We start from the raw sequence: 69,646 nt of genomic DNA on the forward strand, positions 1-69,646 counted from the left end.
GGGGTGATGGTCGATGAGAGCCGGCAACGTGCACTTGCAGCCCAGAAAGCCCCCCGTATCCTGGGCTGCATCCCCAGTAGCGTGGCCAGCAGAGTGAGGGAGGGGATTCTGCCCCTCTGCTCTGCTCTGGGGAGAACCCCTGCAGTGCTGCCTCCAGCTCTGGGGCCATGAATATCAGCACACGGACCTGTTGGAGCGGGGACAGAGGAGGCCACAGAGATGCTGCGAGGCCTGGAGCCCCTCTGCTGTGAGGACAGGCTGAGAGAGTTGGGGGGGTTCAGCCCGGAGAAGAGCAGGCCCCGGGGAGACCTTAGAGCCCCTTCCAGTCCCTAAAGGGGCTCAGGGGGAACGGTTTTAGACTGAAAGAAGGGAGACTGAGATGAGATATTAGGAAGAAAGTCTTTGCTGTGCGAGCGGTGAGACGCTGGCCCAGGTTGCCCAGAGAAGCTGTGGCTGGCCCATCCCTGGAGGGGTTCAAGGCCAGGTTGGACGGGGCTTGGAGCAACCTGGTCTAGTGGGAGGTGTCCCACTGGCATGGGGGTAGGAACTAGAAGATCTTTAAGGTCTCTTCCAACCCAAACCATTCAGTCATTTGATGAAGTCTCAGCCAAGCTCCTCAGAACAGCGTAGGCTCACAGCCTCCATTTTCACAGCTCGGCTCCCTTTTCATCAAGGAAAAGGTGCAGACGGACTGCAGGGCCAGAAAGGGACCAGACCCTCGTGCCCTCCTCACAAGACAGGCCACGAACTCCCGTACCAGGAACAAGGGGCCTGTTCCGTCTGCTCCAACACCTCTGTCAGCCGCCAAAGGACAGAAAGGAAGGAACAAAGTTCCCCCGCCTGCAGCTGGCAGCAGCGTTAGGAGTCTACTCCATGGCGGGCGGGAGGCTGGGAAGATCCCAGCCCTTTGCTGCCATGCTTTGGCTGGGGACCACCCAACCTTCTGTTGAACTCCTCTTACGCCCACACGCAACCCGTGCCTGCATTTACTGTCCCACCAGAGTCCTGGGGGTCTCCACGCTCCTTCCAGGACGAGCCACTGGCTCTGCTGCCTGGCCCGGCACCGTGTCGCCCGGGACAGACCATTGCTGCCATTTCACACGCTCAGGCTGTTCTTCTCCTCAAGCCAGCCCACAAAGCTTGCTTGAAGGATTCAGAAGCATAGTGTTTCCTACCACGTCTTGCAGGAGCTTGTTTATCTCCCCTTGGTGGTCGGCCTCCCGAACTTTGAGGGTGTCGGTATGCTGCTCTTCTTTCTGCAGGAGCTCTTGCGCCATGTTTTGCCGTTCCCGCTTCAGGAGAGACCTCTCTGCTTCCAGCTCCCACTGAAGGCACTTCACTTCCCCTGCAAACACGACAAATGGCAAGAGTCAGAGTCTGCACAAACAGCGGCTCTGACTTTACTGACCTTACGCCCTTTGAGTTTCCGTGGAGGAGGGGTCTGTCTCCAGCTCCTTCACTCCTCAGAAGCACTGCGGACAGAGAGCTGCTTTCATACCACCTTCCCCAGGCACGGGGTCACCAGAAACGGGAGGCTCTCACCTTGGATCACCTCCTTGGCCTGCGCCACCGCGTGAAGCTGGGTTTCAAGATGACTCCTGGTGATCTCCAGCTCAGACAAGTGCTGCTGAGCCTCCAGCAGGCTGCATTCCAGGGTCTCCTTCCCTGACCTGCAAAGCGTGAATACAGAGAGAAAGGAGCTGCTTGCTCCTGACACCCACAGGGAGTTGTTCCAGGAAGAAGCGGTGCAAGATCCCTACCCCTGCCTACGGAAAAAGGCTCGCGTGGAAACTCCTACACAGAGAGCCTATTTCTGCCCTTCAAAATAGCAATGCGGGCCCCTGCGAGGGGATGGCCAGGCTTCCCTTGTCACCTGGCAGCACACAGAAAGCCCAGCCGAATTGGACTGCAATAGCCAAATCTTCACTTGCTGGGGTCTGATCCACGACACACGGGTAGCTGCGCCCACCAAGCCTGTGCCAGCAAGCAAAACGTGGATGGACAACGGAGGATGTATCTTCAAGAAGGAGAACAAGCACACAGTTCCGATTACACCAGTCTCTGGCAGGCCAAAGTAACTATGTCCATTTTAACAGACATCAGTGATGGGCAGGAACCCCTGAAGGCTGGCGAGAATTCAAGAGAGGTTTCCCTGCTGCTGGTGTAACCAACTCCAGGTCCTGCACCACACTAACACGAGTGAGCTTACAAACAGAAGGCCCTCCACATTTTCTGCAGGAGCCTCTGGCTTCTCCCAAAGGGCAGCGTCCTGCTCACAACCTCCATAAGCAATAGCCGTCAATTCTGAAGATCCCACCTCAAACTACGTGACAAGGAAAGATCGATGTTCAAATGCACAGAACAAGAATCCAAGACCAGAGAGAAACTTCACGTTCTGGGAAACGTCTGCATGGTTTAATTATGGCTCCCTGCAGAGCCCACTCGGCTTGCTGTGGACGTCACAGAGGAACACGTAAGGGGGCATAAACATGAGCCCAACGCTCAGGAGAGCTTTGCCAGCTTCAGCTGTCAGAAAAATAACCTTCAAGTCACGGCAGACTTTTTTTTTGCTTGAAATTCTTCCATTGTCTGTCCATGGAAGCGAAAACATGTGAAAAGCACGCAGGATGCAATCAATCCCCGTGTAACCACTGTCACCTTTACCATTACAGACATTAAAGAATGTCCTGCCCAGGGTCTCCTCCCTGCCCTTACCTGGCCTCTGCCAGCTGCTCCGAAAGGCCTTGTCTCTCCCGCTCCAGGGCTGCCAGTCGCACCTCCAGGGCAGCCTTCTCCCGCACCAGCAACTCCTTCTCTGCGCACACCTCGGCCAGTGCGTGCCCTTGGCGAGAGGACTCCTGGCGCAACTGCTCCAGGCCACTGCGAGACGACTCTTGCTGGCGGGAAACCTGGAAGCGGGACAAAATGCAGTGAGAGTCCTTGCGTGCAGCCCTGGCTTTTGCCCCAGACAAAGGCTCCAGAGCTACACAGTTTGCTGCTTTTGCCACATGGGAGAACAGTAGAGTCGTGGATGCAGTCCTCTCTCTGCAACTTACCAGAAGCCAAAAAGGAGGCCAACACGGACAGCTTCACCCAGCCAAGCAGCCACATGCCCACCCAGAAGCACCAGGTCTTTGGTCTCACCTCAAGGAGTTTCTCTTGGGCTTCTTCCTTCTCCTCTGCCAGGACCCCCAGCTCTACCTGCAGCTCCTCTTGTTGCTCCTCTGCTTTCTCCAGCAGCTGCTCCAGGTGGGCTTTCTCTGCACAGAGCTCGCTCTTTGTTCTTTCACACAAGCTCAGCTTCTCCTGGGCAGAGATCTTTGCTCTCTCCATCTCATCCACTTTACACAACAGAGCCTCATTCTCTTCCTCCAGCTGCAATCACAGAAGCACAGAGGAAATCAAATACAGCAAGACTTACTCTGAGGAAGAGGAGAGCAGCAACTCCACATCCCCTGCGTCTCGCTGACATACTCCCAGGTCAGCGCTCCCAATAAGCATGTGCCCACAAACTACCCCAAGGAGCCTGCGTGGTCTCATCACCATTTCCCAAGGAGGAGAACAGCACGTTCCCTGGCGTCTACTGACACGAAAAAAGCATCTGTGCTGGTCTTGCTATCACAAGGTGGCCATACCTTCTCCAGGGCCACTCTAAGCTCATGCTTCTCTTCCTTCAGCACATCCCTCTCAAGGTGCGATTCCTCCAGCGCCTCTCTTGCAACTACCAACTCATGCTCTAACACGCAGTGTTTGTCTTCAAGTGCCACTAAGTCCTTCAGTCTGTGAGAAGGGGAAAGACAAACAAGTTGTCAATGTAAAAACATTCTCCTTTCCAAAACCAGGAGCACATACTGTGTCCCAGATATGGCAGTTGGAATGATTTCCAACGGCTTTGGACCTACACCTAAACACCACCGGCATTTCCTGACTAGAGCTGCGTCACTCTTTGTCACGGATGAAACGTTCGTCATTGAGAAAGTACATCAAGCTTCCAGACATCACAGAACGTTTCCAAAACGTTCAGGTACTGGCAACAGCTTCCTGCCTCTTAGTTCTCTCTCTCCTCTTTCATACGTTGGATACAAGCCTTGCACAAGTTCTTCTTGGGCTAAAACAGACTTTGAAAGTCCAGACTACGACTCCCACAATTACTTTTGCCTTCTGCAGTGAATGAATCCAAGGCCCTGCAAGCTGTCTGGGGAGACGGCTACGAATGTCCAATCCAATAACCATGGGATCACAGGAGGGTCCCGGTTCATACGCTGCATGTTGCAAAATGGCCCTTCTTGCCCCAAAGGCCTTCTGCACTCAGTCTCGCAAGGAACTGTCAGCACAGAGGTGCTACAGTGCTTAGGATGGTGCTGGGCAAATTCCTGCCAACTCCTCTAGCACCGCCCCGGGGAGCAAAAGGGCTGTACCAGAGACAGAGCTCTCTTTAGGCTGCTCTCGCTTGCTCACCAAGAACCAGTTCACAGCAAAAGCACTGGAATACGCCACCTCTTTGCCAGTCTGCTCTTACCCAGAGGAGCTTCTGGCAGTCAGACGATTTTTGCCGTCCTTTCTGTTGAAGGCAACCGTTTGACTCGGGACAGAAACAAGGCTGTGCAGAACGGGTGTGTTTGCAATGTGAACACAGCCCATCTATGAATGCAAGAGGCAGCCCCAGAAGAGAACGGTGCTAACAGCAAAGTTTAAAACACCTTTACCTGTCCTGAAGCTCCTTCTTCTCCAGCTCCCCCTGGGCTTGGGAGGACATCACGCTGCAGTTTAGACGGGAGCAGTTTGCCATTACAGACCCAGAAAGCCTCATTTGCTCTGCCTTCAGCTCTGACAAATCTCTGCAGAAGAACAAAGGAAAAGCCAACGTTCACACCACCAGCTCTATCAGCTGACTCGCTTCTCACGCACGTAATCGCGCAAAGAGGAAAAGCTGGCAGGAAAGATGACATCTCGGCTGGGGACAAATCATTCCCCCGACACTCTGGAGTCAGGACACACCTTGGCGAGCGACTGCTCAGAGGCTCACGACAACAGCCACATAATAAACTTTTCAGGAAGGTGGAGGAAGAATAAGCCTAAAACGGCATAACAAAAAAGCACAAAGAACACAAGAACCAAGGCACGCTCGACGCATTAAGGAAGGTTCATAATCCAGGAAGATAAATGGCTGACAGTAACCCAGAGTCTGAAGTCGCCTGCTGACACCAGCAGCAGACACTATCACGGCTACGCTGCTCTTGTTTGTGTAGAAGGCAACTGTGAGAAAGGAACCTCAGAGAGGTGTGAAGGGAAGGTACATCTTTTCTGCCAGAGATCGGGCCTCAACTTCTACTCACCGGTTCGTGGCAGTCTTCATTTCCAGGAAATGACGGCGGAAGGTGACCATCTGATGCCACAGCCCGAGCAGACGGTCACGGTCACCCCTGAAGTAGTTCTCATAGAGCTAAAGATGCAAAGACAAAAAGAAATGCCAGTTCAGCCTCCGCCATCACTGTACGAGTCTTTCCGCTGGCAGAGAGCACAACCACCATCGCCAGCTCTCCTTGAATAACTATTCCGACAGGGCACCAAGGACTGAGGAGGCACCGCAGAAGCAGCCCCAGCAGACCTGCCACCTGCCTTCAAAGAAGGCAACATCCACCCTTCTCCTGCGGGAGGGGACATCAGCAAAGCAAGCTGACCCCGAGTCAGCACCTCGCCTTGCAGAGCTGTCTCACACTCTTGGTGGAGGAAGACAAAGACAAGCCCCTCCAAGACCACCGTCCCATTTGCTAGCGGTGACGGAGGCCTGTCTTCTTCTTCCCTTGGCTGCTCTGAATCTCAAAACACACAGACCTCTCTGCTCTCACGGCTCTAGACGGAGATTTAAGACCCATCAAAAAGACGAGCGCTCCTGTGTCGCTGCCCTACAGCGTCCAGCAGCAGCAAGCATTTGCCTTCAGGACCCAGCAGCACGGCCACAGCAGGTGGGCCTCTTCCGTCACCACGATTTGCTGACACTCCTCCATCTCCCACCCCTGCCACGCTGAGCTCCCCCTCCCACGCACCAACTTGATCTTTGTCTCCCATAACCCTGCCCAAGCGATAACCACCCCTGGAGGTCAGCATGGGCGCATCTCGTCGTGATGGCGGCATCCGGGGCTCACAGGGGGTCTCAGGGAGACGCATAACACCACAACAGCCAAGGGGTGACGCGAGCAATGCGCCCACCTCACCGCGATACTGGTACTGTGGTCAATGTGCAAATACGACTGGAAGTCGTCATCTTCCCCCCATAACTAGTCAAGAGCCCAAGGGCATTTGGAGCTCTCCTGCTCGGCAGCGGGCTGCGGCCGGGATCTCCCCGTGAGCAGGGACGCTGCTCAGGATTACTCCTCCAGGTTAAGAGATTCCGGGCTGCAACAGATCCTCGCTAAATTGGTTTATAGCATGCTGAACTTTGACATTCTGTGATAGAAAGCATTGCTTGTGCACATATAATCCTTTAGCCACAAACCATTGACCAAGTCTGCGACTAGGATTGGGTCCAGCCGCACCCAGACTCCTCTCTCAGAAGGCCTTTAGAAAGCCAGGGGTCCTTTCTGAACCTTGACTCAACGGGAGGGTCTCCCTGACAGCTCTCTCTGACCCCGTCCTCTGTGCAGTAAAAAACCAAGTGGACCTTGCTATAGCACCCCCTTAAAACTGTCGCCTCTACTATCGACTTGGTCAAATCATTGGTTTATATCAATAAATATATTGCTGCTTCTCTCTTAGGAGTGAAGTCTATCGCTCCATCCGCGACAACCCCTCTCTTCTGCTCGTCAACACCAACACATCCTCAACAGAGCCACAACCTTCTCACAGCAAGTTCTCTGGGCCAGAAACAAAACGCGTTCTCATGCCACGCTGGCACCCCCTCTGACATTCCCGCAGCCGAGCCTCACCTCACGTTCCTGGCGCCATTCGCGCTCCTTCGCTTCCAGCTCCTCCCACGCCCTCATCCAATCCGCCGTCAGCTTTCCAACATCTTCTTTGAGGGCTGAATTCACCTCATTCGCTTTCTCCAGGTGCTCCCGCAGCAGACTGTTCGCTTCGGCCAGATCCTCGCACCTTGGAAAGGGAGGAACAGCCATGAGGTCTCTGAACAACCCCGATCCACAAGCAGCATCCCCGGGATTTCCCGGCTCCCCCAACACTGACTTTGTTCTCAAACTGAGAGGCAGGAAAAGCGCTTTCTAGGATGAACTAAGATCTCTCGCTGATGGCCAACTCGTTTGCTTCTCCTTGCTTTAAGCCTTCAATTTCCACCTACAGGTTGGGTTTCCCCTTCCTCTGCAACTCGGACGATGCCCACAGTTGACGGCTGCCTCCCCTTCGTGCTGCCTCATCACTGGACGCATCACCTTTCTCTAGCGTTGCCCCCAGTCCCTCACCTACTGCACCAGGGCAGCGTTTAGGCTGGAAAGGGACCCTTGGAGCTCACCCGCAGGAACGCCCCGCTCCAAACAGAAGCGGTCAGCACACACCACTATTACTGCCCCACACAACAGGTTGTGCACCTCTCTCCTTTCCAAAGGGCTTGCCCCAACACTTCCCTTGCGGAGACTGCCTACCACTGACAGGTTTTCCCTCCCTGCCGTGAGCATCCAGGATACCGAGTAGGAGGGAACGCTTCTTCCTTGTACCTTTGCTGCTCCTCTTTCACCTGAAGCAGGGCTTTCTCCAGGGCCTCCGTGCCTTCCCACCTGCCTGGGAGGCATCCCTGAAGAAGAAAGCGAACGGTTAGGCCAATTCTTCCACCTGAAGCCCGGGAATGCTCTCCTACGCTCCCACCCTTTCTTTCCTAGCTCTGCTTTAGCCGGCAAGCAGAACGAAAAGCACAGAGCCAGCTCTCTCTGGCCGACGCCAGCATTCTCGCCTTCCAAAACACTGTCTGTCCACCCATTCTATTTCAGAGACAGCCCCAGAACAGGCAGCAAAGCCCTCTCCCGAGACCCAGGACGAAACGTTCCCCGCCAATAAAGCGCCCCTCTTCAGTTCGCGCCCTGCGCACTCACCGCTCCTGCTTCCAGCTGCTGCTCCAGCTCTCGGCAGCGGGTCCGGTACTGCAGGACCTGGGCGCAGACACGGCATGAAGATGAGCGAGTGCAGCCGGGGACGGACCCGGCTCCTCCGGCACCGGCTTTTCTCTCGCTCTCTGCAGCCCGAGCTCAGCCCGCGCCACGGCGCTGCCGCTCCGACACCGAGTCCCTTCGGGACCGGGAAGCTTCGCTTCCCCCGAGCCCGGCCAAGCCCCGGCGAGCGGCTCGGGGGTGACCGCGGACGGGACGGGACGGGACGGGACGGGGCGGCTCCCGGGGCCTCCCTCCCTCCCTCCCCCGAGCTCGGCGCCGTCCCGCCCGCGGCAGCGCAGGGCAGGGCCCGGGCAGGACCCCGCCGGGGCCGCGCCTTCGCCCCCCGAGGGCTCCGCCGCCGAGTCCCGTCCGCGGACGGCGCGGGCACCCCGGCCCGGCCTCGGGGAGCTCCCCCCGGGCAGGCGCCCCCGCTCCTCACCTTCGCCTGCAGCTTCCGCACCAGCACCGCTTGCCGGTGCCGCGCCTCCTGCGAGCTCTGCAGCCGGCGCTGCAGGGAGGCCGGGCCCGGCGCCGCCATGCCCCCGCTCGCCGGCCGGGCTCCGCCGCCTGACGGGCGCCGCCGGGAGCCGCGGGGCGGGAGGGACGGGCTCGCTCGGGGCCGCTCTGCGGCGGCGCTTTCCTGCGGGCTGCGGGGCTGCCGCGGGGGAAGAGGCCGCTCCGGCCGCGGTTCGCTCCGGCCGGCTCCGCTCGGAGACCGTTACCGGCCCCGGCCGACGCTGGGGGCGGGAGCGGGGGGAAACGGTCCCCGCGAGCCGCGTGTCGGGGGGGGCCCGCGACGGCGGGCGAGAGCCGGGGCCGCGGGGACGGGCCGTCGCCCGGGGAAGGCGGCGGCAGCGCCGGAGCCTCTGCCGGAGGCTGCGGCTTCGGCCCGGGCTGCCGCGGGAGCGGGGGGCCCGGCCCGGGGCGAAACGCCGACGTGCCCGGGGGGAGCTCCCGGACCTTGTCCTCCCCGACGGGCGGCGCGAAGGGCCCGGGCCGCCAGCAGGCAACGGGGAAGCCGGGGCGGGAGGGAAAGCTTCCGAGTTCCAGGGCAACGGGCTCCGGGAATAAAGCGCTATTTCATGGGCTCAGGGGGGAAACACGACAAACGGGGCTCAGTCCCCTTTGCCCCCCGGCCTCGTCTGTCCTGGGAGTAGAGAAAGGCTGCCAAGGGACACCGCAGCGAGAGCACTATCACCACACTCCCGCGGCAACGGGAGAAATCCTCGTACCTCCCCATCATTCAGCTCTTGCCTTAGTTTAGCCTTTCAGCTTCAACACCAGAAAGTTACATCCAAGTGATGCAAACCAACAAACTCCCTTTATGCTGACACACAGAATGACGCTGTCTCCCAGAAAAGGTAGTCAGGAGATCAAGTTTTGGAAAGGAGAAGTCAGGACAGTATTCCTGTTAGACTGCAACACTTTGCCAGAATCCTCTCTGGTTTGTATCGAAGAACGAGGGTGAGTCAGAACAGGTAGAAAGGGTAGAGGAGAGGGTCACGTAGCCAAGGGCCACTTCCTACAACTTGTAACCGATAAGTCAACTACAATATATTTCTCAGGTCTGCATGAACACACACAAAGTACCTGCAGTAAGGGGCAAGGTTAGGCTTCAAGGCTTGAGTCTCCAGAACCTTCCCTGGGGAGAGGCTCTTTCCTCTAACCAGGTCATCCCATTTGTCAGCCCGCTGTGATTTAAAGACACAACCAAAGCCAAGTTTGGCCAGAACAGCTGCTTCCTTTCTAGTCTTAAAAGACCATTAACTTGGGAGCTTTATTCCTGAAATGCATCCATGAGCCCTTGTCATAATTTCAGAGGGACTAGGCAAAGATTTGCCCCGCAAAAGTAGCCAGTATAAAAGCAGTCGGACTGATCTGCACGTTTCATAGACTTGCGTGCCTTAAACGTGTTTAAGTTTTAACCTTAAGGTGTTTCAGTTTCAAACACCTTAAAGGTGTTTAAATGCTCGTCAGCTGTCCCTTGTTCCCGTGAAAGCCAAACCAGGCACACAGTGATGGCAGGATGACCAGAGCATCCGCCCAAGAAAGGCAGAAGAGCGCCTTACCGTGTCTCTTGGCCCCTGGAGTCACGCGATTGCCACCTTCATCCCACCGCTGCTTAAACAGGTTGTGCTCTACATCCAGCTGCTGCTCTCCTGCTCCCTCCATGGCTTCGATGCTCAAATCTGAAAGCAGTGAGCAAGGGAAGTGGTCTGTAAAGGCACAGTCATTATGGCCTGTGGTGGGCTGAGGAAGCATTCAACCCGTGAAAACACAGAATCTTTCAGCCAGGGGGACAAGAATGTGCCAAAGTGAAAGGCTGTGTATGCTTGGGGCCAAGTGTCACCCAGGGAAGAAAACGCACGTTGCAGCAGCCGAAATGCCCCTTCCAAATACGGGGTTGGGTTTGGTGTACAAGAAGGACTGTTTCCAGCTGCCACAGAAAGCGTTACCCTGAAGGGTAATACACTTAAGGCCAAACAAATCCACAAACCAAGCCCCTCCAAGCCCATAACCATCTTCACAAACACCGCTTCAGGAGCACAGCTTAAAACTGGTTGAAAGCTGCCTCCTACCTCAAGCCCCCACCTTCAGCTGTCTGACTCCTTCGCAGCTGTGGTCAGGGATCCCAAAGCTGCTGTTCTGGAGAGGCAGAGACCCAGAAGCTCGATCGGTCTCTGAACCTTTTCTTTTTCCAATACACTCATTTCTCCAAAACCCGGGACAGGCTCTGGGCAGAAATCTCCTTGCAGTGATGGCCTGTTGCTCCTCTGCTTTCTTCAGCGGCAGCTCCAGGGGGGCTATTGGTGGTCTTCCTCCCCCTCACTGTCGAAGGGCAGGTGCGCTGCTGGCTCAGACAGTGACCCAAGGTAGGGAAGGTGGCCTCCGAAAGGCCCCAGCCGGCTTCCGCAGGCTGGCGGCAACATCTCTTTTCCCCTGCCGAGCGTTTGAGACATGAACTCTTCTGGCTTCTCAGTCTCTTACACCACCCCGTGGCTCAAACAGTCGGGTGAATCTCACTCCTGTACGGCCCGTCTTCTTCTCGGGTGGTGATCCGTCCACAGCGAGCAGAGGGTGAAAGGAGAGAGGAAGCCGAAGAGAATAAACGATTAATCATACATTGCACAAGCCGATAATCAGAAATTAAAAATCCACATAACAGCGTTAGCCTGATACTCAGTAGCCACTTTCCCCATCCGGTGAGTCCCAACCCCCTCAGAATTGGCACTCCATCCGCCAAAGCAGTCCTTGAGCTGCACACTGTAGAATAGTTCCCCAGCCCGGGCAGCGATTTGCTTTGTCTTAGCGCGAGCTTCTTCCGTCGGGGGAGTGGCGTTGTGAACTGTAACACAGCCTTCTTCTTCAGTATGATACCGCAAACTCCATGGTCTTTTAAGAACAGCATATCCAAGGCCAACCTGGTTTGTCATGTCCTTCTAGATACCTGTTGCAATTGAGTGTTCATTTTCCCAAAGGCGTACCGGGCCCAGTTACTTAAAATAGGCATTTGCCATGTAATCTTTTCTAAGACGAATGGGTGTCTTTTAAGGGTTACGTACGGGGTAAATATATTCTCTAGCATCAGAGATGTTTGCATTCCCCAAGTATACTAGTCAGGTGTATCAACTCCATGTACAGCCCATTCAGGTCGAGCCTGGGGCTTATCGTTTTCCCTCCGCTTTCTTTTAGGAGGTGAGGCAAAGTGAAAAATGGAGTTGCGTCCTGTCCCTAAGGAGGGTCCAGTCGTAGGGATTTGGAAGTTGGATGCACCACCCCGAGTCCCACTTGAAATGAGAGTCAAACACAAATTTGTGACTGGCTGTAGTGGGAGTGGGGTGTCTCTGAGGGTGCCAGGGATAATTTAGACATTTCCCAACAGCGTTTCCCGAAGATTTCCGAAGGGCGAACTTTGGCTTGCTTAGGAGCATGGTTGAGAGCGTCCCTTGGGGGACAGTCCAGAAGGGCAAAGGTGCCCAGGAAGGCTGGTCTTACTTCAAGGAGGAACTCCTAAAAGCTCAGGAGAAGGCCATCCCCAAGTCCCAGAAAACAAGCAGACAGGGAAGAAGACCAGCCTGGCTAAATAGAGAGCTTAGGCTGGCCATCAGGGAAAAAAAAAAGAAAGTTTATGATCCTTGGAAAAGGGGGTTGGCTACTTATGAAAAATACCAAGATGTAGTGAAGCTATGCAGGGCAAAAATCAGAAGGGCCAAAGCTCAAGCAGAACTCGTCTTGGCCACCACGGTTAAAGAGAACAAGAGGTTCTTTCAGTATATCAATAGCAAAAGGAAGAGTAGGGAAAATGTAGGCCCACTAACGAATGAGATGGGCGCCCTGGTGGTGGAAGACACAGAGAAGGCAGAGCTACCGAATGCCTTCCTGGCTTCGGCCTTCACTGCTAAAGCCGACCCGCATGAATCCCAGGCCCTGGAGGCAAGGGGGAAGGTCTGGAGAGAGGAAGAGTTTTCCCCAGTAGAGGAAGATCAGGTTAGAGACCACTCGGCCAAACTGGACATCCATAAGTCCGTGGGCCCTGACCAGATGCACCCGCGAGTGCTGAGAGAGCTGGCAGATGTTATTGCTTGGCCACTCTCCATCATCTTTGAAAGGTCATGGAGAAGAGGAGAGGTGCCTGAGGACTGGAGGAAGGCCAATATCACTCCAGTCTTCAAAAAGGGCAGGAAGGAGCACCCAGGGAACTACAGACCAGTTAGTCTCACCTCCGGCCCTGGGAAGGTAATGGAGCGACTCGTTCTGGATGTCGTATCCACGCACGTTCAGGAGCAGGAAGTGATTGGAAGTGGTCAACACAGATTTCCCAAGGGTCAATCATGCTTGACCAATCTCAGAGGCCTCTATGATGTTAGAACTGGTTGGCTGGATGAGGGCAGAGTTTGACACTGTCTCTCATAACATCCTCCTTAGGAAACTGAGGAAGTGTGGACTAGACGAGGGGACAGTGAGGTGGACTGAGAGCTGGCTGTGTGACAGGACTCAGAGGGTCGTCATTAATGGAGCAGGGTCAAGCTGGAGGCCTGTAACCAGTGGTGTCCCCCGGGGGTCAATCCTTGGACCAGTATTGTTTAACGTATTCATCAAGGGCCTGGACGAGGGGACAGAGCATATGCTCAGCAAGTTCGCGATGACACCAAAGCGGGTGGGGTGGCTGACACCCCAGAGGGCCGTGCTGCCATCCAGCGTGACCCAGACAGGCTGGAGAGCTGGGCAGAGAAAAAACTAATGAGGTTCAACAAGGACAAGTGTAGGGTCCTGCACCTGGGGAGGAAGAATGTCAGGCACCAGTAGAGGTGAGGGGTGGACCTGCTGGAAAGCAGCTCTGGAGAAAAGGATCTGGGGGTCTTGGTGGACGGTAAATAATCCATGAGCAAGCAATGTGCCCTTGTAGCCAAGGCGGCCAACGGAATTCTGGGCTGCGTAGGGAAGAGTGTGGCCAGCAGGTCGAGGGAGGTCATTCTCCCCCTCTACTCTGCACTGGTGAGGCCACAACTGGAATACTGTGTCCAGTTCTGGGCTCCCCAGTTCAAGAGAGACAGGGAACTGCTGGAGAGAGTCCAGCGTAGGGCAAGAAAGACGATGGAGGCATTGGAGCATCTGCCTTATGAGGAAAGGCTGAGAGAGCTGGGACTCTTTAGCCTGGAGAAGAGAAGGCTGAGGGGGCAATAAAGAGCAGGTCACAGACAACCTCCCATCGGCACGTTTGCTGGCAGAAGAAACAGTTTGCTGCCCCCTGCCCGCCTCAGCCCTGACACATGCCAGCCAGCAGGGCTGGCACCAAGGAGCGCGTCCCGCAGCCTCCACCCCACCGCTGAGGGCGATGCCTTCCGTCCCAGCCCGCGGGGGGCTCGGCAGCACCTTGGGAAGCCTGACCCACCGGGCACTCGGCCCCCGCCTTGCCCTGGCACCTTTCCTCCGAGCCAAGGCACCGGGGCTTTCCCTCCGTTGCTCCCTGCAGTTCCTCGCAACTCCTTTGCCCTCCCCGCAACTCGCCGCTGGGGACACAGAGCTGCCTCCATTCACCCCCGCAAACATTTTAGCCCCACTAGTCCTGTCCGCCGGGGCAGGGAGCCCATGCGGGGGCAGCCGGGGCCCCCCGCACCCAGCACCGGCACCCCCGGCCCGGGACCCAGGGCAGGGACAGCCGGGGGGGCTCGGACAGCTCGGCACCGGCAGCCGACACCCACCGGACACCCACGCACAGCCCCGACCCAGCCCCAGAGAGAGGGGACCCCGCATCGCCCCCCGCCTCCGCACCCCAGGCAGCGGCCCCTCCCCAGCCCGGCACCCCACAGCCCCCCCCGGGCACCCCACAGCCCGACCCCCGCCCGGGCAGCCTCCCCCAGGGCCAGCAGCAGCACGGCCCTGTCCCGACGCCGACCCAGCCCGACACCATCGCCATCGGGATCGGGATCAGACTCCAGCCCCGCCGCTGCCGCTGCCCGCACCCCCACGGCCGGCAGCGCTCCCCGGCCGCCGCTAATGAGGCGCTAATGAGCCGCGGCTAATGAAGGGGCGGGCGGGGCCGCGGCTCCCGAGCGCCCGGCGGCAGCCCCGTGCCCGCAGCCCCGGCCCCCCGCGGCTCCCCGCATCCCGCACCCCCGGCCCGCACGGCATCGCCCCCCCTCGCCACTCTGCCGGCACCCACGGCTCCCCGCACCCCGACACCCTGCGCCCACGGGCCCCACCGCACCCCTGCACCAGCTCCCTCTCCCCAAAGCCCCCCGCAGCCTCCCCCCCGCAGCCTGCGCTGCCCCCTCCACCTGGGGCCCCGGCTGTGCACAGGGACCCCCTGCCCCCGGGGCGGCCGTGCCACCACCCCCAGCCGCCCCCAGCCCCGCCATCCCCGACACACTGGAACCACAACTCTGCAAACGCCGCGGCTCCCAAGAAATGCACACAGAGCTTGGGTGTGAAAAACAGAAACACAACTCTTTATTAACAACAACACAACTACCTACAACTACTGACAAAACCACAAGTAACTACGAAACACAACTATAGAAATACAACAACTATAGAAATACAACAACATAAAAACTATAGAAATATAACAACTATAGAAATACAACTATATACATCTCTTCCTCTTCACAGCTCCAGTACGTTGCCTCGAACTCCCACTGGTCTGCTGCCCCTGGAAGAAAAGCCAGCGGCACGGCCGTTTGGCTAACGAGCAGCGCCTCGCCGAGCAGAGCTGGGGCTTCCCGAGCCGGCTCAGCGGCAGCAGCTGCTTCGGGTCGGGCTTCGCCCTGACGGGCATTCGATGGCCACAGCCCTGGGACACGCTGGGGACAGCGGGACTCTGCCGCCAGCGCTGAGCCCCGCCTGGGCTCGGGCTTACACTTGCCTGTCCCGGCCCTAAGAAACCGCTCCCGGCCCAAAGCAGAGGGGGGCTCAGGGCAGCGCGCTGGGGGCCGTTGTGCCGCCAGCAGGAGGGCAGCGGGCGCCGTGTCCCTGCAGCGGGGACCACCCAGCCCAGCCCCAGCCCCAGCCCCAGCCCCATCCCGGTGGCAGGAGACCCTCCCTCCCTGCGGGCAGTGCATGGGGAGCACGTGCCTGTCCTCCTGATGGCGGGTCCACATCCATCGCCTCCTCCTCCTCCACATCCACCTCCATCTCTTCGATTTCCTCCACCTCCTCGACCTCCATGTCTTCCTCTGTCTTTACACTCCCGGCAGCCTCGTCCGAAGCCTCCAGCGCAAGTTCTAACATCCTAAGACAAGAGGCAAGCAGAAAAGTGCATTGGTCCTGCCCTGCCCAGCTGAGTGGACCCGTGGGACAGGGCTCTCCACACCCCTGCCCCTCTCGCCGGCCAGGGAGAGCCGTGGGCACATCCCCAGCAGGAGCTGGCTGGACCTGGGCAGCTCCTTGGCCACCAGCACCCACCAGAGCTGACGCCCCAGCGCCTGCAGCTGGAGGCTCCTGTTCTTCTGCATCTTCATCATTTTCGGGTGGGGCACAGTCTTCTGGATCTGCTGGTGCAGAGAGGGCAGGGGTGAGCAGCCCTGCTCCCTGCCCCGCGGGGCCACGGGCACACACCCCGGGGCCCCCACACACAGACCCCGGCCCACGCGTGGTGTGCCTGGGCGCCCAGAAGCTCCTTACTCGGTGCAGGCGGCCTTTGGGCTCGGCGCTGCTCCGCTGGCAGGGCTCAGCTCCCACGGCTCCAGCCTGGAAAGGGGCAGCGCAGGCACCGGCTCAGGCTCCGGCCAGCACCCGCCTGCTCCCGCCGAGCATCCCTGCGGCACCAGCCCGGGGCAGCCTGGGCTGTGTGTGGGGACGTGTCCCCCCGCGCAGGGATGCTGCACCCCAGCAGGGCATGAGCAGCCCAGAAGGGCTTCCGCCAGCCCCTGGCCTTGCAGGGGTGGGGGGAGAGGGCGAGACAAGCTGCCGGCCCCCCCACCACTGCGGGGTGCCCAGCTCCGGGGAGTGGGGCCATACCTCTGCCAGCGCAAGCGTCTTCTTTCCCTGGGCTTTCATGATGCCACCGAGATGGCAGCAACAGACGAGGAATGAGGTGTCGGGAGAAGTGCACAGGGGAAGGGCTGGGTTCTGGGTCCGAGGCACCAGGAGCAGGGCAGAAGGGCTGCGTGGGCAGTAGGTGAGCAGGGCTGAGTTGTGCCCGTCGCCGGGCACTGGCAGTTGCAGATGGAACACGGGCCATGGCAACGGGAGCCCCAGTGACAACTGCACAATGGGGATGGGGACGAGCCCCCTTAAAGCGGGGGGCAGCTTTATACATACATCCGTGCCCCCCAAAGTTAAGAATCCCAACACATTACACTTCATCCCTGTCTTCAGCGGCTCTTCCTAACCACCCCCTCCTCCCTGGCAGTCACACACACCCCTCTGGAACGTTCTTCTCCAGCTATTTCCTGCAGGAGCTGATGTTCACCTCACATCTCATGGCCATCCCTGGCTGGTCTCTGCTCTCGCTCTGCATCTGTACAGCACGCGGTGCTCACCAGTGCCCAGGGACCTTTCTCCAGTGACCAGCACACCAGTTGAGACCATGGTGTGTGGCAGGGCTACCCGGGCTGCTTGTGCCCCCTCCAGCTCTAAGGCAGGAAGAGCATTGCCCATCTCTGCCACGGCAGCAGATGGAGTTACGACAGCCCTTGACAGTCCTGTTGGGTTATTGCCAGGGCAGGAATGCTCACAGCAGCTGGTGGAAGCCCGTTTGTCAGCTCTTTAAGCAGTTGGGTTTGCCCAGGGCATTGCAGGCTGTCTGTGGGACGCGGGGGCAAGTGGTGCCCGTCCTTCCCAAAGAGGTCTGGACGGATGGAAATGCCAAGGAAAAACCCAGCCCGTCCTCACGTGCAAGTGCCAGCCCAGGCTCCAGGCAGCGCCCTGCAGGCCTTTGAGCCGCCCACCCCTCACCCTCCTCCATTCCTTACGCTCTCATCGTACAACAGCTCTTACGGGTTTGGAGGTGAGCAGCCATAACATAGACCCAAAGGCAAAGCCCCACAGCAAACCCGGCTACAACTCCGAAAAGCAATCGACAGCTCCCGCTGACACCAAGAGGGTCATGGCAGTCTGTGGGCAGGGCTGGAGCCTTTCCTGCTGGTGGCACCTGAGCCAAGGCAGCTCCTCGAGAGCACCCAGCTCTGCTGGGACGGGCCATGCCCTCTGCGTGGGCTCTGACGACGCTGGGACCCTCGGAGGCCGGGCAGCGCGGGGGCAGGTGAGCAGCCCTTGCCCACGGCTGCAGCATCGGGAATTCCCAGGGCCTGGGCAGGTCCCTTCCAGCGCAGCCCAAGGCCGTTTGCGCTGGCACAGCTGGAGGGAGACCCCGGCTCCTGCTTTCCGGGTCGTGTCATATTCCTTCTCATACAGCCAGCTGTCAGAGTCTCTCCTAGTTGTTGGAAATCCCTTGGGTCTTATTGAGCCAAGGGACGACGTTCCAAATTCTGTCCCACCAACGATATTTTCACCAGTCCCAAACCCTGTTTTCTCTGACTTGGGATCTGAAGCACGCTAGCGTTGATACTCCTGGTAAGGACACAGACCAAACCCTCGGCCCAAGGGGAACCTTGCAACAGTTTTGAGATGTACACTTGTCGTTTCAGTCGGGACGGACAAACGACAAGACTCCCCTTGAAGAGTTAAGTTAAGCTCTCTCTTTATTTCAAACTTGGCTTTCTTATATAGCTAACCTTTTGTTCACGCTCCGTTCACGCGTTCTTTCTATGCTTTCAATTGGTTCGGTTACATAGCACACGCGCTCGTAGCTACAATGCGACTGGTTATTGAAATCCTGTTCACATTGCTCAAAATCCGGCTTTCTCACAGCCTAGTTCCTCCTTGTTCTCTGAAGCAATCTTCTTCTTTCTCCTTTTTCTTCCATTGTCCTTACATGACACAACTCGCGGCCTTCTTATGGGTACACTGCAATCTCTGTCTCTTCTGTCAAGGGGTCTACGGACCCGCCGTATCCCCCAACAACTGTGAGGTTTCTTTGGAAAAATACAAGCCTTGAGAAGCCAAAGGAGAACGTTGCCACCCGCCTTCTGCTCTGGGGAAAGGAGCTGATGGAGGCCCAGACCTGAGCATTGGTCCTTTCCAGAGAAAAACAGAACCAAAATAGAGATTTTTTTTTTTCCCCCCTCTACTGGACACGAAGATTCAGCAAAAATTAAACAAAGCCATGAAAATGTGGTGGCCCAGAAACAATACAAAAGAAAAAATCAGCCTTTTTTATACCGTCGGTAGAGACAAGACGCTTTTCTTTCCATTTCCTCCCTTCAACTAATCAAACTCTCCACGTTCCCTCCCAAATGCCGCGTTAATTTATGCAAATAAGCACCAATTAATAAAATAAACACGCAACGGGTGCTTGAAATAGGACCGAGACGCCTCACGGCCACCCAACACCTTTAACCACCCCGATTCTGCTGCCCCGGAACCAGCGCAACGAGTTTTAAAGCCTTTAATGATCGCGCAAAAAGCTGGAGCGGGGCAAGAACTTGAAAACTCACCAACCAAATTTAAGAAGTAAATGAAAATCCACACACGAAAACTAACCTTATCTCTACCACAAGGGCGCTGCAGTCCAGATCTTAAATGCTGCGCACCACCAGCAGGGAAAAACGTTGTTAAATAGGATGACCCTTTTGGGGCCATTTCCCCCATTCCCTCTCTTTTTAGAGCGGGGGCGACCGCGTCTTCTTGAATCCTCAAAGCCCAGCCGCTGCCCGGATGCGGAGAAAAAGCTGGGCGGTTTTCAGAAAAATGGTAAAAACTGGCCTCGGGGTTGGTTTGGTGTCAGTTCCCAGGTGTTATGGGAGGAGGTCAGCGGAATGCGGGGGCTTTTGTGGCTTCGCCACCCTTTAGAAGAGCTCCCGGGGCCCTTTTAAACAGCTTTGGGGCGATGGAATCTCATGTGGGCGTTTCTCCCCTGGATCTTCTCAAACACCCTGAAAGTTAGAAAAGAAAGGCAGTTTTAAGTCTTTGGCATTTTTTGTAAATTTGTGAGACCAAGCTCCGTTATTCCTCCTTTTGGGAACTCTTGTGCTTTGCTGCGTGGTACGACAGAGTATCGGACGTTGGTGGTTCAACAGGACAGATCGTGGGCGATTAAAATATTAGAATTAATTGGGCCATCGCTTAAATGAGGCTGAACTGAAACGCGAGGCATTTTGCTCGGCGCGAGCGAGCGGAGCGGGGAAGCCTCAGGCCCCAAATCCTCACGGAACATTTTGGTCAAAAAGGAGAAGCGCCGGGATTCTTGCGCAAGGGAGGGCCACCGGTCTGAACCTCAGGGCTCGGTGGAGGGTCTCCCCGACTCCGAAAACACACATTTTTGGGGGTTGAAAGTCAATGAAAACCGCCAAGCGGCCCCGGGGCAAGGGGAATCCTCCAGCTGCCCTCCCCCGCTGCCCCAACGGCTGCTTTTTGAGCCACAAAACAGCCGCTTTTGAGAAGAAAAAGGAAGAGCTGACCTTCCACACTCGCCGTAGGGTCCCGGATCTCCGGCGCTGCCGTCCCAGCACCAGGAAGCGCCGGCATTGATGGAGGAGCTGCCGTTGTCGTGGGGCTTCTCTTCCTGACTCACCACCTTTGGATTTTCCTTTGGGATGATGCACCGCCTCTTGTTTGCACTGCAAAGGGCCTGTAAATCAGGTAAAAAATAGCTTGAAACAGCTGCGGGTGGCAAAGGAATCGGATTTTCTGCGCCGGAGGTACCGCGTTTTATCAGCCCAACCCCGCCCGGGTGGACTCTGAACACTAAATAGTCAAAAAAACCCACTTTAATTCCTCTGGGAGGACCAGACCTTGAAGGAAAACCCGTATTATTTCTTTATTTTTAGCAGAACAGCGCCTTCCGCAACAAAAATCTATCCCAATGGGTTGAAAACATGGAATTCCGAAGCACCGAAGCGACACCGTCACCCCGTTTCTACCACCACAAAGCTACAAATATTTCTGTGAACCAAATCCGCTGGTTTTTAAGGAATGTTTTCCCAGATGGCTTCATGGAGGAGCGGAAGCTGGCACAAAAATCCCTCCCCCAGCAGCTTTTCTACCTCGTCTTCAGCCTTTTCCTCCTCCTCCGGGCGTCTCGGGCGCTTCTTCTGTGTCAGGCGAGGACGAGTGCAGCCAAAACGGGTTTTCTTTTTCCAGGTATAATAATATTCGATGCACTGAGACACGCTTTTAGTCTGGATCTGCCGGGAGGAAAACCAGGAGCCATTTCATAAGGGAAACGCGGCAGTAAAATACCCAAGGGGCAGATTGACCAGGAGTCTCTCCTGCGCTTCTCGCAACGCAATGTCCGGGGGAGCTCGGACAGAAAAGAAACCGTCACCTGCTGAAAAACACCATCAAGAAGCGATTTCAGGGCAGAATTCTCCGTTTCACAACAAAAACTGTCGCTATTCTTTTAATATCTCTGCTATTTTCTCCCAGAGAGATTAAATAGTCCCTTGCCATCACACATGAGGGCAAAAACTTGTCTTGTACCAGTGGTTTTTTAGCATGAAGAAGGGTCCTAAGAACAGCATTCCAACACGCAACTGAAAATACGACTTTCTGGGTTGAAATTGCCAACACTAACGAGCTGCGCCTCCCTCTAACGGCTTTACCTGCTTCTGTATGAGGCGAAAATTCTTCTTATGCATGTAAAAAGCCTCTTTAAACAATTGCTCCTCCACCCGTGTCCAAGTATCCGAGCCTGGGAATTAACCAGCGACAGCCAAACTATTACAATAGGCATCCCCCGCCTCCAAAAGCCCCGGAAAGGGATTAGAACTACTCTTTTCCCCACCCCAAAGGAACATTTGGAAGCCTCAATTCAATCAGAGCAAAGGGAACGGCGGGAGCTGTTCTCCTCCTTTACCTGTGTAATGATAATCAGCCAGGGGATGGGACTCGGGTCTCCGAGGCGGCCCAGCACGGAGCATCTCCGCCGCCTCCTGCCACATTTCATAGGGAAAAAAGAGTTAAATTCCTCCGGAGGAGAAGCCAAAACGGAAATTCTCCCTCCTCCTGGCGACGCCCCAGCAGACGCCCAGCCCAGGGGTGTTGAATCCCTTCTTCCAAGAAGAGGGAGCAAAGCAGACCCGCTCGGAGCTCATCGAGGGCACACCTCGGTTTTAGCCAATATCCCTTCATTCGGGAGCAATTCTATTCTCCAAATCGTCCCAGAATCACAACAAATTCTTAATGATGCACCTGGAGAGGGCTCGGGAAGCCCACGAGACTTTAACGCCGCATCAGGCAGCACCCAAGAACCTCCTGCGCCTTCAGCAAAGAGACTCCCGCCCGCGCAATAGAAAACTCGGAGCGACTCCCAGCTCAAAGCAGGAACAAAGTCCGTTCTTCATTAGAAATTGCCGCTTCTTACCAGCACGTTGCCTTGAGCCTCGTGCAGGCAATGCAGAGCCAGCTCCGCGTTGACCCGGCCCCCCGGCCCGCCCTTGGGAGACGCCAAATGGAGCAGGTTTCTAACTACAAACGCAACAAAAACCCACAAAAAGTCAAGTTTTCCTCCAGAAAAGGGGCCATAGGAGAGGGAGGGAAAACAGGACGAGCGCAGCAGAGACCGCAGACGAGGAAAAGGCAGAGAAAGAAGTCCGGTACCCCAAATAGCTCTGTTTAAAGGCTCAGAGAGAAACCTCCCCTCTCCCGAGGGCGCCGCACGTGAGCTGGGAGGGCTCCAAACGCCCCTTTTTCATGCAAGACGCTGCCGAGAGCGTCGCCCGTTAGTCTTTAGTCACTCTCCCACCAAAACCCAGCCATCTCCTTCCCTCCAACGGGAAGGTGGGCAAGAAAAGGAGGGAGACACGCCCAAAAAGGTGGCATTTTCAACCCCTCCTATCCCTGGCCGGGGTGGAAGTGGAAGGAAAGTGTTAGGAAAAAAAAAAACAAAACCAAACACCTTTCTCCTGCGTCTCCGGGTTGGTTTCCACGTCGCCCCAGGGCTTCCACACTAGTGATGCTCCCTCCTCCTCCTCTTCCAAACGGGATGGGTCCTGGAGGTCTGGAAGCTCCGCTTGGAATTGGCTTCCAATGTTGATGCGCCTGAAAGCGTGAGGAAGAGGAGGTGAGGAAGGCGAGCGGGGAACAGCTCCGGCAGGAGAAACGCGCGCATACGGGAGGAGCTGTAAGAAAGACGGCCCCTATTTCCCAGGAAAGCGCTAATCGCTCTCCTCTAACAAATTCTCCAGCACCACCACGGTACCGTTCTGCCTCCTGAGTCCTCTTGGGCCCCATCGGGCAAGAAAATTGGGGGTTTCTTCCTCCTCAAAACCTCTCCCAAGTGGTCACGTTCCCTCTGAGAAGAGCAGCGAGCTGCAAGAGCCACCACCGCCGAGCACCAAGTGCTTCGGAATGTTGTGTAGAACGCGGGAGGCCGGCAACGCTCCGTGACAGCGCTCGGCCGGGCATTTCCGCACATTTCTGGCCAACTTGGCCTCAAAAAATGCGCCCTTGAGGACTGGCCGAGCCACCGGCAGAAGCTCAATGGCAACTGCCAGGGCCTGCGCACAACGGGCCTTGCACCAACCACACGCCCACTCCTCAATGGCACTTCCCTCGTCCCACCTTTTCCCACACTTTGCTCTTCTTCCCACGGCTGGGCGCCCATTTTACTCTTTCATCAGCCAAAACACCCAAACCCCCTTGCAATTCTGCCTGGAAGGTAGCAAAAAAAAACGCCCGAGAGAAAAATTGTTCCAACAAGACCAGCCTTTAGCCTTCCTCGCCATCCTCCAGTCTTTTGAACTGTGCGTTTTTAATGCTTACCTTCAGTTTTTACCCCAAACTCGCACAATCTAATCAGGTCGCGGCTTTAGGAGGAACTTAAATCACAACTCCAAAGTGATTAACAGGTTACCTGTTTCCCACAAATTCCACCAACAGGCCCCTGGAACCTTTACCAACTCCGTTACCATTAGCGTTCATTACCACCAAGCCCATTCCTGCCGTCTTAGTCGAATAGAATTGGGGGGATTAGCTGAGCTGCTGAACTGCTGACCAGTGGCTCACAGAAGCCATTCCAGCAAGGGAGTTTTCTCTAAATACACTCAAAAAAGTCACTAACATCGCCACCCACCTCCTTCCCTGCTGGAAAATTCCTTCTCGTGGACGGTACCGAGAAGGCAATCAGCCGGCAGAGCCACCACGACGTCCCCCTGAAGGCATCTCGGCTTTGGAGGGACGCTTTCCATCTCCTGCGTCCTCCGGCGATGGTTTCTGGGCACCAGCGAGGGACTGGGGTGCATTTTCTGGCCTCCAAGTCCTTCGCATCCCAACTCCAATCCAAATTGTTTCTCTCTGAAAGAAAATAACGAGAACTTCTGTTAAATAACAAGCGCTCAAGGATTCCCTTTCCCTTGACCTGCTGCTCCTTCCTTGCTGTGCGCCATTGCTCCCTGCAAAAACACCCGATGGTGACCCTTTTCGGTATAAAACCACCCGACCGCAGTTCTTGGGGGGGGCGGCGGGAAAGCGGAAAAGTGGAGAAAAAAAAAAATGGAGATAAAGGGGTGGAAAATTAACGGGAGGAAGTTGAACTGCTTTTTTAAAGAATAGAATTTCATCACCCTCAGTGTTCGATCTGCCGTTTCGGGCCAGGCGGTGTGGCGGGGAAAGGACTGCGGGGCTCGGAGATGAGCCTGCGCAGGGTGCTGGGGTGGGCACGGGCAGGAAGGCGACGTGCAGCCACGCAGAGTGCCGAGGGAAGCCCTTCTCTTCTGCCCTCGTCGCACGGCTGAAGCGGAGCCCTGGCCTGCGCCCGCGGGAAGCCTCAGCACGCAGGGCTGCGAGCGCTTGTCCAGGCAACAGTGAGCCACAACCTGGTGTCTCCTCCTCAGGAAAGGCTTCGGCAACACATGACCAAGTTGAAGGATGCCCCCAAACGACCAGGAGCCATCAACACTTCTTGCCTGGGCGAGCGGCTGCTGCAGCCTCGAAGACCAGCTTGCCCACCCCCACCCAAGAGCTCCCTGAAATCAGGGCGACGCAGAAGAGCGAAAGCAGATCTGGAGGAAGGCCACATCTTCTCCCAATACGAGTGGGGACGGGAAGGTGCCAAGCTGGCCGGGAGGGTCAGTAGCGATGCTGACTCTGAGACACCTTTAGCCAGCACTTTGAGTGTGAGGACCAGGTCACGTTGCACGGTCGACTCTGCGTCGGAGCGGTTCTGTCAATGTGGGCCTGCCCTGTCCCCCGAACTGAGTTTTGGAAGGCGTGTCACAAAAACCACGCGCACCACGAGAGGGAAAGCCGTGCTGTCCCGCTAAGGACGCCCTCCCCTCCATGGGCGCGCAGTGGTCCCGACAGCCCGTCCCTCCAGCAGGTCCCAAGCCCCCTGCCCAGACAGGAGCCCGGCGCAGATCACTGCGTGTAAAGCCTGTCGGAGGCGAGCCCCAGCCGCCCGCCTCAGAAAGGAGGGGGTTCGCGGGAAGGCTTGTGGCCCATGACCTGAGGAGGTGTGCGGCAAGCGAGGTGTAGAGCCCCTGGGCAGCAGACACAGACCTCACCCGCTTGCGTTGCAATAAAGAGTTTACTCCCACGTCTTTGCTTGTGCCTTCCTTCCTTCCGGCCAGGCCATACTGCGTCTGTCTGGGCATCTTCCCTGCAATGTCTATTTAATCTCTCTGGGAGAAAATAGCAGAGATGTTAAAAGAATAGCGACAGTTTTTGTTGTGAAACGGAGAATTCTGCCCTGAAATCGCTTCTTGATGGTGTTTTTCAGCAGGTGACGGTTTCTTTTCTGTCCGAGCTCCCCCGGACGTTGCGTTGCGAGAAGCGCAGGAGAGACTCCTGGTCGATCTGCCCCTTGGGTATTTTACTGCCGCGTTTCCCTTATTAAATGGCTCCTGGTTTTCCTCCCGGCAGATCCAGACTAAAAGCGTGTCTTAGTGTGTTGAATATTATTACACCTGGAAGAAAAAAACCCGTTTTGGCTGCACTCGGCCTCGCCTGACACAGAAGAAGCGCCCGAGACGCCCGGAGGAGGAGGAAAAGGCTGAAGACGAGGTACCTCTGGCGCAGAAAATCCGATTCCTTTGCCGCCCGCAGCTGTTTCAAGCTATTTTTTACCTGATTTACAGGCCCTTTGCAGTGCAAAGAAGAGGCGGCGCGTCATCCCAAAGGAAAATCCAAAGGTGGGGAGTCAGGAAGAGAAGCCCCGCGACAACGGCAGCTCCTCCATCAATGCCGGCGCTTCCTGGTGCTGGGACGGCGGCGCCGGAGATCCGGGATTTTTCCCCTGCGGCGAGTGTGGAAGGTCAGCTCTTCCTTTTTCTTCTCAAAAGCGGCTGTTTTGTGGCTCAAAAAGCAGCCGTGGGGGCAGCGGGGGAGGGCAGCTGGAGGACTCCCCTTGCCCCAGGGCCGCTTGGTGGTTTTCATTGACTTTCAACCCCCAAAAATGTGTGTTTTCGGAGTCGGGGAGACCCTCCACCGAGCCCTGAGGTTCAGACCGGTGGCCCTCCCTTGCGCAAGAATCCCGGCGCTTCTCCTTTTTGACCAAAAAACCCTCATGTTCCATGAGGATTTGCGGCCTGAGGCTTCCCCGCTCCACTCGCTCACGCCGAGCAAAATGCCTCGCGTTTCAGTTCAGCCTCATTTTAAGCGATGGCCCAATTAATTCTAATATTTTAATCGCCCACGATCTGTCCTGTTGAACCACCGACGTCGGAAACTCTGTCGTACCACGCAGCAAAGCATAAGAGTTCCCAAAGGGAGGAATAACGGAGCTTGGTCTCACAAATTTACAAAAAATGCCAAAGACTTAAAACTGCCTTTCTTTTCTAACTTTCAGGGTGTTTGAGAAGATCCAGGGGAGAAACACCCACATGAGATTCCATCGCCCCAAAGCTGATGTTTAAAAGGGCCCCGGGGGCTCTTCTAAAGGGTGGCGAAGCCTCAAAAGCCCCCGCATTCCGCTGACCTCCTCCCATAACACCTGGGAACTGACACCAAACCAACCACGAGGCCAGTTTTTACCATTTTTCTTAAAAACGCCCAGCTTTTTCTCCGCATCCGGGCAGCGGCTGGGCTTTGAGGATTCAAGAAGACGCGGTCGCCCCCGCTCTAAAAAGAGAGGGAATGGGGGAAATGGCCCCAAAAGGGTCATCCTATTTAACAACGTTTTTCCCTGCTGGTGGTGCGCAGCGTTTAAGATCTGGACTGCAGCACCCTTTTGGTAGAGATAAGGTTAGTTTTCGTGTGTGGATTTTCGTTTACTTCTTAAATTTGGTTGGTGAGTTTTCAAGTTCTTGTCCCGCTCCAGCTTTTTGCGTGATCATTAAAGGCTTTAAAACTCGTTGCGCTGGTTCCGGGGCAGCAGAATCAGGGTGGTTAAAGGTGTTGGGTGGCCGTGAGGCGTCTCTGTCCTATTTCAAGCACCCGTTGCATTTTTATTTTATTAACTGGTGCTCATTTACATAAATTAACGTGGTGTTTGGGAGGGAACGTGGAGAGTTTGATCAGTTGAAGGGAGGAAATGGAAAGAAAAGCGTCTTGTCTCTACCGACGGTATAAAAAAGGCTGATTTTTTTTTTTGTTGTTGTTGTTTCTGGGCCACCACATTTTCATGGCTTTGTTTAATTTTTGCTGAATCTTCATGTCCAGTAGAGGGGAAAAAATAAAAGTCTGTATTTTGGTTCTGTTTTTCTCTGGAAAGGACCAATGCTCAGGTCTGGGCCTCCATCAGCTCCTTTCCCCAGAGCAGAAGGCGGGTGGCAACGTTCTCCTTTGGCTTCTCAAGGCTCGTATTTTTCCAAAGAAACCTCAAAGTAACGTTTTTATCTAGCCCTTAAGGATTCCCAAGGGAAAGCGGCTGCCTTCCGAAAACGAAGACGGGCCTCCCAGGAAGGCCGGAGTCAGCGGCAGCCCTACCAGCTGGGAGGACGGGGAGTTTTTAACCAACAAAACCTGGGGGCTGTTTCCTTTTCAAAAAAGAACCAGAGGTGGCTGTTGCAGCGCTGAGTGATTTTTTTAATGCCATCTGAGGGATGAGTTTTGATCAGTTTGGCTCCGGAAGGGGGGTGAGAAAGCGAGTGCGGGGAGGTGGCGGCAGATTGTTGAATAATTACTAAAATGGCCTAAATATAGCATTGTTTAGACATTAAGGAAAGTTATAAAATCAAAAGGCTTCTGAGGTAGAATACAGCCACAGCTGGCATGTGAAGAATGCGACATCTGCGGTTCCGTATACAAGGTTGCAGAGACCAAAGACTCGAGAGAGGCCGTGCTAGTTCAGGAGCACGACTAGACTGAAGGTGCAGTCCACTGTTAGCGTATCCAAACCGTAGCAGTTTAATACATATTAAACGCGACTGGACTGATCGTGGCGAATTGGGCATCACTCAGAATTTAAACCCAGCCGCACCCGGCCTCCCACCTGGGTGAGGAGTGTCAGAACGCAAGGGGGGTTATCTTCTGCCAAAACCGCTTTGTCCCTTTTCACGCAGCAGAGGTGTCCCTGCCCAGGGCAGGGGGGTGGCACTGAATGGTCTTTAAGGTCCCTTCCAACCGGAACTGTTCTGTGATTCTCAATCTTGTACAGAACACTTTACGTTAAAGCTTGTTTGAATTGTATATAGAAGTGTGCGCTTCCGCACTGGTACCTGGTTTTGGTGTATTGTAGGAATATTGTCGTTTTCATTTCTGTTCAGAAATGTACATTTATGCGATTTCTAGGAGTGCGACCCACATACTGCTTACAGACGGCACGCACGGATGGCAGTCTGACTCCCTTTTGTTTTCAGATCTCCCTATGACTTTATCTAGCTGCCTTCTTGGACTAGTTATCTGTTGGATAATCCCGTGTCAGTTGCTAGATCTGGAGCATAAAGTGGTTGGTTTTTTTCAGTTCCGGGATTACTTACAAAGAACGTTGTAATTCTGAAATGCTCCAGTGCTGCCTCCTACTGTTCGTAACATTGCTTTGATGATCCTGGCTATAGCATATACGCTTTCAAATTGACAAAAAATTCTCATCCTGTTAAAGACTGGATGTAGCAGGACAGGTTTGCTGCCCCAAAACGTGACCCTTCCATGATCCAAGGTAAAGAACAAGGACACTCTAAAGCCCATTTCACTGAAGGCCATCAGCCCACTGTGATGTAGGTCAGAGCATTGGGAAGATTAAATAACCAGTTTGTCAGTTCTCAGGTGCCTCTGAGGCACAGTTACTTGCTACACAGTACAAAAGATTAAAAAAAAAAAAGCTCGATCTGCGCTTGGAACTCATTTCACCATCGGTTTGAGCAAGACACACGTATCCAGAGGCGTGAGGTGTAACCCAGCGATTACAAGGATTAAATACCGAACAGCACAATCCGTGCAAGCCCAGCAATGTATTTCCCACCATGAAAGGAATCGGTACTGACACGTTGTTATCACTGAATAACCGTAACTGGGTTAACGTTGCTGGAAAGGACCAGAGCCATCTACAGACGTCAAGAAGGGTCTAAAGAAGATATTTATCAGCGGCCTGCAGAAAACAAGTTGCAAGCAGAAAGCGGTGGATAAATACAGAGTATACAAGGAAAACTACTGGGTATACAAGGAAAGTATACAAGAGTATACAAGGAAAACTACAAGGTCCAACAACCTGCTGCTTAATAGCAACAGATAAATACCAAAAGGGTATTAGATGCCCTAGGTACCTAGATGCCCACCGCCTGCAAGATAAAACTGACACGAGACCAGGGCATAACCAAAAGGAATATGCAACAGTTCATATTGCATATGCAACATACGCAGCTTCAGAGAGTTACAAGAGGCTTAACTGAAAAGAAAATCAGTTCTGTTTTACCTCCAACCGGGACACTCTCTACGTGCACTGACCTCCAGACACTGTCCCACAGGCCTTCAAGGCACCTCTAGGAACAGCTGATGGCATTTGTGCTCACTCAGGTTTATCCCAGCACCCCCCAGACCTTCATGTCCCTCCCAGGAGCCTGGCTGTGCAAGGACACTGCTGTGTGCTCCCACTCTGCGCACTCACTCACGTTTGCTCTTCACTGATGTTCCTTCTCCTGGGCACGTTACTAGCCGTGTGCTTGAGAGGCATTTTGGGACAAGACCTGAGCCTTCAGGCACTGCCCTGACGCGATCCCCTCGTTATGATGGAAATGCTGTTTTGGAGGCCAGCTCTGTCACAGAAGTGCTCATTCCCTGTCCCTGCCTGCAGCCACAGGACCACCACACCACAAAACTGTCACCAAGCTTCAAGAGCACTCAAGCCTTATACCAAGAGAGGAGCTAAGAAGGAGAGCGCTGAAGTGGAAAGGGAGCAGCTCTGGGAAGACCAAGCGCTGGTGCTCCTTGACAGCGCTCCGGTGCCGGGACTCTTTTCCTCTCCAGCTCTGCACGCAGGATCTGCCCCTGCAGCTCTAGAGAAGGTCTCAAAGGAAGGATCTCAGACAAACAATTCATTGGAAGGTCCTTTATTTTGTTAAAACAGAGAGGGAGGGTGGCTCCTCCTTTACACAGTCTCTGGGTCACACAGAAGGTGGATAAATACATAACTGGAAATGGCACAAATAATGATGTTTCTCTGTGGACAATATTATAATATAGAAAACAAAGCAAAAATACCCCAAACTCACAACCAAAACCAACCTGCAATGAGTTCCATTAGGAGTGATTTGCAGAAGACGACAAGCAGTTTAATGCTTCTGAAAGCATCCAGTTATCACTTTCCACACTGCATCCTTGAGCTGCTGGTTCCTCATGCTGTAGATGAAGGGGTTCACTGCTGGAGGCACCACGGAGTACAGAACTGCTGTCACCAGATCCAGGGATGGGGAGGAGAGGAAGGGGGGCTTCAGGTAGGCAAACACTGCAGTGCTGACAAGCAGGGAGACCACGGCCAGGTGAGGGAGGCACGTGGAAAAGGCTTTGTGCCGTCCCTGCTCAGAGGGGATCCTCAGCACGGCCCTGAAGATCTGCACGTAGGACACCACGATGAAAACAAAACACCCAAAGCCCAAACAGACACTGACCACAAGAAGCCCAACTTCCCTGAGGTAGGCGTGTGAGCAGGAGAGCTTGAGGATCTGGGGGATTTCACAGAAGAACTGGTAAATAGCATTGCCCTGGCAGAGGGGCAGTGAAAATGTATTGGCCGTGTGCAGCAGAGCAGTGAGAAAGCCACTGCCCCAGGCAGCTGCTGCCATGTGGACACAAGCTCTGCTGCCCAGGAGGGTGCCGTAGTGCAGGGGTTTGCAGATGGCCACGTAGCGGTCGTAGGCCATGACGGTGAGAAGAAAATACTCAGCTGACATAAAAAAGAAAAAGAAAAAAAGCTGGGAAGCACATCCTGAGGAGGAAATGGTCCTTGTATCCCAGAGGGAATTGGCCATGGATTTGGGGAGAGTGGTGGAGATGGAGCCCAGGTCAAGAACAGAGAGGTGGAGGAGGAAGAAGTACATGGGGGTGATGGTCCCAGGCTACGGCGGTGATGATGAGGCCGTTGCCCAGGAGGGCAGCCAGGTAGATGCCCAGGAAGAGCCAGAAGTGCAAGAGCTGCAGCTCCCGCGTGTCTGCGAATGCCAGGAGGAGGAACTGGGTGATGGAGCTGCTGTTGGACGTTTGGTGCCTCTGGGCACTGGGACCTGTCTATGGAAGAAAAAAAAAAAAAAAAGTGAGAAATTAGAGCAGACTTCTTTCAAATAAAAGTATTCTATTGCTCTTAGAGCCCCACCCAACTGCGTCTCCCCTTTCAGGAAGACCTTTGGAAGGTCCTTTCTGTACACTCTGGTTGGTGCTGGCTGACAGTCCAGCAGGGAGCTGAGAGCTCTGCAGGATGCAGTCCTGCCCTACAGCCATGGGTAAAAAGGAACACGGGGTGATCTCAGATTAAATCCGCTTGTGGCATCAAAGGGCTTTTCAGCATTGTCATCCCAAATTCACCCGACTGCAGAGCAGAGCTGAGGGCACCTTTTTGTTGCTGTTCTCTTTTCCCACCACAGCCGAGGGGTGTTTTCAAGGCAGAAATCCCTGTCATTTCTGTTGTGCTGCAAGTGAAACCTCGTGGGTCCTAAGAGCCAAGGGGACCGTCCCTCCGTGCAGAGTGAGGACAGCGAGTTTGTCCATCGGAATTGCTCTCAGCTGCCCTGTGCTGGTACCTCTCTCAGCTGGAGGACAATCCCAAGCAGACATTCCCATGAGAAGAAACTGGACACTGCTGAGAGCAGAGGGAGACCATTTACAAGCGCAGGTCTCCCAACCCTTCATGCCATCTCTTTGGACCCGAGGAGGATCTCGGCTCTCCCCTCCCAGCCAGGGACACAGAGGGCTCATTGCGGCTGCCTACCTTCAGCCCTCCAGCTGGATTTACGTGGCCTTGGCACTGACATGTCTACTCTGTGGGGCTCCTAGACAACACAGAGATGCCACGGGAGAGCTGTGCCCTTCTGGAGGGCAGCGTGCAGCCAAGCAGGACGCTCCAGGGAGAGAGTCAACTACCCTAAAGATGGGGTATCCTGATGGGAGGGTCGTCTTACTCTCAGTCCCTCACACTGCCGTCCCCAGAGCCCCAAAAATAAGTGGATTTGGATGCTGTTCCTCCATGGATACACCCGCGTGACAGGACATGCAGCATCAGCGTCTGAGCTGCACCTGAATCCTCACCCCTCACCACAGCAAAAAGAAGGGAAAGAACAACGGCAGCAGAGGCAAGAGGGGAACATGCCAAAGTTCTGCCAAGAGAGTCAGGACAGGGAGACACAGTCAGACACTCGAGCATTTCTCCTCTTTGGTGGTTGGGCTGCTGGAAAGGCAACTCAAGACTAAGTCACCAGCATATTAAGGGGTGGGGAACTCTACTGTGTGGGAGAGGAGACCACGAAATGTCTCCGGGGAAGGTATCCCCACTTGAGGGGATGGCAGGGAGGTGCCATCCTAAACAGGAAAAGAAATTCCTATCTCCCACTACTCATCCATCCCACCAAGAGTGGAAAATTACAACTTTTTTTCTCTCAGGTAAATGCTGCCTTGTAGTCCTTCTTCAAAAAGACCATTAGCAAATGTCCTGGGGGTGATCTGGAGCTGGAAACCTGACCCACACAGCACCCACCCGACTTCAGAAGGACCCTGCCATGCCCTGGGTGGAGTCACTCATTCCCTCCATAGCTTCTCCCCACAGGGCCATGGGGAGCTCCCTGGGCAGGCTGAGAGCTGACCCGGGCAGGCAGCAGAGTCCCTGGCCCAGCACACAGTTCCCTGGGACACGGGGACCCTGCTCTCAAGGACGGTCCTGAGCACCCCTGGATGCACACCCACCTTCACAGCCCTGCAGCCGTCCCTGGGAGAAGGCAGCCGACATGCCCTGTACCTTTGATGATGTGGTAGGGGCGCCCTGCTCTCGAGCACATCCTCAACACCAACGCAGCCTTGAGAGCCTTCCTGACAGATCACGAGACATGGGCCGTGCCAGCTTTAGGAGACTGATCCAGGAAGCCTCTCCACATTATACTGCAGCAGAGACACATCATGCCCTGTCCCTCTGATGGCGCAGCAGGGAAGCCCTGTTCCACACGTTGTCCTTCTCCTCTACGCTAGAGAAACTGTGAGAGTTGTACTTGCAGATCCCGTAGGCTGTGGGTTGTTCCTGCTTCTGGAGATCCCTCCAGCAGCTGCAGATTCATTGCCCTGCAGCCAGAGACTGTGGCAAAGGCTGTGAGGATTTCTCCCAGTGAGCTCTCAGTATTCTCCCACCACAGGCTGCCTTTAAGCTCTGCCGGCCTCACACATCTCCCCTGGGTGCCTGCAGGCCGTGCCCTCAGCCCTGCTGCGCTTGGCAGAGGAGCTGCTCCTGGGCAGGGCTGTCTCTCTGCAGCGCTGCCCGCTTGCCATGAGCTCCCGCCGTCCCAGGAGCCCAGCCCAGCTCCGCAGCAGAGGACCGGCCCGAGGCGTTTTAATGACCCCTCTGGTGGGTTTGGTACCGAGTCCATGAAACTCAGACCCTGAGAGGAAGATGAAGTCGAAGTCAGATTCAAAACCCAAAGTTTCCTGGAGCATTAATGGGTCCCACTGAGGACCATTACCGACAAAGCCTCCACAGTGGCTGGTTAGAGCAGTCAACTGGTGGCAGAGAGGCAAAGGGAATGTAAAGGCGGAATAGATTTGGAGTAAGCCTGGCTGGGTTACATTCAGGCAAAGGACCAAGCCGCGACCCCCAGCCCCTGGGAAGGGAGATCCTGTCCCTCAGAAGTAACTCCGGGCTCTTCCTGGGGCAGTGTGATGTGGGGATGCTCAATGCCAACGGCAGGACTGTGGAACAAGAGCTCCCAGGCTCTTGGGCGGGGAAGGGGAGGCAATGAGACGCTAATGGTGTCAGGATAAAGTGCTTCCTCATAGGCATCAGTGGCAGAGACAGCAGCCGTAGCCGAGGGCAGAAAGAGCTCATCTCTGTTGGTGCGTTTCAGACTTTCTTCATCCCTCTGTCAGCTCCACCACAGGCTGTCCTGCAGTGTCCCACACCTGCACCTCTTTCTCTGCAGGCTGTAGACACCCACCCTGCTACCACACCTTGCTCTCACCTCAGCATCTTCCTTCCTTTACTGATATCTCTCCATCCTCCCTGGCTGCTCCTTGAAACACAAAGCCTCGGGCTGATCCCGTCTCCCTCTGGGTGACTTGTTACAGCACAGCACTGCCCTTGGAGTGACATTTCTTTTTCTTCCTGTGCAGTCTGGACCTCCCCAGATGAAGGTTGCGTCGTTATTTCTTTCTCATGCTGTACCTTACGAGAAAGAAAAGGTCCGTCATCTCTGAAAGCAGCCTTCAAGCACTCTCAGGCTACTGCTATACTGCTTGGAGCCCCCCCAGTGCTGGGGTGAAGAACTCCAGGTCCCTCAGCCACCCCACACAGGTCGTGTGCACTAGGTCCCCAACCCCACCTTGGCAGACCTCCACTCGACACTCTCTAGTCCACCACTACTTCTCAGAAATGGGGAGCAACACACTGGGACACAGCCATGTGTGTGGGGCCACACCGGTGCTGAGCTGAGGGGGACGAGAACTCAGGTTGTCTGGGTGGCCCACGTTCCTCCTAATGCAGCTTGGCCTTGTTCATAGTGTCCATACTCTACTGGCTCGTAGTGCCCAGGCCCAGGTCCTTCTCCTCAGAGCCTCTGCTCAGCCGGTCAGGTCCCAGCCTGTCCTGATGGATGCGCTTATTCTCCCCCTTCCTCCCGGCACACACCGATGCAGGACTGGCCACTTCTCCTTGTAAAACTTCAAGTGACTACTGTTGGCCGAATCCCAGTTTCACAAAGTCCCCATGGACTGAAGCACCGTTTGCTCAGCATTTAATGTTCGCATGCAGCTGGCTCATCTTGACTGGGATGCCTCTCACAAGAGAAGAGCATGAGGAGTTGCAGGGCACTACAAATATCTCTCCTAGAGAAACTTGGGGGTCGGTGCTGATCATGCCATAGGTCTGGACCCAGAGGGGAAGTTGCCCTTTCTGGGAGAGAGCAGCAGGAACAGCTGTGGCTCTGCCTGGGGGGTGGAAGATGACTCAACTGAGAGCTGAAGGGCCAGCACGGGAGGGCAGAACATGGGCACCGCTGTGGTGGGTGGATGTCTGTCTGCTATGGATCCCCTGCTCAGGAAGAGGAAGCAGATGAGGCCTTCTTTAGTCACCTGGAAGAAACCTCATGTTTGCAGGCCCTGGTTCTCATGGCAGACCTGAACTACCCCAGCATTTGCTGAAGGGGCAACACGGTGAGGTGCAAGCCTTACAGGAGAGTTTTGGAGCTCACTGGGGATGTCCTGCTTACAAGGGTGACTGTGATGCCGTGAGGTGAAGTGCCCTGCGGGACTTCCTCCTTACAAACAGGGAAGAGCTGGTCAGGGCTGTAACAGTCAGGGACGAGAAGGTAAAGGTGAGGCTCCTGAAAGAAGCAAACCCATAGGTTTTTCCTTGTGTTTCTTCCCCTCTTCTGAGTCGCCTTTTTAAATCTTCTTTTATTTTTCCCCCTGACAGCCAGAATGTTTTATCAAAACTGTTTTTCAGCAAGAAAGTTGTCAGTGACCGAGGAGGAATCTGTTTACAAAGCTTTCTGTTCTACCTGGCAAAGTTCAAGAATGGATGGAAGGAAGAACACAGGCTTTTCCTCTTTGCCCTCTTTGGCTCTGGTTTTCCCTGATAATCAAACCTTCTCCTTTTCTCCGTCTCTCCTGCTTACCTTTACTTCCCACATCTCATTTGTCACCATCTCCATACTGCTTTCTCTCTGTTTCTCTCCTAATGAAAGGTTAAAGCCACTTTGCTGAGGTGTATAAGCCACTTTGCTTAGCCCATCCTAAAAGATGTATTTAAATAGACTAGAGTAAGAACAATTCAGAAACCCCTATGTTTTTCTCCATCGACTGTAAAGAGACCCTTGGGTAAGAGCCCAAATCCAATCACTTACCTACTGTTTATAGCGGAGTCCTACTCTAAGTCCCATAAGAAGTTTGTTCTTTGTGCAGAAAAGGATGTCGTCTTGTTCTCAGCTGATTCTCCTCTCCATTCTTCTGTTTTCCTTCCAGCCTGTGCCCGAATGTCCCCATGAGCCTCTTTTCTCATCCTTCTACATTCTTTTGCTCTGTCTCATCTTTTTTTAACCTCCTGAAGCATTGCTTCCTCCACTGACCATCTGACCTTACTCATTGCAGCTGGGATACGAAATATTGAACCATACCAGTGTCACGGAGCTCCTTCTTTTGGGCTTCTCCTCCACCGTCAGGAGCACCTAACGGCAATAACTCTCCGTGCTTTGTACCTGGTTATCTTAGTTTGCCCTTTTTAGAGGCCTGGTTGACGGAGTCCCTTGGGAAGCAGTCCTGAAGGGCAAAGGAGTCCTGGAAGGCTGGACAGGAGCAGGCCATCCCCATGTGCCTAAAACCAGGCTGGCGGGGAAGAAGACCAGCCTGGCCAAACAGAGAGCTTTGTCTTGAACTTGGGGAAAGAAGGAGTTTATGACCTTTTGAAGAAGGGGCGGGCAACTCAGGGGGACCACAAGGATGTCGTGAGCTTATGCAGGGAAAAAATTAGAGGGGCCAAAGCCATCTAGGTCTTTACCTGGCTACTGCCGTAAAAGACAATAAAAAATGTTTCTATAATTACATTAGAAACACAAAGAGAGCTAAGGAGAATCTCCATCCTTTATTGGATGCAGCGGGAAACATAGTGATAATGGGTGAGGAAAAGGCTGAGGTACTTCATACCTTCTTTGCCTCAGTCTTTAACGGTAAAGACCAGTAGTTCTCTGGGTACGCAGCACCTGAGCTGGAAGACAGGGATGGGGAGCAGCATGGAGCCCCCATAATCCAAGGGGACTAAGTGAGGGACCTGCTACAGGACCTAGACATAGACAAGTCTATGGGGCCAGATGGGATCCACCCAACGGTACTGAGGGAGCTCTTGGAGAAGCTCACCAAGCCCCTTTCCATCATTTATCAGATGCCCATCTACAAGAAGGGAGAGAAGGAGGATCCGGGGACCTACAGGCCTGTCGTCTGACCTCGGTGCTGGGGAAGATTATGGAACAGATCATCCTGAGTGCCATCATGCGGCACGTGAGGACAACCAGGTGATCAGGCCTAGTCAGCATGGGTGTGTGAAAGGCAGGTCCTGCTTGACAAACCTGATCTCCTTCTATGAGAAGGTGACCCGCTTAGTGGAGGAGGGAAAGGCTGTGGATGTTCTTTACCTAAACTTTGAGAAAGTCTTTGACAGCCATTTCCCAAAGCATTCTTCTGGAGAAACTGCCTGCTCAGGGCTTGGGCAGGCGTACTCTTCGCTGGTAAAAACCTGGCTGGATGGTTGGGCCAAAGAGTGGCCAAAGTGGTGGTGAACAGGGTTTAACGCAGTTGGCAGCTGGTCACACGTGGTGTTCCCCAGGGCCTACAACTGGGGCCAGTTCCTTTTCATGTCTTTATCAATGATTTGTATGAATGTTTCCAGTGCACCCTCAGTAAGTTTGCAGGAGACACCAAGTTGTGCTGGAGTGTCGACCTGCTTGAGGGTAGAAAGGCTTTGCAGAGGGATCTGGACAGGCTGGATCGATGGGCCGAGGCCAATGGTATGAGGTTCAACAAGGCCAAGTGCCGGGTCCTACACTTGGGTCACAAGAACCCCATGCAGCGTTACAAGTTTGGGGAAGAGCAGCTGGAGAGCTGCCTGGCAGAAAAGGACCTGGGGGTTCTGGTTGACAGCCGGCTGGATACGAGCCAGCAGTGTGCCCAGGTGGCCAAGGTGGCCAACAGCATCCTGGCCTGTATCAGGACCAGTGTGGCCAGCAGGACTCGGGAAGCGATTGTACCTCTGTACTATGCACTGCTGAGGTCCCACCTCGAGTGCTGTGTCCAGTTTTGGTCCCCTCAGTTTAAGAAAGACATTGAGGTCCTGGAGCATTTCCAAAGAAGCTGAACGAAGGTGGTGAAGGTTCTGGAGCGTCTGAGGGAGCTGGGGGTGTTCAGCCTGGAGAAAAGGAGGTTGAAGACCTTCTCGCTCTCTACAACTTCCTGAAAGGAGGTTATAAGGGAGGTGGGTGTTGTCTCTTCTCCCAAGTAACGAGATATATGAAGAGAGGAAATGGTTGTAAGTTGTGCCAGGAGAGATTTAGATTGGATAGTAGGAAAAACTTCTTCACTGAAATGTTTGTCAAGCACTGGAACAGGCTGCCCAGGCTGAGTCACCATCCCTGGAGGTGTTTACGGGATGTTGAGATGTGGCACGTAGGGATGTGGTGTAGTGGTGGACGTGGCAGTGTGAGGTTTACAGTTGGACTCAATGATCTTGAAGGTCCTCTCCAACCTAAATGATCGTGTGAGTCGATGATTCTTTTGAAGCTCAGGACTTTGTTTCGTCCTTGCCCCTTCTTTGGGAGGCCAGGAGGTGCCACAGAATGTTACTACCCTTGGCATTGCTCCCCCTCGCATCCCACTGCCCCCAGGAAGAGCCCTGGGCCACAAGTGAGGGACAGGAACTGCCTTGCCAGGGCCGGGGGCGAGGGCTTGGCCTTTCTGCTGCATCAAACCAAGCCAGGGTTTGCTCAGCATCACAGCCACCTGCACTCTGCCTTTGCCCACCTGCAGTCACAGCCTCCACTTATCTGCTCTAACGAGTCCCTGGGGAGGCCTTGTCAGTAAAGGCCCTCAGAGGGCTCCTTAATGCTTCCAGGTACTTGGAGTTTTTCCTTCTGATTTCTTGAGCACTCTGTTCAATCTTCTCTCAGGATCTGAGGCTCATGGACCCAGCAGCAAATACCCCGTGGGGCTCATTAAAAGACAGAAAGCCCTAACAAGGTATTTCTCTCTTTGTAATTTTCTTCAAGTCTTCAAGAGCAGTACAGCTAATTGGAGAGGTTCTGTAGTGTAGTTAAGGAGGAAGGTTTCCAAGTGCATCTAATGAAAACGATTTCTTGCTTTTCAAGGGTATATTTTATTCCTTTTCAGTGTAAAGAAGAGGTGACAGAAGCATTCTCCAAGGGACAGTGATGCAGAGTGTCTCCTCAGGAGGTCTGGACAGGGAGGAAAAGCGGTCCCTTGGGGTCTGGCACTGTGTGGACAGCTTTGCTCCTCACCTCCCACACCCCACCATTTCTGGCATTGGCCACCTGGGACTTCCATCACTGCTCCTTGCATCAGACTTCTCCACTGACCTTTGCAGCTGGATGTTACAGCCCCGTTGCACCATCTCCCACCTGCTCAGCTGAGAGACCTGGCTGCACACGGGCACAGGAGAATTTGTCCTGTTCCTCAGAAAAGACAAGTAAAGCATAATCAGTTTTCATAAACGATAAAATAGACTCTGTAATCATACGCTAAGTACAAGCTACCACTAAGGAGCTTGCCTTTCTGCAAGGGAAAATCTTAATGAGAAATATTTGAGGCAGGTAGACACAAAAAGATAGATCTAAACACAATTAAAGAGCTGGCTTAGGAGACAATTGGAGTGTGTAAAGACAGGCAAGCTTTTAATCCCAGAAGCTCAAAGCAGCAGCACAGGTGAGAGGTATCTGAATGAGCAAAGAGCAAAGGCAGGAGAAAACTGGAGAATAATGGAAAGGGCCTTTGCCTAGACAGCCTGCGTCTGAAACGATGACTGCAGAAACGGCCGTTGCACCAGGATAAGTGTGAGTATATGAAAGATTAGAGGAAGTAAACACGCTGCATTAGAGGGAGACTAGTGGTAATGAGGTTGCAGGGGAAGATCGATGTTTCTTTGGAATATCCCTTTTGAAAGGTCATGGGATCGGCAGAGGTCTCTTGTGAGAAGTGAAAAATCGGTCTTGCACTCCTCTGTGCAAGAGGCCAAGAGTGCAACCCAGGGAAGCCCAGGCTGTACAAGCTCACTTTGGTGATCAGTGTGCCATCACTGAGAGTCTTCCTGGGGGACATTTCTGGGCACCAATAGCAGAAGAACGTGTCCAAGAACCATCAGCATGGAGTTACCAAGGGTAAATCAAAGAAAAAGGAAGCAAGGTGGAAGCAAGGACAAGTAGACGGGGAGGAATAAAGGGAAATTGTCCAAGCAGCCAGGGGTCAGGTTAAGCAAGCCAAAGCCCAGATGGAGTTAAGTGTGGCCTGGAACACCAAGGGCAACAAGCAAAACTTCTATAGCTATGTCAGTGACAAAAGGAAGACTAGGGAAAATGTGCGCCCACTCAGGAAGGAAACGGGAGACCTGGTCACCCGGGATATGGAGAAGGCTGAGGTACTCAATGACTTCTTTGCCTTGGTCTTCACCGGCAAGGGTTCTAGCCACACCTCCCAAGTCACAGCAGGCAAAGGCAGGGCCTGGGAGAATGAGGTACTGCCCACAGTAGGTGACGATCAAGTACGAGACCATCTAAGGAAGCTGAAGGTGCACAAGTCCATGGGACCTGATGAGATTAATCCGCGGGTCCTGAAGGAACTGGCAGATGAAGTTACCAAGCCACTATCCATCATATTTGAGAACTCGTGAAGTTCTTGCTGGCTGAAAAAGGGGAAACACAGCACCTGTTTTCGACAAGGGAGTACAGTTAGGTCTGAGGAACTACAGGCCGGTCAGTCTCGCCTCTGTTCCCAGCAAGGTCATGGAGGAGATTCCTCCTGGAAACTTGGCTAAGGCCCATGGAAAATAAGGAGGTGACTGGTGACAGCCAATATGGCTTCACTAAGGGCAAATCGTGACTGACAAATATGATGGCCTCCTACGATGGTGGTGGTAGGCATTTGTGGATAAGGAAAGAGCAACTGATATCATCTGCCTGGACTTGTGCACAGAATTTGACACTGTCCCGCTCACCATCCTGGTCTCTAAATTGGAGAGTCGTGGATTTGGTGGAAGGATCGCTCGACGGATACAGAATTGACTGGATGGCTGTACTCAAAGAGTTGCGGTCAATGGCTCAATGTCCAAGTGGCGAGCAGTGATGAGTGGTGTTCCTCAAGGGTTGGTACTGGGACCGGTGCTGTTCAACATCTTGGTTGGCAACATGGAGAGTAGGATTGCGTGCACCCCAACAAGCTTGCTGATGACACCAAGCTGTGTGGTGCGGTCAACACGCTAGAGGGAAGGGATGCCATCCAGAGGGACCTGAACAGGCTGGAGAGCTGGGCCCGTGCAACCGTCATGAAGTTCAACAAGGCTGAGTGCAAGGTCCTGCACTGCGTCACAGCAAACCCAGGCACAACTACAGGCTGGGCAGAGAATGGCTTGAGAGCATCCCTGAGGAGAAGGCCTTGGGTGTATTGGCTGCTGAGAGGCTCAACATGAGCTGGCGATGGGTGCCACAGCCCAGAAAGCCAACTGCATCCTGGGCTGCATCACGAGCAGCATGGCCAGCAGGTTGAGGGAGGTGATTCTCCCCCTCTGCTCCGCTCTAGTGAGACCCCCACCTGGAGTCCTGTGTCCAGCTCTGGGGCCCACAATATAAGAAGGACACGGACCTGTTGGAGTGAGTTCAGAGGACATGAAGATGATCCGAGGGCTGGAGCACCTCTGCCATGAGGACAGGCTGGGAGAGTTGGGGGTGTCCAGCCTGGAGAAGAGAAGGCTCCAGGGAGACCTTAGAGCCCCTTCCAGTCCCTAAAGGGCTACAGAAAAGGTGGAGAGTAACTCTTTGTCAGGGAGTGTAGCAATTGGACAAATTTTCTATTAAAAGAGGGTAGATTTACCTTTGCTATTGGGAAGAAATCTTTCCCTCTGAGGGTGGTGAGACACTGGCATCGGCTGCCCAGAGAAGTTGTGGATGCTTCTTCCCTGGAGGTTTCGAGGCGAGGTTGGATGGGATCTTTGAGTAACCCGGTCTAGTGGGAGTTGTCCCTGCCAAGACAACCCGCATGCTGATGGATTGAACCACGAGCCGACAGGGACTATAAACTAGTGCCATGCCAGCCCCCATCTGGGACCCTCACCACCCTCACTTGAGAACTACAGATCAACGGGACACCGTTGAACTCCAAGGACCGTCAAGATGCCAGCGGGCCTGTGGTGGTGACTATACTCTTGCTGTGCTCCGTAACACTCCTCTCTTTTCTTCCTGTTCTCTATTTCCTCCTTTACTCTATTGCTCGTCTTGGTGACTAATGCTGGGGAATAACAATAAATCTGCAGTGAGCGGCATCTGACCTCATTTGTGTCTTAATCTCATGCTCATAATCAGCCCGAACCCCTCCCGGACCAAACGTAGTCAGACCAGGACGTAACAAGGGCCTTGTGATGTGAGGGGTGACTCTCATTGCCAAGGGGTGACCTCGTTGCTGTCTTCAACGTCCTCCTGCTGGGGAGTGCAGAGGGAGGTGCTGACCTCTTTTCTCTAGTGTCCGGTGATAGGATGCAAGGGAATGGCTTACAGCTGTGTCTGTCAAAGTTCAGACTGGCTATTGGAAGTAAGTTCTTCCCTAGAAGAGTGGTGAAGGGGTTGATGACCCCAAGCCTGCCATTGATCAAGAAGTGACGTGACAACACTCTTAGATATGTGCCTTAACTTGCAGGTTGCCCTGTGTGGAGTCAAGAGTTGGACTTGATGATCCTCATGGCTCCCTTCCAACTGCTGTGATTCTATGAGCCCCATCCAGTTCCTCCTTGTCTGTGAGTAAGAGTGCAAATGTGGTCAGCTCAGGAGCTTTCTCGGCCAAAACCGGTCTTCAGCATCCTCTGGAATTCTCTTGGGCTGATTCTTTCCAGCGCCACTGACCTTGCAGCAGATTTTGTGGTGGTTCAACTACCCACGTAAGGCTGGAGCAGCGACTACAAGGCTTCCTCCGAGACAAGGCCCTCTGCGCTCCCTGCTCCCCTGTGCACAGAGCACACCTCTGCCTCCTCACCACCATGCCTGCCTTCCTGAGGAACCCTACCCATCCATGGCTGCCCTCCCACCACCCAGCCTGTCCCACGACAGCTCTGCCATCCCATGGAGGCAGGGCAGAGACAGGTGCCGGTAAAGAGGAAGCTGATGGATATTGGATGCGGAGTCCATCGGAGATGATGACAGAAGAAGAGAGGGCGCGAAGCAGGCAAAGGTGACCCAAATTGAGGTGTTGCTTGTGAGTCGCTTCTTTTACAGGACCCTGACTGGCCAACAGCTGGGAGGAGCCATTTTGAGGCAAAGAGACACATCACAAAACCACTCATCCCAACAGAGGAACATACAGGGTTCCTGTAATACTCCCCTGAGTAAAATTAGGGGCAGAGAGGAAGGACTCCTGACTTCTCATGCCACCATCAAGTACAGGTGAGCTTTGCCTTTTCTCAAAACATGCCCATGTGACACAGGCACTAAATATCAAAGCCTTTTCTGTAGCCTGTCCTTGCTTTCACTTCCTAATGGCTGCTTCGAGGCCGCTGCCAGCGCACTGTCCGTCACTGGCACAGCCCTGCTGCCCCAAATGTGGTCCCATAGACCTGCTGCACAGGAACGGTAGAGGGTAAGTTCATTCAGGGTGGGGAGATGCAACCCTGGCACAGTCCCCTGACAGCCCTCAGGGCTCTGTCCTTATCAGCCTTCCTGCTTGGGCAGCCTCCAGCAGTGCCCTTGTCGCGCAGGAGCTGCTGCGAGCTGATGTGTGACAGAGAAACCTGATTCTCCTTCTCACATCTCATTTCTGACACACACACGGTGCCCCGTGCTTCTCCAGGGACAGGCCTGCTCCCCAGAGAGTCTTTCCCCAGCTGACCGGTCAGTGCTTGCCTGGCCAGACATTCCTGGTTCCCTCCCCATGCTCCCTGCAAGGCCTCAAGCTGGTGGTGCTGCTCTGCAGAGCAAGGGGCTTGTGGAGCCCCTGGGCAACGAGGAGAGCCCACACTGGCTGTGCTGGCCAGGCTGGGAAGCAGACCCTTCCCAGGGCTCTGTGGACAATCACGGGACATTCCATCTCTCTCAGGGAGTGTGTCAGGCTCATCACGGGATCTAGCCCATGGCCCTCATTAGCCTGGCCATCTTTTGCTTTTACCTTCTTGTGAAACTCCATCCATTGTGCACCCAACGCAAGGCACGCGGTGTCTCTGGACACCTCTTGTGCTCTTCTGGTAGCTCCTGATAGCGCCCTGAAGAACAGGAGTCTTCAGCAGGTACGGGAGCCCATGGCAGGGATGATTTATAGGGTCCCTTCTAACCCAAACCGTTCTATGATTCTATGATTCTATGAAAAAAGCAAGTATTTGTGTAGTGACAGGTTTATAACTGATACAATGACCACAAGACAAATGCTGCCGGAAATAAATACGAGGTCACTTGTAAAGAGAGATGGGAGATTCGCTGCTGCTGAAGCAAACTGGTAGAATCACAGGCCTTCCAGAGGGCACCCTTGAGCTCCTTGTTCCTCAGGCCATAGATGAGGGGATTCACTGTTGGAGGAACCACCAAGTACACAACAGCCACCACCAGATCCAGGGATGGGGAGGAGAGGAAGGGGGGCTTCAAGTGGGCAAACACTGCAGTGCTGACAAGCAGGGAGACCACGGCCAGGTGAGGGAGGCACGTGGAAAAGGCTTTGTGCCGTCCCTGCTCAGAGGGGATCCTCAGCACGGCCCTGAAGATCTGCACATAGGACACCACGATGAAAACAAAACACCCAAACAATAAATAGACAGTAAGAACAAGAAGCCCAACTTCCCTGAGGTAGGCGTGTGAGCAGGAGAGCTTGAGGATCTGGGGGATTTCACAGAAGAACTGGTAAATAGCATTGCCCTGGCAGAGGGGCAGTGAAAATGTATTGGCCGTGTGCAGCAGAGCAGTGAGAAAGCCACTGCCCCAGGCAGCTGCTGCCATGTGGACACAAGCTCTGCTGCCCAGGAGGGTGCCGTAGTGCAGGGGTTTGCAGATGGCCACGTAGCGGTCGTAGGCCATGATGGTGAGAAGGGCAAACTCTGCTTCAAAGAAGAAGGCAAGCAGAAAGACCTGGGCAGCACATCCCGCGTAGGAGATGACGCTGGTGTCCCAGAGGGAATTGGCCATGGATTTGGGGAGAGTGGTGGAGATGGAGCCCAGGTCAAGAACAGAGAGGTTGAGGAGGAAGAAGTACATGGGGGTGTGGAGGTGATGGTCCCAGGCTACGGCGGTGATGATGAGGCCGTTGCCCAGGAGGGCAGCCAGGTAGATGCCCAGGAAGAGCCAGAAGTGCAAGAGCTGCAGCTCCCGCGTGTCTGCGAATGCCAGGAGGAGGAACTGGGTGATGGAGCTGCTGTTGGACATTTGCTGTTTCTTGTCATGGGGGCTCTGTCCAAAGAAGGAAAAACACAGGGAAAAATTAGGACAGCCTTCTTTGAGCAAAGATGCTCCCTTTTTCTTACCTTGTCTGTGTTTTTCATTTTTCACTATCACATCTGGTGAGTGTTCTTTTTAAGGGCAGAAATCCTCAGTTTTATCACTAAAAATGGGAAGAGTCTTGAGACGGGACAAGCAAACAGGCTCAGCTCCCTTTGGCCTAGTGCAGAGCCAGGAGAGCTGCAGTGTCCATCAGTCTTTTTCCCATCTGTCCTGCACTTTTGCTTGTGCTGCACCTGAAGATGAATTCACACACAACTTGCTCTTGCATAAAACCCAAACAGCTGAGCTCCCACGGGAGCAGAGGAGCACTGGTTCAAAGAGCAGATCTGCGAACTCTTCTCTGTCTCAGCCCAGAGGTGGAGCTGTGAGTGTGATGGAGACAGCAGGACACGACACAACCCCTCCCAGCGAGAAGCAAAGGACTTGGAGAGGAGAGTGCCGAACCCCCGAGGAAAGGCTCAGCCCTCCCTGGGATCCCACCGGAGAGCTGTGCCTTTCTGGGGGCAGCTGGCAAGCCCAGCAGGACAGGCAAAGCGGACAGTCAGGGGTCCCAGAGATGGGGTGCTCTAGAGAGTCACGTCATTGCCCCTCAGTCAACGCCCAGAAGACAACTCCAGTGAAGGACCAAAAGAGAGCTGCCTGAACGCCCCCTCCCCAGTGCGTGTCGGCATTTCCCCCCAGCCCTTGCCCATGTCTCTGCTGCCTGGAGCTGCCCCTGCCCGGAGCCCTTTGTCTGCGCCCAGGTCTCCTCCCTGCCAGTGCCCCCAGAGCCCATCCCACCCGCTGGGGGCTCAGCTCTGCCCTGCACACCCCTCCCGGCAGCAGGGCACTGCCCAGGGCCATCTCTGGCTGTGCAGGCTCCCGTGGGGACATCGAGCAACCCTGATGAGGCTGGAAAAGCGATATTGGTGCTGTCTGTGAGCAGCAGGGTGTTGCTTCCTGATACTCCCTGGTTCATTCACCTCTAACAGAAACAGATTGGGAATTTCAGTGCCTCCTCCTGAACTGAGAGATAAAGCTCTCTGCCCACCCAGAAAACGCAGAGTAGGAGATTACAAGAACAGAATCCTTGCCTTTCAGGCAGAGCCTGCCTCGCTGTGCTTCTTGAAAAGTCTCCTGTAGTCACCTGCAGCTGTGGGCAGCCCCGAACCACGCAGCACCCCCTCGACAGCAGGGCCCTGCCCTGCCAGAGTTTCTCCTTCCACCCACAGCTTCTCCCCACAGAAGCTCCGGGGGGAGCTCCCCGGGCAGGCTGAGAGCTGACCCTGGCAGACGGCAGAGGCCCTGCCCCGGCAAACAGCCCCTGGGGTGCAGGGACCCTGCTCTGAAGGACAGCCCTGGGCACCCCTGGCTGCACGCCCACTTGCACACCTCCACAACCATCCCCAGCAGAAAGCAGCCGTCGTGCCCTGTGCCTCTGATGGCGCAGCAGGGAAGCCCTGCTCGGGAGCACACCCTCCTCCTGTACAGTAGAGAAACTAAGAGAGTCCTCCTGACAGATGCCGTCGGCTGTCAGAGGCACCAGGTCTAGGAGATCCCTCCAGGAACTGAAGCTGCAGTGCCCTGCAGCCAGAGGCTTACCGCGCAGAGGGCTGTGAAGATTTCTTCCCCAAAGAGGTCTCAACGTCCTCCCACTCCCAACTGCTTTAAGCTCTCTCAGCCTCACAGATCTCCTCTCGCTGCCTGCAGGCAGTGCCCCCAGCCCTGCTCCTGGGCAGAGCTGTCTCTCTGCAGCGCTGCCCGCTTGCCATGAGCTCCCTCCGTCCCAGGAGCCCAGCCCAGCTCCGCAGCAGAGGACCAGCCCGAGGCAGCGCTTCCTCTGTCCCCTCTTGGCTCCCTCAAACATCTCCCTGGGGCTCCAGGGGAACCGCCTGTGAAACAAACTGAAGTCATTACTGATGTTCCCTTCCTCAGCTGGGGAGAGAGACTTCTTTCCAGCTGGGTTCTTTCCCCTCCCAGAGACAGAGTTAGGGACAAGAAGAGTTGATTCTTGGACCAAGAATCTAGGTCCAAGAATCACCTCTTCTTGTCCCACTATGAGATAGGACATCCAAATAGTGAAAGGGAGAAATCTCCCCTACCTCCTGTACCCTCGCAAACAACAGGGGACATCTGAGGTGCCAGAGGTGGTCCAGAACACTTGCAGGTAACAGTAAGCTCTAACGGAGCAGTTCAGCGGGACAGGGCAGCGTCTGGGGCCGTCATTTTGGGACATTGCTTTGGCCAGCTGAAGTGACAGCAGATGTCCATGTTTAGGACAATGAAGCCTGTTCCTGCTCAATATGTCCAGGGCAGCCTATAGAGCTATTCCTCTGAGCAAATGGAGTCATTGCCACTGGAAGAGTTCTCTCTCTCTCTCTTCTCCACCAGCTGTCTTTACCAGATCTCCATTAGGGCTGGTTTCTCATTGACACCCCTACAATGCCTAACCTAATTCAGGGCAGCTGCCCAATTTCAAGGTTAACTCCATCCCGTGGTGCTGCCTGAGGTGCCAGGGCTCTCCAGCACAACTGCGTGCAGCCAGCAGGGACAGCACAAGACTTGCACGAACACCATCCCCATTCAGAGCAGCCGTGTAACAGACCCCAAGAGAACTTGAGACACGTTCGGTGCTTTCATTCAAGCAACTGCAGTGAGGCAAGTCCTGTCCCATCTCAATCCAGTAGATGTAGGCAGTGCTTCTCCCACATCCTTCAGTCATACTTGTGATGACGCAGTCAAGGAACAGTGTTCCTGGATCACGGGATGTCTATAGCCAAGGACATTTTGAAAAGCACCTTGTCCTTCCTGGAGATCAGCTTCACCTGCACCACAGGCCCTCTGGGGCTGCAGAGACCCCACAGACAGCAAAACCCTCTCCTGCCGGGGCTGCACCATCCAGCCCTGCTTCTCTCTCGTCCTGAGGAGAGCAGGGTTTGATCTCCTCATTTCGCCTTTACGTTGCCATCTGCCATCCCCCCCCAGCATGCTCTGAACCAAACCTTTTGCCTGCACGGTACTTGGGCACTTGGGAACAGCTTGCTCTGTTGCACGCCTGAGCTTGGCCCTGGTGCCACGACTGAGGTCCAGCACATCTCTGCTCTGACATAAAGAACCAGTAATCAAGGAGAGGAAGTGGACCAACTCTTACTTAACCAACCTGAGGGAGTCTTGGGATCATCAATGACTTCGCGTCTTCCTGGGGACATCAATGGCCCTGTGTATTGAGTTGACATGGATAGGTTTTGGTAGGGGTGAGGGGGGGTGCAGAGGCAGCTTAGGAGAAAAGAGATCAAGAGCTGACTCCATGTGAGAGAGAGCCCATTTCAGCTGGCTCCAAAACGGACATGCCACTGCCCAAAGCTGCGCCCGTAAGCAATTCTCGTGGCACCTCTGTGACAGCATATTGAAGAAAGGCTAAAAGAGAGAGGAGTGAGACACATGGAGAGGAACAGCCCTGCAGACAGCAAGGCGAGTGAAGAAGGTGGGGGAGCTGGAGTGAAGCTGGGTGGGCACCCGGCAGGCAAAAGTCAGCCCAGCACCCCCTGACATTCACAGGAGAGCACCGGGCAAATGCTCCTTTAGGTGTCTGGAAGCTCTTTGCCTCAGCTTTTTAGCACAGCTGCCAGATGGGCCAACCAATGTGATGCTCATCTGGATTGGAAAACCTGCGTCGTCCTTGTCAGCCTTGGCTCTAGTAGCAAAGAGTGAAGTCTCAGCTCCCAAGGGAGTGAGGAAGAAGAGCAGTGCAGATTCCAGGTCTCAGGGTGGCAAATGTTGGCCTATTCCGGGAACTTTCCATTCAGGCTGGAAGTGACCTTGCAAGATGTCTATAGACGAACGCTCTACTCAAAGCAGGGTCACACCAGCTCGCTCATGGCTTTATCCAGGTGGGTCTTTGAAAATTCCAGGCACGGAAGCAGCACACACTCTCTGCAAAATGTCTGACTGTCCTCGAGTGTCAAATATTTCTCTTTATATCAAGCCTGACCCTCTTCTCTTCACCAAGAACAAGGAGGCCCATTGCCTCTTGTCTTCCGCTCTTGCACCGGAGTGTCTAATTGGAAACCGCGCTGTAGGCAGTGAAAGGCTCCTTTCCCAAAAGCCCTCCATTCTCCAGTCTGAACAAGCTCAGCTCCCTCAGCCCCTCCTAACGGGGCAGGTGCTTCAGCCCTGACCATGTTTCTTGACCTCCACTGAACGGGCTCCAGTTTGCCAAGGTCTCTCTGGTATTGCGGGGCACCAAAACCTGGTAAAGTGTTCTGGATGTGGTCTAACGTGTGCTGAGCAGAGCAAGATAATCACTGCCCTTGGCTGTGCTCCTGCTCATACAGCCCGGGATGCTGTTGGCCTCCTTTGCTGAATGGCCCATGTTTTGCCTAATGCAACACAAGGACCATCGCAGCCTTTCCTGAAGAACTGCTTCTTAAACCTAGGCAGTCGCAGGCCTCTGTCTTTGCAGGAGCTTAGTCCACCTCAAGAGCAGGACTTTGCATTTATCCTGATGGCATATCATGAGGTTCCTTCCATGGCTCCAGCCTGTCTAGGTCCTTTGGGATGATGTCCCTGCCCGCCACTGTAGTGTCTGCTCTCCTCAAAGGACTGTCATCTACAAATGTTACGAAAAAGCACTCTCTGATCTTGGCTGGGTGATTAAAAATGCGTTAAACAGGGCAAGTTGCACGCCAGACCTCTGCAGGACCCTGTTAGCTAGAGTCTTCCAGGCAGAGCAGCACGCATTGACCACATCCGTCCAAGCCTCACTGTCCAACTGTTTTTTTACCTGCCCACTTATTCACCCGTGTGGACCATAATGACTTAACTCGGACACCGGCATATCGTGGGGAATGAGGCTGAAAGCCTTTCTGACTTTGAGGTAAAAGACAACCTCTGCTCTCCCCGCATCCAGCAATCCCGTCCTTTCATCAGAGGAAGCAAAGAGGATGGCCAGGCACAGTCTCCCCGGGGCAAATTCAGTCCCTTCTCTATTCAGTACCCAGAAATGGAATCCAAGTGCGCTTGCAATGGGGACAGCCTAAACCCTTTGGCTTTTGCCCTTTGGGCCTTTTTCAGAAAGTGCACGCAGCCTTTGGGTGCTGCCAGTCGTTAAGGACTTCCCGCAAACTCCAGATCCTTTCAAAGACGATGGGGAGTGGCTTTACTGTGGCATCGCCCTGCCCTCTCAGCTCCCTTGGACGCCACCCCTCCAGTCTCATTGACTGGTAAGGATTGAGCTGGCTCAAGTAACTCCCGACTTGATCCAAATTCACCACGGAGGCCTTGCTGGAGGAGACTAAGGCAAGAAGGACACAGAAAATCTCGGATTCATCTACACCTGCTGTTACTAAATTCCAGCAGTGGCCACTCATTCTCTTGGTTTCTTCTTTAACTGCTCCTGAAGCAGTGGCCTCTCCTCTTGGTGCCCTTGAACCCCTTGCAAGGGTCTACACTTGGGAAGCTCTAGCTTACCTAAAGCCACCCCCATTTCTAAATTACTCCTTGAGTTCCTGCATCTACCTCTTGGATACTCTCTTTTTACTATGGAACTTCCTGATGAGGTCCCATTTTTAGCCAATTCTCTGTCCAGAGATACCTGGTTGTTTTCCCGTGTATTGGTGTGAACAGTTCTTGTACTTGAAAGACAGTCCTTCCAACTCAGGACCACAAACCAAGGAGGAGGTGCCTTGATTGACAAAGCTGACCGCCTTTGCTCAGCAGGGGCAAAGGAGATCTGCCACTGTCCAGGTTTCCTGTCTCATACCAGAAGTAACAAGACCTTTCTCGTGCGCAGCTCTCTCTGATAGGAGAATTTACACGGCTGGAAAAAAGTGTCTCTCCACAGGTGCAAGAGAGACCACACAGTATTACTTCAGTCCCTTTCCCAATAGGATCCCCTGGAGCCCCAGGGAGATGTTTGAGGGAGCCAAGAGGGGACAGAGGAAGCGCTGCCTCGGGCTGGTCCTCTGCTGCGGAGCTGGGCTGGGCTCCTGGGACAGAGGGAGCTCATGGCAAGCGGGCAGCGCTGCAGAGAGACAGCTCTGCCCAGGAGCAGGGCTGGGGGCACTGCCTGCAGGCAGCGAGAGGAGATCTGTGAGGCTGAGAGAGCTTAAAGCAGTTGGGAGTGGGAGGACGTTGAGACCTCTTTGGGGAAGAAATCTTCACAGCCCTCTGCGCGGTAAGCCTCTGGCTGCAGGGCACTGCAGCTTCAGTTCCTGGAGGGATCTCCTAGACCTGGTGCCTCTGACAGCCGATGGCATCTGTCAGGAGGACTCTCTTAGTTTCTCTACTGTACAGGAGGAGGGTGTGCTCCCGAGCAGGGCTTCCCTGCTGCGCCATCAGAGGCACAGGGCACGACGGCTGCTTTCTGCTGGGGATGGTTGTGGAGGTGTGCAAGTGGGCGTGCAGCCAGGGGTGCCCAGGGCTGTCCTTCAGAGCAGGGTCCCTGCACCCCAGGGGCTGTTTGCCGGGGCAGGGCCTCTGCCGTCTGCCAGGGTCAGCTCTCAGCCTGCCCGGGGAGCTCCCCCCGGAGCTTCTGTGGGGAGAAGCTGTGGGTGGAAGGAGAAACTCCGGCAGGGCAGGGCCCTGCTGTCGAGGGGGTGCTGCGTGGTTCGGGGCTGCCCACAGCTGCAGGTGACTACAGGAGACTTTTCAAGAAGCACAGCGAGGCAGGCTCTGCCTGAAAGGCAAGGATTCTGTTCTTGTAATCTCCTACTCTGCGTTTTCTGGGTGGGCAGAGAGCTTTATCTCTCAGTTCAGGAGGAGGCACTGAAATTCCCAATCTGTTTCTGTTAGAGGTGAATGAACCAGGGAGTATCAGGAAGCAACACCCTGCTGCTCACAGACAGCACCAATATCGCTTTTCCAGCCTCATCAGGGTTGCTCGATGTCCCCACGGGAGCCTGCACAGCCAGAGATGGCCCTGGGCAGTGCCCTGCTGCCGGGAGGGGTGTGCAGGGCAGAGCTGAGCCCCCAGCGGGTGGGATGGGCTCTGGGGGCACTGGCAGGGAGGAGACCTGGGCGCAGACAAAGGGCTCCGGGCAGGGGCAGCTCCAGGCAGCAGAGACATGGGCAAGGGCTGGGGGGAAATGCCGACACGCACTGGGGAGGGGGCGTTCAGGCAGCTCTCTTTTGGTCCTTCACTGGAGTTGTCTTCTGGGCGTTGACTGAGGGGCAACGACGTGACTCTCTAGAGCACCCCATCTCTGGGACCCCTGACTGTCCGCTTTGCCTGTCCTGCTGGGCTTGCCAGCTGCCCCCAGAAAGGCACAGCTCTCCGGTGGGATCCCAGGGAGGGCTGAGCCTTTCCTCGGGGGTTCGGCACTCTCCTCTCCAAGTCCTTTGCTTCTCGCTGGGAGGGGTTGTGTCGTGTCCTGCTGTCTCCATCACACTCACAGCTCCACCTCTGGGCTGAGACAGAGAAGAGTTCGCAGATCTGCTCTTTGAACCAGTGCTCCTCTGCTCCCGTGGGAGCTCAGCTGTTTGGGTTTTATGCAAGAGCAAGTTGTGTGTGAATTCATCTTCAGGTGCAGCACAAGCAAAAGTGCAGGACAGATGGGAAAAAGACTGATGGACACTGCAGCTCTCCTGGCTCTGCACTAGGCCAAAGGGAGCTGAGCCTGTTTGCTTGTCCCGTCTCAAGACTCTTCCCATTTTTAGTGATAAAACTGAGGATTTCTGCCCTTAAAAAGAACACTCACCAGATGTGATAGTGAAAAATGAAAAACACAGACAAGGTAAGAAAAAGGGAGCATCTTTGCTCAAAGAAGGCTGTCCTAATTTTTCCCTGTGTTTTTCCTTCTTTGGACAGAGCCCCCATGACAAGAAACAGCAAATGTCCAACAGCAGCTCCATCACCCAGTTCCTCCTCCTGGCATTCGCAGACACGCGGGAGCTGCAGCTCTTGCACTTCTGGCTCTTCCTGGGCATCTACCTGGCTGCCCTCCTGGGCAACGGCCTCATCATCACCGCCGTAGCCTGGGACCATCACCTCCACACCCCCATGTACTTCTTCCTCCTCAACCTCTCTGTTCTTGACCTGGGCTCCATCTCCACCACTCTCCCCAAATCCATGGCCAATTCCCTCTGGGACACCAGCATCATCTCCTACGCGGGATGTGCTGCCCAGGTCTTTCTGCTTGCCTTCTTCTTTGAAGCAGAGTTTGCCCTTCTCACCATCATGGCCTACGACCGCTACGTGGCCATCTGCAAACCCCTGCACTACGGCACCCTCCTGGGCAGCAGAGCTTGTGTCCACATGGCAGCAGCTGCCTGGGGCAGTGGCTTTCTCACTGCTCTGCTGCACACGGCCAATACATTTTCACTGCCCCTCTGCCAGGGCAATGCTATTTACCAGTTCTTCTGTGAAATCCCCCAGATCCTCAAGCTCTCCTGCTCACACGCCTACCTCAGGGAAGTTGGGCTTCTTGTTCTTACTGTCTATTTATTGTTTGGGTGTTTTGTTTTCATCGTGGTGTCCTATGTGCAGATCTTCAGGGCCGTGCTGAGGATCCCCTCTGAGCAGGGACGGCACAAAGCCTTTTCCACGTGCCTCCCTCACCTGGCCGTGGTCTCCCTGCTTGTCAGCACTGCAGTGTTTGCCCACTTGAAGCCCCCCTTCCTCTCCTCCCCATCCCTGGATCTGGTGGTGGCTGTTGTGTACTTGGTGGTTCCTCCAACAGTGAATCCCCTCATCTACGGCCTGAGGAACAAGGAGCTCAAGGGTGCCCTCTGGAAGGCCTGTGATTCTACCAGTTTGCTTCAGCAGCAGCGAATCTCCCATCTCTCTTTACAAGTGACCTCGTATTTATTTCCGGCAGCATTTGTCTTGTGGTCATTGTATCAGTTATAAACCTGTCACTACACAAATACTTGCTTTTTTCATAGAATCATAGAATCATAGAACGGTTTGGGTTAGAAGGGACCCTATAAATCATCCCTGCCATGGGCTCCCGTACCTGCTGAAGACTCCTGTTCTTCAGGGCGCTATCAGGAGCTACCAGAAGAGCACAAGAGGTGTCCAGAGACACCGCGTGCCTTGCGTTGGGTGCACAATGGATGGAGTTTCACAAGAAGGTAAAAGCAAAAGATGGCCAGGCTAATGAGGGCCATGGGCTAGATCCCGTGATGAGCCTGACACACTCCCTGAGAGAGATGGAATGTCCCGTGATTGTCCACAGAGCCCTGGGAAGGGTCTGCTTCCCAGCCTGGCCAGCACAGCCAGTGTGGGCTCTCCTCGTTGCCCAGGGGCTCCACAAGCCCCTTGCTCTGCAGAGCAGCACCACCAGCTTGAGGCCTTGCAGGGAGCATGGGGAGGGAACCAGGAATGTCTGGCCAGGCAAGCACTGACCGGGTCAGCTGGGGAAAGACTCTCTGGGGAGCAGGCCTGTCCCTGGAGAAGCACGGGGCACCGTGTGTGTGTCAGAAATGAGATGTGAGAAGGAGAATCAGGTTTCTCTGTCACACATCAGCTCGCAGCAGCTCCTGCGCGACAAGGGCACTGCTGGAGGCTGCCCAAGCAGGAAGGCTGATAAGGACAGAGCCCTGAGGGCTGTCAGGGGACTGTGCCAGGGTTGCATCTCCCCACCCTGAATGAACTTACCCTCTACCGTTCCTGTGCAGCAGGTCTATGGGACCACATTTGGGGCAGCAGGGCTGTGCCAGTGACGGACAGTGCGCTGGCAGCGGCCTCGAAGCAGCCATTAGGAAGTGAAAGCAAGGACAGGCTACAGAAAAGGCTTTGATATTTAGTGCCTGTGTCACATGGGCATGTTTTGAGAAAAGGCAAAGCTCACCTGTACTTGATGGTGGCATGAGAAGTCAGGAGTCCTTCCTCTCTGCCCCTAATTTTACTCAGGGGAGTATTACAGGAACCCTGTATGTTCCTCTGTTGGGATGAGTGGTTTTGTGATGTGTCTCTTTGCCTCAAAATGGCTCCTCCCAGCTGTTGGCCAGTCAGGGTCCTGTAAAAGAAGCGACTCACAAGCAACACCTCAATTTGGGTCACCTTTGCCTGCTTCGCGCCCTCTCTTCTTCTGTCATCATCTCCGATGGACTCCGCATCCAATATCCATCAGCTTCCTCTTTACCGGCACCTGTCTCTGCCCTGCCTCCATGGGATGGCAGAGCTGTCGTGGGACAGGCTGGGTGGTGGGAGGGCAGCCATGGATGGGTAGGGTTCCTCAGGAAGGCAGGCAGGGTGGTGAGGAGGCAGAGGTGTGCTCTGTGCACAGGGGAGCAGGGAGCGCAGAGGGCCTTGTCTCGGAGGAAGCCTTGTAGTCGCTGCTCCAGCCTTACGTGGGTAGTTGAACCACCACAAAATCTGCTGCAAGGTCAGTGGCGCTGGAAAGAATCAGCCCAAGAGAATTCCAGAGGATGCTGAAGACCGGTTTTGGCCGAGAAAGCTCCTGAGCTGACCACATTTGCACTCTTACTCACAGACAAGGAGGAACTGGATGGGGCTCATAGAATCACAGCAGTTGGAAGGGAGCCATGAGGATCATCAAGTCCAACTCTTGACTCCACACAGGGCAACCTGCAAGTTAAGGCACATATCTAAGAGTGTTGTCACGTCACTTCTTGATCAATGGCAGGCTTGGGGTCATCAACCCCTTCACCACTCTTCTAGGGAAGAACTTACTTCCAATAGCCAGTCTGAACTTTGACAGACACAGCTGTAAGCCATTCCCTTGCATCCTATCACCGGACACTAGAGAAAAGAGGTCAGCACCTCCCTCTGCACTCCCCAGCAGGAGGACGTTGAAGACAGCAACGAGGTCACCCCTTGGCAATGAGAGTCACCCCTCACATCACAAGGCCCTTGTTACGTCCTGGTCTGACTACGTTTGGTCCGGGAGGGGTTCGGGCTGATTATGAGCATGAGATTAAGACACAAATGAGGTCAGATGCCGCTCACTGCAGATTTATTGTTATTCCCCAGCATTAGTCACCAAGACGAGCAATAGAGTAAAGGAGGAAATAGAGAACAGGAAGAAAAGAGAGGAGTGTTACGGAGCACAGCAAGAGTATAGTCACCACCACAGGCCCGCTGGCATCTTGACGGTCCTTGGAGTTCAACGGTGTCCCGTTGATCTGTAGTTCTCAAGTGAGGGTGGTGAGGGTCCCAGATGGGGGCTGGCATGGCACTAGTTTATAGTCCCTGTCGGCTCGTGGTTCAATCCATCAGCATGCGGGTTGTCTTGGCAGGGACAACTCCCACTAGACCGGGTTACTCAAAGATCCCATCCAACCTCGCCTCGAAACCTCCAGGGAAGAAGCATCCACAACTTCTCTGGGCAGCCGATGCCAGTGTCTCACCACCCTCAGAGGGAAAGATTTCTTCCCAATAGCAAAGGTAAATCTACCCTCTTTTAATAGAAAATTTGTCCAATTGCTACACTCCCTGACAAAGAGTTACTCTCCACCTTTTCTGTAGCCCTTTAAGGACTGGAAGGGGCTCTAAGGTCTCCCCGGAGCCTTCTCTTCTCCAGGCTGGACACCCCCAACTCTCTCAGCCTGTCCTCATGGCAGAGGTGCTCCAGCCCTCGGATCATCTTCATGTCCTCTGAACTCACTCCAACAGGTCCGTGTCCTTCTTATATTGTGGGCCCCAGAGCTGGACACAGGACTCCAGGTGGGGGTCTCACTAGAGCGGAGCAGAGGGGGAGAATCACCTCCCTCAACCTGCTGGCCATGCTGCTCGTGATGCAGCCCAGGATGCAGTTGGCTTTCTGGGCTGTGGCACCCATCGCCAGCTCATGTTGAGCCTCTCAGCAGCCAATACACCCAAGGCCTTCTCCTCAGGGATGCTCTCAAGACATTCTCTGCCCAGCCTATAGTTGTGCCTGGGTTTGCTGTGACGCAGTGCAAGACCTTGCACTCAGCCTTGTTGAACTTCATGACGGTTGCACGGGCCCAGCTCTCCAGCCTGTTCAGGTCCCTCTGGATGGCATCCCTTCCCTCTAGCGTGTTGACCGCACCACACAGCTTGGTGTCATCAGCAAGCTTGTTGGGGTGCACGCAATCCTACTCTCCATGTTGCCAACCAAGATGTTGAACAGCACCGGTCCCAGTACCAACCCTTGAGGAACACCACTCATCACTGCTCGCCACTTGGACATTGAGCCATTGACCGCAACTCTTTGAGTACAGCCATCCAGTCAATTCTGTATCCGTCGAGCGATCCTTCCACCAAATCCACGACTCTCCAATTTAGAGACCAGGATGGTGAGCGGGACAGTGTCAAATTCTGTGCACAAGTCCAGGCAGATGATATCAGTTGCTCTTTCCTTATCCACAAATGCCTACCACCACCATCGTAGGAGGCCATCATATTTGTCAGTCACGATTTGCCCTTAGTGAAGCCATATTGGCTGTCACCAGTCACCTCCTTATTTTCCATGGGCCTTAGCCAAGTTTCCAGGAGGAATCTCCTCCATGACCTTGCTGGGAACAGAGGCGAGACTGACCGGCCTGTAGTTCCTCAGACCTAACTGTACTCCCTTGTCGAAAACAGGTGCTGTGTTTCCCCTTTTTCAGCCAGCAAGAACTTCACGAGTTCTCAAATATGATGGATAGTGGCTTGGTAACTTCATCTGCCAGTTCCTTCAGGACCCGCGGATTAATCTCATCAGGTCCCATGGACTTGTGCACCTTCAGCTTCCTTAGATGGTCTCGTACTTGATCGTCACCTACTGTGGGCAGTACCTCATTCTCCCAGGCCCTGCCTTTGCCTGCTGTGACTTGGGAGGTGTGGCTAGAACCCTTGCCGGTGAAGACCAAGGCAAAGAAGTCATTGAGTACCTCAGCCTTCTCCATATCCCGGGTGACCAGGTCTCCCGTTTCCTTCCTGAGTGGGCGCACATTTTCCCTAGTCTTCCTTTTGTCACTGACATAGCTATAGAAGTTTTGCTTGTTGCCCTTGGCGTTCCAGGCCACACTTAACTCCATCTGGGCTTTGGCTTGCTTAACCTGACCCCTGGCTGCTTGGACAATTTCCCTTTATTCCTCCCCGTCTACTTGTCCTTGCTTCCACCTTGCTTCCTTTTTCTTTGATTTACCCTTGGTAACTCCATGCTGATGGTTCTTGGACACGTTCTTCTGCTATTGGTGCCCAGAAATGTCCCCCAGGAAGACTCTCAGTGATGGCACACTGATCACCAAAGTGAGCTTGTACAGCCTGGGCTTCCCTGGGTTGCACTCTTGGCCTCTTGCACAGAGGAGTGCAAGACCGATTTTTCACTTCTCACAAGAGACCTCTGCCGATCCCATGACCTTTCAAAAGGGATATTCCAAAGAAACATCGATCTTCCCCTGCAACCTCATTACCACTAGTCTCCCTCTAATGCAGCGTGTTTACTTCCTCTAATCTTTCATATACTTACACTTATCCTGGTGCAACGGCCGTTTCTGCAGTCATCGTTTCAGACGCAGGCTGTCTAGGCAAAGGCCCTTTCCATTATTCTCCAGTTTTCTCCTGCCTTTGCTCTTTGCTCATTCAGATACCTCTCACCTGTGCTGCTGCTTTGAGCTTCTGGGATTAAAAGCTTGCCTGTCTTTACACACTCCAATTGTCTCCTAAGCCAGCTCTTTAATTGTGTTTAGATCTATCTTTTTGTGTCTACCTGCCTCAAATATTTCTCATTAAGATTTTCCCTTGCAGAAAGGCAAGCTCCTTAGTGGTAGCTTGTACTTAGCGTATGATTACAGAGTCTATTTTATCGGTTATGAAAACTGATTATGCTTTACTTGTCTTTTCTGAGGAACAGGACAAATTCTCCTGTGCCCGTGTGCAGCCAGGTCTCTCAGCTGAGCAGGTGGGAGATGGTGCAACGGGGCTGTAACATCCAGCTGCAGAGGTCAGTGGAGAAGTCTGATGCAAGGAGCAGTGATGGAAGTCCCAGGTCATTTCAGGCCAACGCCAGAAATGGTGGGGTGTGGGAGGTGAGGAGCAAAGCTGTCCACACAGTGCCAGACCCCAAGGGACCGCTTTTCCTCCCTGTCCAGACCTCCTGAGGAGACACTCTGCATCACTGTCCCTTGGAGAATGCTTCTGTCACCTCTTCTTTACACTGAAAAGGAATAAAATATACCCTTGAAAAGCAAGAAATCGTTTTCATTAGATGCAGTTGGAAACCTTCCTCCTTAACTACACTACAGAACCTCTCCAATTAGCTGTACTGCTCTTGAAGACTTGAAGAAAATTACAAAGAGAGAAATACCTTGTTAGGGCTTTCTGTCTTTTAATGAGCCCCACGGGGTATTTGCTGCTGGGTCCATGAGCCTCAGATCCTGAGAGAAGATTGAACAGAGTGCTCAAGAAATCAGAAGGAAAAACTCCAAGTACCTGGAAGCATTAAGGAGCCCTCTGAGGGCCTTTACTGACAAGGCCTCCCCAGGGACTCGTTAGAGCAGATAAGTGGAGGCTGTGACTGCAGGTGGGCAAAGGCAGAGTGCAGGTGGCTGTGATGCTGAGCAAACCCTGGCTTGGTTTGATGCAGCAGAAAGGCCAAGCCCTCGCCCCCGGCCCTGGCAAGGCAGTTCCTGTCCCTCACTTGTGGCCCAGGGCTCTTCCTGGGGGCAGTGGGATGCGAGGGGGAGCAATGCCAAGGGTAGTAACATTCTGTGGCACCTCCTGGCCTCCCAAAGAAGGGGCAAGGACGAAACAAAGTCCTGAGCTTCAAAAGAATCATCGACTCACACGATCATTTAGGTTGGAGAGGACCTTCAAGATCATTGAGTCCAACTGTAAACCTCACACTGCCACGTCCACCACTACACCACATCCCTACGTGCCACATCTCAACATCCCGTAAACACCTCCAGGGATGGTGACTCAGCCTGGGCAGCCTGTTCCAGTGCTTGACAAACATTTCAGTGAAGAAGTTTTTCCTACTATCCAATCTAAATCTCTCCTGGCACAACTTACAACCATTTCCTCTCTTCATATATCTCGTTACTTGGGAGAAGAGACAACACCCACCTCCCTTATAACCTCCTTTCAGGAAGTTGTAGAGAGCGAGAAGGTCTTCAACCTCCTTTTCTCCAGGCTGAACACCCCCAGCTCCCTCAGACGCTCCAGAACCTTCACCACCTTCGTTCAGCTTCTTTGGAAATGCTCCAGGACCTCAATGTCTTTCTTAAACTGAGGGGACCAAAACCGGACACAGCACTCGAGGTGGGACCTCAGCAGTGCATAGTACAGAGGTACAATCGCTTCCCGAGTCCTGCTGGCCACACTGGTCCTGATACAGGCCAGGATGCTGTTGGCCACCTTGGCCACCTGGGCACACTGCTGGCTCGTATCCAGCCGGCTGTCAACCAGAACCCCCAGGTCCTTTTCTGCCAGGCAGCTCTCCAGCTGCTCTTCCCCAAACTTGTAACGCTGCATGGGGTTCTTGTGACCCAAGTGTAGGACCCGGCACTTGGCCTTGTTGAACCTCATACCATTGGCCTCGGCCCATCGATCCAGCCTGTCCAGATCCCTCTGCAAAGCCTTTCTACCCTCAAGCAGGTCGACACTCCAGCACAACTTGGTGTCTCCTGTAAACTTACTGAGGGTGCACTGGAAACATTCATACAAATCATTGATAAAGACATGAAAAGGAACTGGCCCCAGTTGTAGGCCCTGGGGAACACCACGTGTGACCAGCTGCCAACTGCGTTAAACCCTGTTCACCACCACTTTGGCCACTCTTTGGCCCAACCATCCAGCCAGGTTTTTACCAGCGAAGAGTACGCCTGCCCAAGCCCTGAGCAGGCAGTTTCTCCAGAAGAATGCTTTGGGAAATGGCTGTCAAAGACTTTCTCAAAGTTTAGGTAAAGAACATCCACAGCCTTTCCCTCCTCCACTAAGCGGGTCACCTTCTCATAGAAGGAGATCAGGTTTGTCAAGCAGGACCTGCCTTTCACACACCCATGCTGACTAGGCCTGATCACCTGGTTGTCCTCACGTGCCGCATGATGGCACTCAGGATGATCTGTTCCATAATCTTCCCCAGCACCGAGGTCAGACGACAGGCCTGTAGGTCCCCGGATCCTCCTTCTCTCCCTTCTTGTAGATGGGCATCTGATAAATGATGGAAAGGGGCTTGGTGAGCTTCTCCAAGAGCTCCCTCAGTACCGTTGGGTGGATCCCATCTGGCCCCATAGACTTGTCTATGTCTAGGTCCTGTAGCAGGTCCCTCACTTAGTCCCCTTGGATTATGGGGGCTCCATGCTGCTCCCCATCCCTGTCTTCCAGCTCAGGGGCTGCGTACCCAGAGAACTACTGGTCTTTACCGTTAAAGACTGAGGCAAAGAAGGTATGAAGTACCTCAGCCTTTTCCTCACCCATTATCACTATGTTTCCCGCTGCATCCAATAAAGGATGGAGATTCTCCTTAGCTCTCTTTGTGTTTCTAATGTAATTATAGAAACATTTTTTATTGTCTTTTACGGCAGTAGCCAGGTAAAGACCTAGATGGCTTTGGCCCCTCTAATTTTTTCCCTGCATAAGCTCACGACATCCTTGTGGTCCCCCTGAGTTGCCCGCCCCTTCTTCAAAAGGTCATAAACTCCTTCTTTCCCCAAGTTCAAGACAAAGCTCTCTGTTTGGCCAGGCTGGTCTTCTTCCCCGCCAGCCTGGTTTTAGGCACATGGGGATGGCCTGCTCCTGTCCAGCCTTCCAGGACTCCTTTGCCCTTCAGGACTGCTTCCCAAGGGACTCCGTCAACCAGGCCTCTAAAAAGGGCAAACTAAGATAACCAGGTACAAAGCACGGAGAGTTATTGCCGTTGGGTGCTCCTGACGGTGGAGGAGAAGCCCAAAAGAAGGAGCTCCGTGACACTGGTATGGTTCAATATTTCGTATCCCAGCTGCAATGAGTAAGGTCAGATGGTCAGTGGAGGAAGCAATGCTTCAGGAGGTTAAAAAAAGATGAGACAGAGCAAAAGAATGTAGAAGGATGAGAAAAGAGGCTCATGGGGACATTCGGGCACAGGCTGGAAGGAAAACAGAAGAATGGAGAGGAGAATCAGCCGAGAACAAGACGACATCCTTTTCTGCACAAAGAACAAACTTCTTATGGGACTTAGAGTAGGACTCCGCTATAAACAGTAGGTAAGTGATTGGATTTGGGCTCTTACCCAAGGGTCTCTTTAAAGTCGATGGAGAAAAACATAGGGGTTTCTGAATTGTTCTTACTCTAGTCTATTTAAATACATCTTTTAGGATGGGCTAAGCAAAGTGGCTTATACACCTCAGCAAAGTGGCTTTAACCTTTCATTAGGAGAGAAACAGAGAGAAAGCAGTATGGAGATGGTGACAAATGAGATGTGGGAAGTAAAGGTAAGCAGGAGAGACGGAGAAAAGGAGAAGGTTTGATTATCAGGGAAAACCAGAGCCAAAGAGGGCAAAGAGGAAAAGCCTGTGTTCTTCCTTCCATCCATTCTTGAACTTTGCCAGGTAGAACAGAAAGCTTTGTAAGCAGATTCCTCCTCGGTCACTGACAACTTTCTTGCTGAAAACCAGTTTTGATAAAACATTCTGGCTGTCAGGGGGAAAAATAAAAGAAGATTTAAAAAGGCGACTCAGAAGAGGGGAAGAAACACAAGGAAAAACCTATGGGTTTGCTTCTTTCAGGAGCCTCACCTTTACCTTCTCGTCCCTGACTGTTACAGCCCTGACCAGCTCTTCCCTGTTTGTAAGGAGGAAGTCCCGCAGGGCACTTCACCTCATGGCATCACAGTCACCCTTGTAAGCAGGACATCCCCAGTGAGCTCCAAAACTCTCCTGTAAGGCTTGCACCTCACCGTGTTGCCCCTTCAGCAAATGCTGGGGTAGTTCAGGTCTGCCATGAGAACCAGGGCCTGCAAACATGAGGTTTCTTCCAGGTGACTAAAGAAGGCCTCATCTGCTTCCTCTTCCTGAGCAGGGGATCCATAGCAGACAGACATCCACCCACCACAGCGGTGCCCATGTTCTGCCCTCCCGTGCTGGCCCTTCAGCTCTCAGTTGAGTCATCTTCCACCCCCCAGGCAGAGCCACAGGTGTTCCTGCTGCTCTCTCCCAGAAAGGGCAACTTCCCCTCTGGGTCCAGACCTATGGCATGATCAGCACCGACCCCCAAGTTTCTCTAGGAGAGATATTTGTAGTGCCCTGCAACTCCTCATGCTCTTCTCTTGTGAGAGGCATCCCAGTCAAGATGAGCCAGCTGCATGCGAACATTAAATGCTGAGCAAACGGTGCTTCAGTCCATGGGGACTTTGTGAAACTGGGATTCGGCCAACAGTAGTCACTTGAAGTTTTACAAGGAGAAGTGGCCAGTCCTGCATCGGTGTGTGCCGGGAGGAAGGGGGAGAATAAGCGCATCCATCAGGACAGGCTGGGACCTGACCGGCTGAGCAGAGGCTCTGAGGAGAAGGACCTGGGCCTGGGCACTACGAGCCAGTAGAGTATGGACACTATGAACAAGGCCAAGCTGCATTAGGAGGAACGTGGGCCACCCAGACAACCTGAGTTCTCGTCCCCCTCAGCTCAGCACCGGTGTGGCCCCACACACATGGCTGTGTCCCAGTGTGTTGCTCCCCATTTCTGAGAAGTAGTGGTGGACTAGAGAGTGTCGAGTGGAGGTCTGCCAAGGTGGGGTTGGGGACCTAGTGCACACGACCTGTGTGGGGTGGCTGAGGGACCTGGAGTTCTTCACCCCAGCACTGGGGGGGCTCCAAGCAGTATAGCAGTAGCCTGAGAGTGCTTGAAGGCTGCTTTCAGAGATGACGGACCTTTTCTTTCTCGTAAGGTACAGCATGAGAAAGAAATAACGACGCAACCTTCATCTGGGGAGGTCCAGACTGCACAGGAAGAAAAAGAAATGTCACTCCAAGGGCAGTGCTGTGCTGTAACAAGTCACCCAGAGGGAGACGGGATCAGCCCGAGGCTTTGTGTTTCAAGGAGCAGCCAGGGAGGATGGAGAGATATCAGTAAAGGAAGGAAGATGCTGAGGTGAGAGCAAGGTGTGGTAGCAGGGTGGGTGTCTACAGCCTGCAGAGAAAGAGGTACAGGTGTGGGACACTGCAGGACAGCCTGTGGTGGAGCTGACAGAGGGATGAAGAAAGTCTGAAATGCACCAACAGAGATGAGCTCTTTCTGCCCTCGGCTATGGCTGCTGTCTCTGCCACTGATGCCTATGAGGAAGCACTTTATCCTGACACCATTAGCGTCTCATTGCCTCCCCTTCCCCGCCCAAGAGCCTGGGAGCTCTTGTTCCACAGTCCTGCCGTTGGCATTGAGCATCCCCACATCACACTGCCCCAGGAAGAGCCCGGAGTTACTTCTGAGGGACAGGATCTCCCTTCCCAGGGGCTGGGGGTCGCGGCTTGGTCCTTTGCCTGAATGTAACCCAGCCAGGCTTACTCCAAATCTATTCCGCCTTTACATTCCCTTTGCCTCTCTGCCACCAGTTGACTGCTCTAACCAGCCACTGTGGAGGCTTTGTCGGTAATGGTCCTCAGTGGGACCCATTAATGCTCCAGGAAACTTTGGGTTTTGAATCTGACTTCGACTTCATCTTCCTCTCAGGGTCTGAGTTTCATGGACTCGGTACCAAACCCACCAGAGGGGTCATTAAAACGCCTCGGGCCGGTCCTCTGCTGCGGAGCTGGGCTGGGCTCCTGGGACGGCGGGAGCTCATGGCAAGCGGGCAGCGCTGCAGAGAGACAGCCCTGCCCAGGAGCAGCTCCTCTGCCAAGCGCAGCAGGGCTGAGGGCACGGCCTGCAGGCACCCAGGGGAGATGTGTGAGGCCGGCAGAGCTTAAAGGCAGCCTGTGGTGGGAGAATACTGAGAGCTCACTGGGAGAAATCCTCACAGCCTTTGCCACAGTCTCTGGCTGCAGGGCAATGAATCTGCAGCTGCTGGAGGGATCTCCAGAAGCAGGAACAACCCACAGCCTACGGGATCTGCAAGTACAACTCTCCCAGTTTCTCTAGCGTAGAGGAGAAGGACAACGTGTGGAACAGGGCTTCCCTGCTGCGCCATCAGAGGGACAGGGCATGATGTGTCTCTGCTGCAGTATAATGTGGAGAGGCTTCCTGGATCAGTCTCCTAAAGCTGGCACGGCCCATGTCTCATGTGATCTGTCAGGAAGGCTCTCAAGGCTGCGTTGGTGTTGAGGATGTGCTCGAGAGCAGGGCGCCCCTACCACATCATCAAAGGTACAGGGCATGTCGGCTGCCTTCTCCCAGGGACGGCTGCAGGGCTGTGAAGGTGGGTGTGCATCCAGGGGTGCTCAGGACCGTCCTTGAGAGCAGGGTCCCCGTGTCCCAGGGAACTGTGTGCTGGGCCAGGGACTCTGCTGCCTGCCCGGGTCAGCTCTCAGCCTGCCCAGGGAGCTCCCCATGGCCCTGTGGGGAGAAGCTATGGAGGGAATGAGTGACTCCACCCAGGGCATGGCAGGGTCCTTCTGAAGTCGGGTGGGTGCTGTGTGGGTCAGGTTTCCAGCTCCAGATCACCCCCAGGACATTTGCTAATGGTCTTTTTGAAGAAGGACTACAAGGCAGCATTTACCTGAGAGAAAAAAAGTTGTAATTTTCCACTCTTGGTGGGATGGATGAGTAGTGGGAGATAGGAATTTCTTTTCCTGTTTAGGATGGCACCTCCCTGCCATCCCCTCAAGTGGGGATACCTTCCCCGGAGACATTTCGTGGTCTCCTCTCCCACACAGTAGAGTTCCCCACCCCTTAATATGCTGGTGACTTAGTCTTGAGTTGCCTTTCCAGCAGCCCAACCACCAAAGAGGAGAAATGCTCGAGTGTCTGACTGTGTCTCCCTGTCCTGACTCTCTTGGCAGAACTTTGGCATGTTCCCCTCTTGCCTCTGCTGCCGTTGTTCTTTCCCTTCTTTTTGCTGTGGTGAGGGGTGAGGATTCAGGTGCAGCTCAGACGCTGATGCTGCATGTCCTGTCACGCGGGTGTATCCATGGAGGAACAGCATCCAAATCCACTTATTTTTGGGGCTCTGGGGACGGCAGTGTGAGGGACTGAGAGTAAGACGACCCTCCCATCAGGATACCCCATCTTTAGGGTAGTTGACTCTCTCCCTGGAGTGTCCTGCTTGGCTGCACGCTGCCCTCCAGAAGGGCACAGCTCTCCCGTGGCATCTCTGTGTTGTCTAGGAGCCCCACAGAGTAGACATGTCAGTGCCAAGGCCACGTAAATCCAGCTGGAGGGCTGAAGGTAGGCAGCCGCAATGAGCCCTCTGTGTCCCTGGCTGGGAGGGGAGAGCCGAGATCCTCCTCGGGTCCAAAGAGATGGCATGAAGGGTTGGGAGACCTGCGCTTGTAAATGGTCTCCCTCTGCTCTCAGCAGTGTCCAGTTTCTTCTCATGGGAATGTCTGCTTGGGATTGTCCTCCAGCTGAGAGAGGTACCAGCACAGGGCAGCTGAGAGCAATTCCGATGGACAAACTCGCTGTCCTCACTCTGCACGGAGGGACGGTCCCCTTGGCTCTTAGGACCCACGAGGTTTCACTTGCAGCACAACAGAAATGACAGGGATTTCTGCCTTGAAAACACCCCTCGGCTGTGGTGGGAAAAGAGAACAGCAACAAAAAGGTGCCCTCAGCTCTGCTCTGCAGTCGGGTGAATTTGGGATGACAATGCTGAAAAGCCCTTTGATGCCACAAGCGGATTTAATCTGAGATCACCCCGTGTTCCTTTTTACCCATGGCTGTAGGGCAGGACTGCATCCTGCAGAGCTCTCAGCTCCCTGCTGGACTGTCAGCCAGCACCAACCAGAGTGTACAGAAAGGACCTTCCAAAGGTCTTCCTGAAAGGGGAGACGCAGTTGGGTGGGGCTCTAAGAGCAATAGAATACTTTTATTTGAAAGAAGTCTGCTCTAATTTCTCACTTTTTTTTTTTTTTTTCTTCCATAGACAGGTCCCAGTGCCCAGAGGCACCAAACGTCCAACAGCAGCTCCATCACCCAGTTCCTCCTCCTGGCATTCGCAGACACGCGGGAGCTGCAGCTCTTGCACTTCTGGCTCTTCCTGGGCATCTACCTGGCTGCCCTCCTGGGCAACGGCCTCATCATCACCGCCGTAGCCTGGGACCATCACCCCCATGTACTTCTTCCTCCTCCACCTCTCTGTTCTTGACCTGGGCTCCATCTCCACCACTCTCCCCAAATCCATGGCCAATTCCCTCTGGGATACAAGGACCATTTCCTCCTCAGGATGTGCTTCCCAGCTTTTTTTCTTTTTTATGTCAGCTGAGTATTTTCTTCTCACCGTCATGGCCTACGACCGCTACGTGGCCATCTGCAAACCCCTGCACTACGGCACCCTCCTGGGCAGCAGAGCTTGTGTCCACATGGCAGCAGCTGCCTGGGGCAGTGGCTTTCTCACTGCTCTGCTGCACACGGCCAATACATTTTCACTGCCCCTCTGCCAGGGCAATGCTATTTACCAGTTCTTCTGTGAAATCCCCCAGATCCTCAAGCTCTCCTGCTCACACGCCTACCTCAGGGAAGTTGGGCTTCTTGTGGTCAGTGTCTGTTTGGGCTTTGGGTGTTTTGTTTTCATCGTGGTGTCCTACGTGCAGATCTTCAGGGCCGTGCTGAGGATCCCCTCTGAGCAGGGACGGCACAAAGCCTTTTCCACGTGCCTCCCTCACCTGGCCGTGGTCTCCCTGCTTGTCAGCACTGCAGTGTTTGCCTACCTGAAGCCCCCCTTCCTCTCCTCCCCATCCCTGGATCTGGTGACAGCAGTTCTGTACTCCGTGGTGCCTCCAGCAGTGAACCCCTTCATCTACAGCATGAGGAACCAGCAGCTCAAGGATGCAGTGTGGAAACTGATAACTGGATGCTTTCAGAAGCATTAAACTGCTTGTCGTCTTCTGCAAATCACTCCTAATGGAACTCATTGCAGGTTGGTTTTGGTTGTGAGTTTGGGGTATTTTTGCTTTGTTTTCTATATTATAATATTGTCCACAGAGAAACGTCATTATTTGTGCCATTTCCAGTTATGTATTTATCCACCTTCTGTGTGACCCAGAGACTGTGTAAAGGAGGAGCCACCCTCCCTCTCTGTTTTAACAAAATAAAGGACCTTCCAATGAATTGTTTGTCTGAGATCCTTCCTTTGAGACCTTCTCTAGAGCTGCAGGGGCAGATCCTGCGTGCAGCGCTGGAGGGGAAAAGGTCCCGGCACCGGAGCGCTGTCAAGGAGCACCAGCGCTTGGTCTTCCCAGAGCTGCTCCCTTTCCACTTCAGCGCTCTCCTTCTTAGCTCCTCTCTTGGTATAAGGCTTGAGTGCTCTTGAAGCTTGGTGACAGTTTTGTGGTGTGGTGGTCCTGTGGCTGCAGGCAGGGACAGGGAATGAGCACTTCTGTGACAGAGCTGGCCTCCAAAACAGCATTTCCATCATAACGAGGGGATCGCGTCAGGGCAGTGCCTGAAGGCTCAGGTCTTGTCCCAAAATGCCTCTCAAGCACACGGCCAGTAACGTGCCCAGGAGAAGGAACATCAGTGAAGAGCAAACGTGAGTGAGTGCGCAGAGTGGGAGCACACAGCAGTGTCCTTGCACAGCCAGGCTCCTGGGAGGGACATGAAGGTCTGGGGGGTGCTGGGATAAACCTGAGTGAGCACAAATGCCATCAGCTGTTCCTAGAGGTGCCTTGAAGGCCTGTGGGACAGTGTCTGGAGGTCAGTGCACGTAGAGAGTGTCCCGGTTGGAGGTAAAACAGAACTGATTTTCTTTTCAGTTAAGCCTCTTGTAACTCTCTGAAGCTGCGTATGTTGCATATGCAATATGAACTGTTGCATATTCCTTTTGGTTATGCCCTGGTCTCGTGTCAGTTTTATCTTGCAGGCGGTGGGCATCTAGGTACCTAGGGCATCTAATACCCTTTTGGTATTTATCTGTTGCTATTAAGCAGCAGGTTGTTGGACCTTGTAGTTTTCCTTGTATACTCTTGTATACTTTCCTTGTATACCCAGTAGTTTTCCTTGTATACTCTGTATTTATCCACCGCTTTCTGCTTGCAACTTGTTTTCTGCAGGCCGCTGGTAAATATCTTCTTTAGACCCTTCTTGACGTCTGTAGATGGCTCTGGTCCTTTCCAGCAACGTTAACCCAGTTACGGTTATTCAGTGATAACAACGTGTCAGTACCGATTCCTTTCGTGGTGGGAAATACATTGCTGGGCTTGCACGGATTGTGCTGTTCGGTATTTAATCCTTGTAATCGCTGGGTTACACCTCACGCCTCTGGATACGTGTGTCTTGCTCAAACCGATGGTGAAATGAGTTCCAAGCGCAGATCGAGCTTTTTTTTTTTTAATCTTTTGTACTGTGTAGCAAGTAACTGTG

General features: G+C 54.1%; 3 protein-coding genes and 1 pseudogene across 3 annotated transcripts; 2 read left to right on the plus strand and 2 right to left on the minus strand.

The window, feature by feature from the left end:
* Positions 1–30,244: 30,244 nt before the first annotated feature.
* LOC128916734 (olfactory receptor 14C36-like) lies at positions 30,245–31,009 on the minus strand. The gene has a single exon (XM_054218751.1). The coding sequence runs from the start codon at positions 31,007–31,009 to the stop codon at positions 30,245–30,247; it is 765 nt and encodes a 254-aa protein (XP_054074726.1).
* A 13,230-nt stretch (positions 31,010–44,239) lies between these two features.
* Positions 44,240–47,381, minus strand: LOC128916736 (olfactory receptor 14A16-like; annotated as a pseudogene).
* Positions 47,382–51,208: 3,827 nt separating this feature from the next.
* LOC128916738 (olfactory receptor 14A16-like) lies at positions 51,209–54,158 on the plus strand. Its single transcript, XM_054218756.1, has 2 exons — positions 51,209–51,350; positions 53,139–54,158. The coding sequence occupies exon 2, from the start codon at positions 53,142–53,144 to the stop codon at positions 54,156–54,158; it is 1,017 nt and encodes a 338-aa protein (XP_054074731.1). The 5' UTR covers positions 51,209–51,350; positions 53,139–53,141.
* Positions 54,159–67,398: 13,240 nt separating this feature from the next.
* Positions 67,399–68,157, plus strand: LOC128916739 (olfactory receptor 14C36-like). Its single transcript, XM_054218757.1, has one exon. It carries the CDS (start codon positions 67,399–67,401, stop codon positions 68,155–68,157), a length of 759 nt encoding a protein of 252 aa, XP_054074732.1.
* The last annotated feature ends 1,489 nt before the right edge of the window (positions 68,158–69,646 follow it).

This window comes from Rissa tridactyla, chromosome 12, assembly GCF_028500815.1.
Source record: "Rissa tridactyla isolate bRisTri1 chromosome 12, bRisTri1.patW.cur.20221130, whole genome shotgun sequence".
NCBI lineage: Eukaryota > Metazoa > Chordata > Aves > Charadriiformes > Laridae > Rissa > Rissa tridactyla.

Coding starts and splice junctions, on each gene's coding strand:
- LOC128916734 (XM_054218751.1), bottom strand. CDS start 31,009: ATGTACTTCTTCCTCCTCCACCTCTCTGTTCTTGACCTGGGCTCCATC.
- LOC128916738 (XM_054218756.1), top strand. CDS start 53,142: ATGTCCAACAGCAGCTCCATCACCCAGTTCCTCCTCCTGGCATTCGCA.
- LOC128916739 (XM_054218757.1), top strand. CDS start 67,399: ATGTACTTCTTCCTCCTCCACCTCTCTGTTCTTGACCTGGGCTCCATC.